Source organism: Ailuropoda melanoleuca, chromosome 6, assembly GCF_002007445.2.
Source record: "Ailuropoda melanoleuca isolate Jingjing chromosome 6, ASM200744v2, whole genome shotgun sequence".
In the NCBI taxonomy this organism is placed as follows: Eukaryota; Metazoa; Chordata; class Mammalia; order Carnivora; family Ursidae; genus Ailuropoda; species Ailuropoda melanoleuca.
In genome coordinates, this window is record NC_048223.1 from 43,479,958 (window position 1) to 43,550,249 (window position 70,292).

At 51.0% G+C, this 70,292-nt stretch overlaps 2 protein-coding genes across 3 annotated transcripts in view; one reads left to right on the forward strand and one right to left on the reverse strand.

Moving 5' to 3' along the window:
• ABHD12 (abhydrolase domain containing 12, lysophospholipase) overlaps positions 1-14,028 on the forward strand; it is a 31,838-nt gene extending 17,810 nt beyond the window's left edge. The window contains exons 5-13 of the mRNA XM_019793110.2: positions 2,274-2,304; positions 3,930-3,975; positions 6,151-6,280; positions 7,389-7,426; positions 7,959-8,038; positions 9,011-9,093; positions 10,953-11,031; positions 12,126-12,253; positions 13,344-14,028. Of these exons, the coding sequence (XP_019648669.1) occupies positions 2,274-2,304; positions 3,930-3,975; positions 6,151-6,280; positions 7,389-7,426; positions 7,959-8,038; positions 9,011-9,093; positions 10,953-11,031; positions 12,126-12,253; positions 13,344-13,383 (655 nt within the window). The 3' untranslated portion in view covers positions 13,384-14,028. The remainder of the gene's footprint in view (positions 1-2,273; positions 2,305-3,929; positions 3,976-6,150; positions 6,281-7,388; positions 7,427-7,958; positions 8,039-9,010; positions 9,094-10,952; positions 11,032-12,125; positions 12,254-13,343) is intronic.
• A 2,049-nt stretch (positions 14,029-16,077) lies between these two features.
• PYGB (glycogen phosphorylase B) lies at positions 16,078-60,056 on the reverse strand. Of its 2 annotated transcripts, XM_034662353.1 has the most exons (19): positions 59,859-60,056; positions 46,313-46,391; positions 43,484-43,587; positions 38,924-39,055; positions 37,001-37,112; positions 36,532-36,614; positions 35,235-35,378; positions 34,524-34,616; positions 33,181-33,327; positions 31,997-32,160; positions 30,870-30,984; positions 29,371-29,472; positions 28,546-28,693; positions 25,560-25,618; positions 23,796-23,937; positions 21,740-21,947; positions 20,213-20,347; positions 18,894-18,960; positions 16,078-17,450 (listed from the first exon to the last, which is right to left on the reverse strand). In XM_034662353.1, exons 1-19 carry the CDS (start codon positions 60,039-60,041, stop codon positions 17,298-17,300), a joined length of 2,370 nt encoding a protein of 789 aa, XP_034518244.1. In that variant the 5' UTR covers positions 60,042-60,056; the 3' UTR covers positions 16,078-17,297. The 2 variants fall into 2 exon arrangements, with proteins under 2 accessions (XP_034518244.1, XP_034518245.1); XM_034662354.1 differs by lacking the exon at positions 59,859-60,056 and having other exon boundaries at positions 46,248-46,367.
• Positions 60,057-70,292: the final 10,236 nt, after the last annotated feature.

Consider the following 70,292-nt stretch of genomic DNA (forward strand, 5'->3'; position numbering starts at 1 on the left):
CCGGGCTGCTGCCAAGGCACTGTCTGTGGTAGGTGAAGCCATCGCTCAGGTTTATCCCAGATGCTTTTCAAGAGTGGCTTCATGGGCACCTGGGGGGCTCAGTCTTTTAAGTGTCTGCCTTCAGCTCAGGTCATGATCTCAGGGTCCTGGGATCAAGCCCTACCTCAGCAGGGAGTCTGCTTCTCCCTTTCCCTCTGCTCCTCCCCCTGCTCGTGCACTTGTGCTCTCTCTCTCAAACAAATAAAGTCTTTTTTTGAAAAAAAAAAAAGAGTGGCTTTAATGGCATGTCCTTCAGATTCACTGGGAATTGGCTTTTTCTACCCACATGGCTGGCCTTGTTCAGAAGAATCTCTGGGAGAGCAGCATGGGTGAAGGAGGAGGTCCATTTTCTGAACAGAGCATTGTCTGAAAACCCCCGGGAGGGTCACTGTTGTTGCAGCTTCCTTAGGGCGCATGAGAGAGCCAGCAGGACTGGCAGGAGGCAGTGTTAAGCGGGCCCGGGTAAGGGTCAGTGTGGCGCCTTGGCTGCTGTGGTGGACCGGGGGTATGTCATTTTATAGGCAGATCCAACAAGGAGACAATTCACAGGCCTTTCGCCAAGGGAGGAGAGAGTAGGGGTGGGGGCAAGCAGACCCTGGTGGTGTCCACTGCACAGTGGACACTGCAGGAAGTCCAGAAAGGGTGGCCCGCAAGGACGGTATATGAGGCCGCAGAGCAGAGCGCTTAGCTGCTGATTCGTGCATGCACTTGGTAGTTTGCTTTCTTCTTTGTCTGGGACAAGCTACAGTGGGTTTCTCTTCTGCTTTTCAAAGAGCAAGTGTTTATAACCACTCTGGTGACATCTTCCTATAAATGAGAACATTTTGTAGTTTATTGGGAGTAAGGTTCAGTTTAGCAATGCCAGTCACATGGTAAAAAGGACGAAGTCTGGCTAAACTTCAGGTTTGAAGGAGAACTGTGACTTAGAAAGTGTTACTGTCCTCTCCCCCGTCCCCAGAGACTGCATGTGTAGACCTGCCAGCACCCCGTGGCCTGGCAGGATTGCAGCGGCCCTGGCTCCCCACGAGCCAGTCTCCGGCTACTGCTGTGCACTGTGTCATGTGCTAAACCCCTTTTCTTGTTGCTCGAGGTAGGAATTTGAACAATCTAGGTAAGAGCCACCATGAACTTTTCCAAAGATAACTGAAAATATTTTTCAGTATTTCCTTCTGGTCCTGAAACTCATTCCCTTGTATTTCTGTGGCTGCATTGCATTGGTTTTCCTCCGTCTCATCCCTGTCTCTCTCAGGGACCCTCCCTGCCCTCCCCACCCCACAGAGAAATGGCCAGGGTGCTCACTATAAGAAAGGAACACTGCTGAGAAGTCTGGAGAAGGTGAGCTCACCCGCTGACATGCTTTCCTTCCTGAGGTGGCCCCGTCTCCACTTTGGTGTTTGTCCACAGTAATAGCTAACCAACAGCTGGACAAAGTGAGAAGTGATAGACAGTCCTCGGACAAAGAAGTGTAGACACATGGAGCGGTTTCAATGCATGCAAGCCTGTTAGCATCTATAACAAGTGCTCGCTACATACTGCTCTGTGGGTGCGGGGCTGGGAGATGGGCCACGGCCCGTCTGAAGACGCCTGGGCAGTAATTGTCAGGCTTATGATCACACACACCTTCCACCCGCGGTTCCATGCGTAGGAACATATCCCACATGTGGAGCACACGTATGCAAAAGGACATCAGCATGAGCTGGCCATGGCAGCAAAACTTAGGTTCACAGCAGGTTGACTGCAAGATAAGGAAGGTGAACCACCGCTAAAAAGAGTTCTGGAAGTTGGCTGTGAATTACTGAGTGAAAAGTGAGAGGCTGTAGAGTGTGTGTCGAGTAAAGAAGCGCCTTCACTTCTGCCTACATGCTGGTCACCGAGGAGCTGCAGAGGGGGCTGGATGCTGGGCAGGTGTGGGGGGCTGGCTGTGTATCTTCTGTGTCTTCTGGATTTTGTATTGTGCCTGTGTATTATCTAGTCAAAAATAGAAGTAAGGCAATAATTAAGAGATACCCCAAAGTGCTAAGACTCTCCCTTGCTTATCACGGTACTGCCAGAAACAAGCCCGGAACCACTATGATGCCCTGCAAGGAGGTCACCTGTCCCCCACTGACCCTCCCTGTATGGATTTGGGGACTAAGTCACCAAGGACCCAGACACTCCAGTACTGACCCTGGGGCCTGCGTTTTTGAGAAGATGTGCTAACACACACTCTTGTTTCCTTTTCCCTGACGCTCTAGAGGAGGCGACCACCGGGTGGAACTTTACAAGGTAGGTGAAGACGGCACACAGTGTAGGAAGTGCGGAGTGGTGTCCATGGCTGTCTGATGGGGTGGAGCGGTGTACACAGTGAGAGTGACGTACGCGGTGTGTGTAACAGGGAGAGCGGTATACGCAGTGTAGGACGTGCGGAGTGGCGTCACAGGGTGTACAATGGGCAGATTTGTGTGTGCAGGGTGTGTAAAGGGCAGAGCCACATACGTAGTGTGCATGACAGGAGAGTGGTATCCACAAGGTATAGGAAGGAAAGCGCATTGCCCAAGTGGTGTTTCCCACCTGCTCTTCCCAGGAGGAACGTACAGAGGGAGTCCCTCCAGTATTGTGAGAGAGTGGATCAGCATTGGCCTTTCCAACACTGCCTCCCCGGAAGCCTCTGCCATGGAACGCGTCCCTATAATGCTGCCTTCAGGGAGAGCTTGCAAAAGCAGAATGAATGGACTTTGTTGATCATATGCCAGATATTGGCAATTATATTAAAAGCATTTGAAATTGTTGTTAAATGCTGTGTTTCTCCTCTAAAACGAATGGAGAGCACCCAGGGCCAAGGAGCCACACTCCTGCCAAGTTGCAGGGTCAGGAGCTCTGCCACACCAAAGTCTCACCTTAGAACCAGATCCAGGCTGACTTGGTAGAGGGGCCAGCAGGTTTCCCAGCCAGGCGCTCAGACCCCCACTTCTGCCTGGTTGTCTTCTTTGGAAGCTTGAGTCTCAGAGCCAGAAGTGTGCGGTTGCCTCCAGGGGCATCTCCCTGGTCCTCCCCTCACAGGGATGGACGCCCGCACTGGCTAACCTGACAGAGAGGGACAGAAGCAAATTCGAGGGAACACCTGCATCTGTGGGCACTGCTCTGTCCCTCATACACCGAGGCCAGGCGCTGCTGTGGGCTGTGGGAGGGTTTGTTCCTTGATTGAATTGGATCCGGTCAGGGAGGGGGTGTGCTTGCAGAGGTTTCTGTTCTTAGAAGGCTTTGCACCTGGAGCAGGTGTGGCCCTGCCGGGGGCAGACTCTGCAGGAGGCTTAGGGCTGGAGGGAAGCGGCTGCCACAGGCTGTCCTAGGGCAGGGGAAGGAGAAGGGAGCACACCTCCCTCAGGTGAATTTGTGGGATGTTGGTGGCTAGCCTCTTCCACGTGGCTCTGGGCACATGCCAGGAGGGCTCAGATGGTGGCTGTAAGTGATCATCTGGTCCAGGAGATCTCGTCATCTAGAGGGGTTTTGTGTTTAATAATAGAAATATTCAACAAAAGCTTGAAGTCTGAGAAATGCTGGGTTGCAGTAAGGATCCCAGATGCAGTGTCTGATGGTAGTGCCCCTCCTCCTGGGTCTCTGGTTTCAGGGTGTCTGCCCTGGCGGGGGGCTACCTGTGAGCCCATGTGAATGTGGAGGTACCCCTGTGGTCTGAGCCCCGGGAGAGCCGTTCTTTCCACATCCCTAAGACAGAGGGTGTCTGCGTCTCCTGTAGCAGCTGTTGACATGTGGGTTTTATCATGGGGAATGGGCAGTGTGGTAACAGTCTTTATTAAGCTCCCACTGTGTGCAGGCAGAAAGACAGAAATCAGGCTGGGTTTAGTAAGAGATGTGTGCATTTGTTGCCCAGGTATTTACTTTTCACTTTACAGGTGCTGAGTTCCCTTGGTTACCACGTGGTCACCTTTGACTACAGAGGTGAGTTCTTTTGCAAGTGCGAGTCTGGACCCTCCCACTGCTACCGGCAAGGTCTGCGGTGCAGGTGCGAGGTGGTGCGAGCAGCTTGCGGTGCCCTGACCCTCAGTGATGGCGAGCGTGGTAGTAAGGTGGTGAGGGGGCAGAGTCCTCCCGTGTGTGTCCTGTGTGCAGACGAGGGGCATCCCTGAGCAACATTTTAAATGTAGAAAATAATGTCTCTTCTTTATTGGACTCAGACTCCCCCAAAGCTGGTCATCAGACACATTTTGTGGGCAGAAGAGCTTGTCTTGTTAAAGTTCTGAAAGCAGGAAAAAGAACTTCTTGCCCCTCAGTATTTTTTCTTTCTTGAGTGAACCAGAGGGCTTTGCTGCTGAAGAGATGGAGAACTGGCAGTTCCTGTAGGCTGAGAACGGTGCACCTTAGTGAGCCAGGAAGATACTTTGTGCTGACCAGGAGCTGTCCTGTGAGGAGCGTCGGCCTCCTGTAGTCTCAGCGGCAGAGGGCAGAGGGCTGCTTGGCCTGCTTAGCCTGACCTACTGGAGGAGGGTAGCGGTGTCCATACCCTCAGACTGAGGTGTGGGCATCTTGTTAGTTTCTTCTTGCTGCTGTAACGATTTGCCACAAACGTGATGTCTTACAGCAGCTCAGCTTTATTATCTTGCAGTTCTTGAGGTCACAAGTCCAAAACCTTTAGCCTCTGGGTTAAAATCCAGTTGTTGGCAAGGCCAGCCTCTTCAGGAGGTGCTGTGCGAGAATCCATTTCCTTGCCTTTTCCAGCTGCTCGAAGCTGTCCTTGTGCCTCAGCTCACGGCCTCTTGAGTCTGGTCTCTGACCCTGACTTGTCTTTCTCTCTCACTTGGCTTGTAGACAGTTGTGATTACTTTGTCCCCACACTGGTAAGCCTGTCACTGCCCAGGTCCCAGTCCACGGATCAGCGGCCCCATTTTTTTCTGCAGCCTCAGTCCCAATTTAACATATTCACGGGCTCCAGGGATGAGCACACGGACCTCTGGGGAGTGGTGGCTCTGCCTACCGCAGGGATGGTTTTTTCACCGAAGAGTGTTTGCAAGTTCTGGGTTGGGAAAAACTACAGATAAGGATCTTGAAAGTAGTTCACCTGCTTATCCTCTCCTCCGTGCTAGAAAGGGTTTCCTGTTCCTGCAGTGTGCCAGAGACCTCAGGGAGATAGAGTGGCTGCCGCCTTCTTCACCTGCTTGTGCTTCTACCAGGAAGTGAAATCCCTCATAGCACTTCCTCTTTCCAGTTCTCATCTAGTTTCTGCATTGCTAAGCCCCATTTCTCCCAGTCTCTGTCTTTCCATGTCCCTTCCTCCTGTCCACACCCTGAACCTCTCAGGGTGACCTTGTCTCTCACGTAGTCCCTTCCCTAGTCTGGCGTCTGGGGTGCCCAGGGGAGGTGGCTTACTGTGCCCACGAGCTTGGGTTTTGCTTATGTGGCAGAACTGGCTCTTTCCGAGCCTTGTGGTGCTTTCAGATCATGTGATGATGACTCACTGCTGAGTTGCTGGAAACAACAGTGGTCCTTGCCCTTTCCAGGAGCCTGGGGGGAGGGCCCTGGGGGAAGATGCAGTCTGGGGGCAGAGATGGTGAGCTTTCCTCTGCTATTCTAAGAGCCCCTTCCCTTTCTGAGTCAGAGTTGCCTCGAGCCTGGAATCCTGCCCCTGCCTCCAGCCTGACTCCCCACATCTGTCTTTAGCTGGGCTACCGCTGGCCATGGAATCCAAACTGGGCTCAAGGGCCCCCTGGGGATGCTCCTGTCCTGCAGGGGCTCCCGGGCAGGCTGGGGTCTCACTGGCCCTTCACCTTGGGCCAGCTACCAGCAAGCCCTAAGGGTTGGGGAGGTTGCTGTCCCATCTGCCCGCAGGAGCCTGTGGGTCTGCCTGCCCTGTCTGCACAGTTGTTCGTCGAGACTTAGATAAGGGTGTGTGGATGGCTGTTTGGGTTCAGGGGTTGTAACTGGCTGAGGAAGTGGGAGAAGGAGGAGCAGGCTTGTCCAGACACCCCTTGCATGGGGTTGTGAATGATGGTGGCAGAGACTTTCGTTGGCCCAGACAAGCCTGGGCTGCCTGTTGAGAAAGAAGGGGATGAGTCTGCCCCTCAAGAGGTTCCATGGGCTGGGTTTGACTTCTTCCTCTTGCTGCTTCTGCCCCGCCAGGTTGGGGTGACTCAGTAGGAACACCATCGGAGCGAGGCATGACATATGACGCGCTCCATGTTTTTGACTGGATCAAAGCAAGAAGTGGAGACAACCCCCTGTATATCTGGGGTCATTCGCTAGGCACTGGGTGAGTTCACAGCATGGTGGAGTCATGGGGGAGCAGGTCTTCATGGGGTGACTTTTCACCAGGTCTCTCCAAGAGTGCCCTGGTGGCTTCGGGTTCCCGTGACACCATGAGTCCCGACAAACCTCGTCCCTCATTCCCATGGGGTGGGGCGGGGATGAAGTGCCACGAAAGACCACGAAGAGCTTGAACCACTTTAACGGCTCAACCCAAGAAGTGACTTGAGACACACACGGGCAGCTGTGGGGCAGCCGTCTCCCTGCGTAGGGAGGATGGGCACACTTGCCTCTCAGTCCAAGGGTGTGCCTCAGGGAGCTGTCTTCAGAGCAGAATGAGACCAGGCACTCGGACTTTGCATCTCCTGGCTTTGGAGTGCGGGTGCTGGCTGGCCAACCTGAGGACCGGGGCTTTGATCACATGCAAACTAGGGACGTTTGTAACCAGCTTGGTCACTTAGCCTGTACGACTTCCCAGAGCACTTAGTGGCGGCAGCAGCGCGTGGTTCCCTTCCTACGTCTGCTACAATGGGGGAAGCAGTTTAATATTCCCTTTGGGACTGCCTGAATCGCTTCTGCTGATGGAAGGTACAAAGTGTTTCTAAAAGGAGCACTGCTGTCAGCGCTCGGAGTCCCGAGGCCTTCAGCAGCCATCCCTTTTCCAGCGGCCTTTCCTTTGGGTGCAGTGGCTGTGGCCCCTTCCTCCCCTTGCTGCTCACCTTGGATGGTGTGCTACAATTGGGGCGGGGCCTGCGGGCTGGGAAGGGCCAGGAGAGTGGCCGTGTGCCCGCAGAGAGGAGCCCAGGCAGAGCGGGGAGCAGGCCGTCCTGCTGCGGCTGTCTGCCTGGGACCTGCCCAGTGTGGTCCTGGGACGGCAAAAGGTCTGAGGGCTGTGGTTGGCCTCCTAGCCGGAGGGGGTGGCTGATGGTAGGGGCAGCAGGGCACAGTCGCAGTCCTGGGGCATCTTTGTCCGTGCCCTCCCCCAGCCCCAAACCCCACCAGTCGCTTCACAGATCACACAGCTTCTCTGGCCACTTTCAAGACTAGAACTAGAAAGTCTTACCACAAACAACTTTCGTCATCATTCACCTGAACTGTTTCTTCCCCCTTCTCAGAGTGGCGACAAATCTGGTGCGGCGCCTCTGTGAGCGAGGTAGGGCTTGTGTGGAGGTGTGAGTCCTGGTCGGGGGGGCATGGGCTCCTCTTGGTCCCAGGGCTCGGGCGGGGCGGGCGGCGTGTCTACGCACACTCGCTGTGCCCCACGCTCCGCTTGGGTTGGGGGGATGCTGATGGACGAGCAGCACAGCCACAGTGCTGGGTGTTGTCTCGGAGCCCGGTGGGCTGGACATGGAGGCCGGGGTCTGGCTGAGCCCTCAGCTGCCCCAGGCCTGCATTCCCCATGGACTCCTGAGCAGCTGGCCGAGCCTTGTCAGGGCTGGGCTCTTGACCCACGGCTTCAGTGGATGGGGTTCTTGGGAGCAGCTCACAGCCACCTGAGAGTCCCCTGTGCAGCCCCTCGGTGGGCACTTGTACGTACCAAGTGCGCGGGAGGGCCTGTGGGGCAAGGCTGGCTGGAGGTGGGGTGCCTGCGGTCCACGGTCCAGTTTTGGGACCAGCCTCTCCCACAGGTGTCCATGGTGGCTTCTTGCCCACCTTACAGCCCCCTGTTTGCTTTATTTATCTAGAGACACCTCCGGATGCGCTTATATTGGAATCTCCGTTCACTAATATACGTGAAGAAGCTAAGAGCCATCCATTCTCAGTGGCAAGTACAGATCTTTTTAAAAATTGACTTATTTTTATTATTAAAATAATTACTGTCAAGGTAACACTTAAGAAAATAAGTGCAAAATAAAAATGAATCCTTGTTTGGTGTGGGGCACTGTCCTGACCACAGAGCTGCCTGGGAATTTTAAAACTCTGCAGCCAGGCAGAAGGACGGGTTCACAGCTGGGTTGTCCAAGGACAGCAGGACCCCCCGGAGGCCTTGCCTCTGAGGCATGGTTTGCCTACCTGGCATTGTTGCCCCGTGGGGCTCAGCCCAGGCCGGCAGCTGCTGTCCTGGCTGCCCCCGCAGACAGGCAGCCGGTGGGCTCCCCTGCTCCCTGTCCGCGTGGATGGTGCGCCGCAGCCAGGCTCTCCCAGTCGTGTCTCCATGTGACACCCCGGGTGAACCCTGGCAGGGATCCCAGGGTGACTCAGGCCCTCCTTACCTGCCAGGATTGAGGCCTTGGACCCTCCTTTTACAAGCCTGGCCCAGAGGGGGCCTGTGTCCTCTTCTGTCCCACTGCTTCTTGGCTGGCCATACGTTCTGGGGGGCTGGGTCGGCCCCTCACCTGACCTCACGGTGCTCTGTTGCAGACCAGAGGAGTCCTCGATAGTCTTCTTTGATGTTGCTTTACTCCCAAGTCACACGGACCCCTGTTTTCCCAGGGGCAGAAGCCCTCATGTGTGTGAGACGTATTGTTTCTAAGCTGGTCCTGCCCTGCTGCTGTTCTGAGGTGTGGGAGCCCATTTTGTTTGTGGGCAGCCACACGTGGCCAGTTCTTAAGCACCGAGTCTGGTCTGGGGGCAGTGGGGCACCCCAGCACGGCTCTGGTGGGGCCTCAGGTCAGTCTGCTCGGAAGCAGGGGAGACCCTTGGGCACTCAGCACCCTCTGTCTGAACCCTCGACCTCGGCCTTCTCCGTGGCTGCTTTAACTGATGCTTCTGCATGTTGTTTCCATGTCGCCTTCAGATTTATCGATACTTCCCTGGGTTTGACTGGTTCTTCCTCGACCCCATTACAAGCAGTGGAATTAAATTTGCAAATGATGAAAAGTGAGTACTATGGTACAATTTAAAAAATCACTGAGAACCCCCAGGACTAGTCACCTTAACCAAACAGGATGGATTCTGCATGCTGGGGTTCTTCTCTAACCATCAGACCTTCATAAAGGGCAGGTCAGGCCGAGAGCTGCAGCCGAGGTAAAGGGTTTGAAAAGGCCGTGGTAGCATTAAAGCAACAGGAGGACAACACGTCCGTGTGGTCGTTTTATTTGGAAACTAGTCTGTCAGAATCAGAACTTATAACAGGTCCTAGAGCAATAAGGGGAACCATTACTCAAAAAATGACACTGCCTCTGCCATTTGATTTCTGTTTGATCGTGGAAAGGGTTTACACAGTTCACTATTAAAAATATTTCTAGGGAGCCTGGGTGGCTCAGTTGGTTAAACATCTGCCTTCAGCTCAGGTCATGATGCCAGGGTCCTGGGATCGAGCCCCACGTCTCCTGCTCAGTGGGTGGTCTGCTTCTCCCTCTGCCTGCTGCTCCCCCTGCTTATGCTGTCTCTCTCTTTCTCTAACAAATAAATAAATAAAATCTTAAAAAATATATATTTCTACTGGGGCACCTGGGTGGCTCAGTCCGTTGAGCAGCTCACTCGTGGTTTCAGTTCAGGGCATGATCTCAGGATCGTGGGATCGAGCCCATGTCGGGTTCCGTGGGGAGTCTGCTTGAAGATTCTCTCCCTCTGCCCCTTCCCCCACTGTCTCTCTCTGTCTAAAATAAATAAATCTTTAAAAAAAATAAATATTCAGTTAACATTTAAAAATCTACACTCTGAAATAAATGTGGAAAATGGGATATTTTCCCCCTTATTTGTTTTGGTTCTAAAAATAGAGCAAACTAATATTTGAACAGGCATAAGCAAAACACCTGCTTGTTTATAAATATTGTTTTGGAATTTCAAGAATGATCTGAAAAAACTGGGTTCCAGCAACAAGCACCACAGTGAGTGTTGGGGCCCCCGAAACTGCCTTTTGGCCCTTTTCCCAGCTGGACGTTGAGGGGCCGGCAGTATTTCACCAATGGGAAGTCACAAGCCCCCACTTGGGCAGCTGTAAGGTAACAGCATGTGAACCAGGCCTTTCTAGAGAGGGTCAAGGTTAGGACATACTACTTACAGTGGAAATCTTGGGAAGATGGGCAGTTCCGCTGTCAAAGTGTAACCCTCACCGCAGAACCTCCTCTCTGGAGGCAGAATGCAGAGAGATGTGCATGTGTGTGCTGCGAGCAGAGCACCGATCGCCAGATGGGCTGGGCGTCCGTAGGGCGACGGGCCTCACGGCCCAGGGCCTGCCCGGTGCCAGGCTTGCTCAGTGAGGGGTGGCCAGGAGACTCCGGGGCCTGTCCACTCCCATAGCCCATCCATGGTTTGCTGGAGGGTTTGGATCGTGTGAACCTATTGAAAATGTTAATTTATTTGTAAACATTAATGGTGACATTAAATGTCATTTTCAATAAAGACAGATTAGAGGGTGTGGGCTTTTTTACCCCCACATTTCTAGTGACCTTCATTTGCAATAAGCTTCTCGGTCCACCTCGGTTATTGGGTTTGTAAATATCGTTTTGTAACTTTTAAAGAATAGGTCTAGTGGCAAAAATAATCATTTTCAGTTTCCAGGAAATACACAGGGGCCAGATTTGGTGAATGAATCAGTCTCTAGAGCTGACTGAATAGACAGCGGTGGGAATATCTGAGAAATCAACTTGTAGTTCCCTAGTGAGAAGCCAGTCGAGTCCTGGCTGTTGAGCGCCATGGTGAAGCCCGCACTAAGGTCAGGTGCCTGCCCCAGGCGGGCCCAGAGAGCCGGTCCTCTCCCTGGGGTCTTGGTCTAGTCCCGTGTCCTCCCGCAGTGTGAAGCACATCTCCTGCTCTCTGCTCATCCTGCATGCTGAGGACGACCCGGTCGTGCCCTTCCAGCTTGGCAGAAAGGTGAGTGGTGGATGCCAGCCCTGGTGCGGGCAGGCGTGGGCAGTCTCCCGCGCAGGCCGGCCCGGGCGTCCGCGGATGTGGACGGGGTGCTGCTGCCGCTGGGTGCCCCTTGTGAAGAAGAGAAGGGTGAGGGAGGTCAGCAGCAGGGTTGGGGTGGGGGCCAACCCTCGATGTTTTACCGCAAAGTTAGAGGGTGGCAAGAGGAAACGGAGAAGTAAGCAGATGGCTCCCGGTCTCTGCACAGGGGTCCTGGCCTGACAGAGGCTTGGCTACTGGGTACGCAGCCAGGAGGGCTCGCCCCTTGTTGGCTGGAGGAAAAGAACCCTCGAGGAGGAGGGTTCCCCTGGCCCCCGTGCGGGGGTCCCGGTCAGTAGACCGGATTCAGAACCTCTTGTCTGCTCTCTTGCTTTGGGACGGGACTGATGTCAGGAACACCATGCTGTGGTGGGGCCTCTGTGTTTGCTTTTGCTGAGTTTGCTTTGCCTTTGCTGCTGGGAGCAGCATCGGATTTGTAGGTGAGTGTTGTGGGGGATGGCTGTGAGGGGCAGGGTCAGCCCAGAGGGGGTGAGGCCCCGGGTGGGCCAGGTCTCCTCCCTCCAGTTGCCCGGGCACACGGGGCTGCCGAGCAACCGCCGCTCAGCCCTGCAGAGCCCGGCTGTCTCTGGGGTGGGAGGAAGGGGCTGAGCGGGACGGATCGTGAGCCAGGCTGTTGACGGGCCTTGACCCGAGCACACGGCAAAGTCTGAGGAGACAGCCCAGCCCCAGCCCATGGGATGGGCCCTCAGGGCTGCTCCGGGCACGCGGGCCACGCACCACTGCACGGCAGGCGGCTCTTCCCATGAGGCTGCCTCATCCGCCTTGCTGCCCCCGAAGAAGGGCCGTCTGGGAGAGGCCACGGACGGAGGGTGTCACGTCGGGCCAGGGAGCACCCGCGCGCGCCCCAGCCCTGGCCGTGCAGGCTGTGGGGCAGCAGTGCTGTGGGCGGGCGTCTGGGCTGCTCCTCGGAGGTGGCAGCCGCTGACCGGTCTCTGTAGCAGGGAGACCACCGAGAGGGCTGTCCCGCGAGGGTGCTGACCCGTCTCCCCCCATCCCAGCTCTACAACATCGCTGCTCCATCTCGAAGCTTTCGAGACTTCAAAGTTCAATTTATCCCCTTTCACTCAGACCTCGGCTACAGGCACAAGTATATCTACAGGAGCCCCGAGCTGCCACGGATCCTGAGGTGAGGCGTCCTCCCCTTGCCCTGGGCTCACCCTGGGTGGTGATGGCTCAGGCCAGGCACACGGCAGGCACAGCCCCGGACGCTGTGGCGCCTGGAGTCACTGAGCGGGGGCTTGAGGGTTTATCATCCCTCCCTCCTGAACTGCTCCCGTGATCAGACAAGGCAGTGACTTCCCTGGGGTGTGGGTTGTGCCGGCTGCATCGACACCCCCCTCAGGAGCGTCCAGTGCGCGGACACGCACCCCAGCCGCTGTGGGTCAGGCCCCAGTCTCTTCCCACACGCCCGTCAGGTCCTGCCCCAGTGCATATGCACGTGCGAGACTCTGGGCTGGCTCTCCGAAGCCTGCTTGTCCTCAGCTGTGCTCCTGGCCCTGCCACGATAGCCATAGTCTGGGGCCAGGACAGCAGCTGGGGCCGTGGCACCCATCCCGTGCCCGGGTACAGAGCCCAAGCGTGAAGGGTGAGATGGCGGCAAAGGGCGGTTTGGACTGGATGAGGCCTGGCCCCACCTCAGGAGCCTGGGCTTTTGTGCGGAGCAAATCCCATCCCTCAGGCCGGTGCCCCCATCCAGGCACAGGCAGCCCACTATTTGCTGGCCATGTGGCCTTCTGCAGGCTGCCGAGGGGGTGCCGTGCGACTTTACCTTCCTGGGGTTGCTGAGCCTGGAGGTATTGGAATTGGCCCTCAGTGAGTTTTATGCCGTCACACCTCAGCTCTCCTGTGGCTGCCTCATTTCTTCAGTGGTTTGCCCTTTCCTGCATCAGGGACCTGGGTTGCTGAGCAGGGGCTGTGAGCTCATCGCTCTAGGATTGTGATTTTTCCAGCATAAAAGGAATAGGTCATAGAAAATTTAGCCCAGAGTACAGCTCTAGAGTTTAGAACAAAGAATAGTAGCCCATGACCTGGTCTTTCTTCCTACCGGGTCGGGATCTGACCAGGCCATTTCCGTTGGTGCCCTGCTTATTTAACTCAGGCTTTCTGAGAGGGGGTGGTCCTCCAGGCTCTTTCTCAGCCTCCTTGGGGGGACAGAGGAGGCAAGACTTCTGGTGTGGGCTCAGGCTTTGGCTGATGGCTGTCTTCGTCTCGTCTAGGGAATTCCTGGGCAAGTCAGAACCTGGGCGCCAGCACTGAGTCCTGCTGCCTGAGGGAGCATGAAGACCTCTGCCCTCCTCCCCTTTGCTCTGGCCAGCCTGGCACCCTGGAGCCCAGGGTGCCAGCGTCTTCAGTGCCCCCGGAGAGAGGACTCAGATGCCAGCTGGGGCTGGCAGAGGAGGCCCGGCAGACCTGAGGCACCTGCCTTGGGTGGCTGGGAGCATGGATCTTCGTGGAAAACACAGGTTGCAGGCATGGGATCCCCTCTCCCTGTTGTTGCCATTCAACCCAAGCTCTTGTTGGGAAGACAGTGACAGCAGGCCAGCCGCCAGCTGGTCGATCCCACACTTGCTGAGCTGGGCACGGAGGGCCCGGCCAGGGACAGGAGGTGTGGGGTCTCGGGACCACACTGAGCTTTCCAGCACCACTGGTGAGATCGCAGCGAGATGGGTTCTGTCCCTTCCTGGCACACGCAGAATGGACTCTAGTGGCTCCACCAGCCCCTCCCACCCGGAGCATCCTGCTTGCCTACCTTGGTGGTCCCTGCCTCCCCAGGCGGGCCCCCCACTGCTCACCGCGGGGGAGGTGCCCATGATCTGCACTTCCTCCACCTTCTGCCCACCTGTCCGCCTAACCTGGCCTTAGACTGAGCATTTATTTAAGAATAAAACCGTAGTGGTGTTCTATCTTCTGTGTTCTCAATGACAACTCCAGCTGCCCTCAGACCATGCTCAGAGTCCAGCCCATGGAGGGAGAGGCAGCTCTGTAAGGCCAGGAATCTTGGGCCTTCCTTTCCTTCTTTCCAGATGTGGAGGCCCATGCAAGAAGGGGTGTTGTGCCAGGGCAAGGTGTGTTCATGAGGGGGTCACTTCTCCAGATGGAACAGAGGGCGTTTTCCTAAAATACAGGCTCCCTTTAACCTCGCGCCATAGCAAGCTTGCTGGATGTTGGTATTGGTCGGCGTGCATGCTCTGGGGTTTCACCCACAGACCCTGGGTGAGCCCCTGGCATGAGTCTATGCAAGGCCTTGGGGCACTGGAGTGCGGGGTCTCTAGTTCTGCCCCATGAGCACTGCCTCATTCACTCACTTGGGAGAGGGGGTTCTTGTGTTCAGCTTTTTGTCAAATCAGTCTCCCCTGTACTTCTGCCCCCACTTGGCACCCTCCAAAGATCCTGCTTCTCATTGGCCCTGGTGCTGGTGAAGGGCCAGATTCTTACAACCCGACTAAGTAACCTGAGACTGAGAAGGTGCTTGGTTTAGTAAGAAAGGGGGTTTCAAGCTGCCCCCACAGAGGACAGTCCTACCCCTGCGGTGCAGGGCACAGAGGCGTGACACAGAACAGAGGGTGTAAACCCACCTGGGACCCACTTCTCCTGATGGCTGGACTTCTCCCAGGTCCCAAGGCCCTGGGACTTTCCGGTCTTGGTCGCTCAGAAATTCCCCGGGGGTACAGAGGGCCTCGTTCGTGGGCCTGCCTGTGCTTCAAGGGCTGTGGCCACTGTGAGAAGCTGTGGACAGGTGTCATGCAGACAACACCTTCTCCTGAGGCACCTTCAAGCTGCCTGCAGTGACCCTCACATCGGGGAAACCATGCCTTTCTTAAGTAGGTGGACACATGAGCACTCTCCAGGGGTCAGTTTATGTCAGTTCATGGCTTCCTTCTGTCGGATGGGTTCCCCTGGCATCAAATCTGGGTGTGCGCACTGCCTGCAAGACACCGCCCCATCCCCGGAGGGAGACACAGCCCCTTCCCGTGCTGTGTAACTGCTGTACCCCCTGGGCCCGAAGGGCCCCCCGAGGCTCGGCTTGCTCTTCTGGCTGTGACGGAGTCCGAGTCAGAGCCGCCTTGCCAGCTCCCTCCAGCCAGCACTGCTCATGTGGCCTGCTTGCACACTTGACACCGGTGCCCTGCCTGGGCTGGAGCCTGCATCCTGGCTCATGTGGTGTGTGTGTGCGAGCCGCCGCGATCCTTACTGGGGGGGTGAGAGAGCGTGTGAAGTAGCCTACAGGCTGCTGACACGCAGACGGAAGAGAAGAAAGCACTGAGGGGCTGGTGAGCCACTGGGCCGTCGGGTCAGCTGATCAGGTCCAAGTGCCCCACCTGCTGGCCCCTCAGGTTATTAACTAAGCTCAAACTGTGGGCTAGGAAGGACATAACCTCTGCTGATTACAAAACCAGTCCTCGGGGGGAAAAAAAGGAACAGATCGAGACATGCACAGCTATTAATTCTGCAGTTAATATGCATTTTCTGGAAGCACGTGTGTCCTGTCGGCTGCTCAGCCCCCCAGACCCAAGACCACCCCAGCAGGGCCCACAGTGCTCTGGTGTCCTGCCGTTCTCAGGTTGTTTGAGTAGCACCCCCAGGCTCATGTCCCTCCTGGCTTTTCATTCAGCCTGCAGCTACACAATGTAGGGGGAAATGCTCTGGTCCCCAGGGCATCCCATGTCCAAGGGCCAGGGGTGGCTGGCAGAGGACGGGTGCAAAAGAACCGATGCAATCTGCGCCAACAACGCCAGCAGCCAGATGACAGCTTACAGCAGATTTGAAGGTTCTTTGCGAGCTGGCGGCTGAAGCACACATACATACTCTCAAGTCCCACTCGCAGCTGGGATGGGAGAGCCTGGTCTACCTTAATCCCAGAGTGATGCGCCCTTACGGGGGAGGGTCTGAGGCCTGCCCCGGGACCCAGCCCCCGCCCTGCCCTCGGCGCAGAATGAAACAGGCCAGGTCCATCAAGCACAGGCAGGAAGGTTTAATCGGTTTCTCACACAAGGCAGTAACAGCAAGTGGCACAGTGACGGTCACACACGGCTTAAGAAATGGGGCAGCGGAAGGTGGCAGGGGTGTGACCACAGCCCCAGAACGTGGGCCTCCCCAGCAGACCTCCACAGCTCCGGTGAAGTGCACATGTGAGCAAATCCTCCATGGCCTGATTCTGTGAGCATCAGGACCTGGGGTGCGGGCAGAGCCCGTGGCATCCAGATCCAGCATGCAAGGAGGCAGAGCCCCTGGAACGGTGTTTCCCACCCCGTGTCTCCATCAAGCCCGTGGCGAAGCACGCTGGCCTGCTCCCCGGCTCTCTCCCCGGGGCAGCTGAGAGGGGCTCACCCACCCTTGCCACCAGCAGCCTGCCGTCCAGGCAGAGTGGAAAGTGGACTCCCTTCTGGGCCTGCTCAGTCCTTTCCAAGGTGGTCGCACTGGTGGAAACGGAGGGAGAGGGGAGGCGGGCCCCAAGTGTAAGACAGGAGCGGCAGGGGCATTCAGCCTCTCCAGCAAAGGCAGCGCCCCACCCTGGGCACATACTCCAGCATTGCCTCCCCAGCACCAAACTTCAGCAGTGTAACTTTAGTTGCTAAAACAAGAAAAGGCCTCAGCCACTTTCATTCCCCTGGGAAGCTGATTATCCTCTTGAAAAAGCAAATCCAACCTAACTGTGCATCAGCCAGCCTTGTCCTAGCCAAGGACCCCTAGATGCCAGACACAGGTGTCCTCCCCCATATCCCCCTCAGTCATCCTAGGGCCCCTTCAGCTGATCAGTCTGGAAACCTTGAGCCAGAGCACCCACGGAGCAGCTGCAGACACTGCCAGGAGGCCGGGAGCCCGCGCCAGCAGGCCAGCACGTGTGGTGCAGAAACACACAGTTCCCCAGGCTTCGCCACAGTTACCTGCCCGGACCCCAGAATCCAGAGGCTCATAACTAAACACAAGCTCGCTGCAAGGTGTGTGCAAGGTCTCAAAGGGGCCCAGCCGGTGGCTACACCTTCCCCACCTCCTTGGGGCAGGTGAGCTAAAGCTGCGGGGCCGGCTGCCCCAGTCAGTGCTGCGAGCTCTGCTTTCCTGTAGGAAACTGGGGAGCATCTCCCTTTTTGCACCTTTCCTTCCTCGCCCACCCCAAGCCATCACCACGATCCCCAGGGCCCTCCAGAAACAGCAGGCCATTGCCAGGGCGCCTAATCCCTGGGCAGGTTGGGGGGCGGGATCTGCAGGTCAGAGGGCTCCACGCCCCAGATGTCCCGGGCGTACTCTGTGATGGTCCGGTCACTGGAGAACTTGCCCGAGCAGGCGATGTTCCTGATGACCTTCTTGGTCCACTCCCTGGGGTTCTGCAGAGGGAAGAAGAGTAATCCCAGGTACCATGCAAGACAGCCTGCACTTGCAGAACTTCAGGACTGTTCCAGACAGGCTCTCAGCCCCTGGGCAGACTGATGAACAAAGACCAAATTGCAATCAACAGCTCACTGAAATGGGGGCCCTCACCGACCAGAAAAGCTACCAAATGCCTAGATACGGGGGCAAGGAGCCTGAAGAGGCCCTGGGCCTCAAAATGTGTCACGTACTCTGGGGCACAGCCCACCTGACAACACCACCAGGTGAGTACTTGCCAAGTGGATCCAGGGAAGACGGCCAACTGGCCTCCTGTCCACGGCTTCCCCCAGAGCCGGGCAACCACCCCTGGACTGAGCCAGCGTCAAGAGGAGGCTCCCCGAAAGGGCAGACTCAGTGAGGCCCACGTCAGGGGAGCAAAGGCACTCCCCAGAGCCCGGCCTAGTCACTTAGTTTCCCAGGCCCCCCCGTTCTTTCACGGGTCCCCAAGGGCAGAGAGCTTCCCTAAAGGTGGGGGAAGGGGGCCAGGACCGCAACACATCAGACACACAAATCCCTCAGGCCTCCTCCAAGAACCTGGGGAAGAAGCCATCTGACCCACCACTCTGCAGAGTCACATCACCACAGCCAGAGTCCTCGCCCACAGCCACCCCCGTGGGGCACACAGGCTGGGCATCCGGAAAACCCCAGCAAGGGCAGGAGTGGGTACCCAGGGACACCCTCCTTGACCCCCGCAAGCTCAGGCCCTGCGTCTTCCTGTGAAGCCCCACATGGACATGCCCACTCCCTCGTGGACACAGGCTGACATATGCCCCACAAAGAAACTGGGATGAGGGGTCCCCCCACGTCCACCTTCGCAAGGACTGTGGAGCTGGCCGCAGTGGTCTGGCCCTAGAGAGGCTACTCCTTACAGGTACGGGTCCCTCCCTCTACTTTACATGGAAGCCTGAACCTTTCCAAGGAAGCACTTGCTCTCATTTTCAAACACAGGCTTTCTGTGCGCACAAGTCATCCTGGCCCCGCATCTGCCCCCCACAGCCTCCCGGTCACACCCGCGTGGGGGCTCAGACCACAGGGTGGGGCACAACCCGTCGCCTCTGCCGTCCGCAGAAGGGAAATTTCTGTCCCGCTCATATGCGTTCTGTGGCAGCCGCTCAGAGGCTGTGCATAAACGTGCCAGCGTGGACAGTAGCCTGGCCCCAAGGGGTCACAAGGCACCAGCCTCTCCAGGGGACAGCAGAGGGACAACTGAGACGGTCTAAGGGGAAGATGATCGAGAAGCCCTAGGCAGCCGTGTCCACGTAGCTCAGCCCGCCGAGCCCCCAGCCACCCTGCCCCGGGCCACGAGGTGAACAGCAGCCTCCCAGGACTGGACCTCACAGACATCCCCCGGTGCTCCCCTGCCAGGGCCACCCCCGCAGCTCGGGTCCCTACCACCATACCCGGTACAGCTGGTCCACCTGGGCCTGGCACGCCACGTACGCTTCATAATCTGCAAACACCTTGAACCTGAAACGGGAGACAGGAGGCTAGGCCACTGGGGCAGGTGGTGAGTCCACGGTCAGGAGACAGGCCACCAGGCCCCAGCCATCCAGTCTTCACACTTTGGGATGATGGAGTCTTCCTGGCCACGGAGTAAGCTCTATGCGCAATACGTTGTCCTGGGCATACTATTCTACAGAAACCTTGTTTTCAGCCACTTCTTTCTAGCAGTGGTTGTCGACAGCGCACCTTCTGCACGCAGGTGGGGCAGAGCGGCCTGGGCTGGGCGGCTTCCTGCCGAGTCCGCTGCCCAGGAGAAGGGGCACAGGCGGACAGCAAGGCTCCTCTGGGCATCCATTCCCGGGCCCCACCGGGCGAGAACTGGTGATCTAGGGAAAGGACGCTGTGGACAACACCGCATGACTGATGAACAGGGAGCTGCGTTTCTGTTCATGGTCGAGTCACAGAGATGGTTCGTGCAACTGTGAACCGTGTTTCCTTGACCCCAGGCTGAGCCAGGGCCAGGTTCGCCGCCCTCTGCCGTGAGGGGCCGTGATGTGGTCTGACTGACGCTAGCTCGCAGCACTCACCGGAGAGCAACACAGGAAACCAACCCAAAGGCAGCTGAGTGGGGGACAGAGGTCAGTCCTCAGCACTGACCGGATTCAGCTCTTACCAATGGGGCGGAGCAAAGAACTGTCATGAGGGGGCAAGTGGCAGTGCTACCCTGTTGTGAATTAGTGAGTCCGTGAACCCTGTGTCAATGTGCTGTAATCAAACATTAACTACAACGTAATTTGTGTCACAAGTCAATTACGCTTTAAAGACTTGGGGTCACCACCGGCCAGCATCTGCCTCAGCTGGGACTGTGGGACTTTGGCTGTGGAGGCACAGCGCCCCCACCCTGCCCGGCCTCCAGAGGTTTCTGGGGCATCCTGCCCACACTCCCATTCTCCCTGGGGAAGAAGGGACTCTGGAATCGCCTCCGACCAGCCCCATGTGATACCACCCTCTGCTTGTCATGCCCTTTGGGGCGGTCAGGGCTGGGTGGGCCTGGGGCTGGACCATGAGCCAGGGACCCCCACCACCAGGGCTCCCCCAGCAGGTGAGCATCTCCGGAGGCTCCCGCAGGGCCTGGCTGACGGCTAGAGGCTCTGCCTGTGGGCTGGGTGGGGAGCAAACCTCGGCGTGGCCCAGGGTCACCCCCAAAGTGCAGTCCTCAGCCCACCAGGAGGAGCCACGTGTCTGAGCAGCCAGTGGGGGGGACGTGAAAACCAACCTGTCGTGGTTCAGCAGCATGTCGACCACGTCCCTGAAGCAGTCTGGGTCCTTGGGAGAGAAGAAGCCGCTGCTGATCTGGTCCACGGCCTGCTTCAGCTCAGGCAGGCGGTCACAGTACTCTCTGGCATCGTACCTGTGGGCGGGCGGGGTGAGCGGCGGGGCGCTTGTGCCGGCACTCCCTGGTGTGTCACGAGCCCCGGCTCCAGGCCTGTGGGCTGGGCTGGCCGCCCGGCCACATATGCTGCTGGGCCCCACAGAGGCAGCGATGTGCTGGACATGCACGATTGATCCCACAGCTCCCTGTTCTCAGAAATGCGATCACTGGAAGACTCAGGATCACACACATGCGTGGCGCCATCCTGTTCCTGTGAAGGCTGCCTGAGAACTTGCCCGTTGTGTGCCATCTCCACCCCACTCCCCTATACCCCACCCCCTCCAGCCCTGCCCCTAACCGTCCCCCCCCGCCCCCGTTCCTGCCATGACCCTGCCACCATGACAAAGGAAATGAGGTGTAAACCAGGCACAACCTGACACAACAGGTCATGGCCGTCAGGGAGTCTACGGGGAGGAAGCATTGAGCAGCTGTGTCATCCCAGGACACCGGGATGGGGCAGAAAGCCCAAACTGAGGGGCAGGTAGAAAAGGACACATGAGGGAGTGTGCTCTCAGGCTGGTTCGCTCTCAAGCTGTGACTCTTGGGTTTTCGCTCAGCTGGTACCTGAGGCCTCACCAATTCCCCTGAGCGCTTTTAGGCAATTAGGCAGCACTGTCTTTTCTTTTTCACTGTCGCTCAGAATCAGGCTGGGGCCAGACTCAAGAGCGTCTGAGGTCATGACATGTGAGGAAAGGCTGAGAAAGTGTCACAGGCCAGAGGAGACAGGACACGTGCTGTCTAAACACGGGGGTGCCCTGGATGGGATCCTGGGACAGAGAAGGACATTCACGGGAAAACAGTGAAACAAAGCATGGACTTTAATAAATAACAACGCGCTGCTATTGGTCAGCTAATTTTGACAATGTACCACTCTACTTAGAGGATGTAAGCAACAGGGAAACTGGCAGAAGGGTCTACAGAACTCTGTGCTATCTTTGCAACTTTTCTGTAAACCTGAGACTCCTCCAAGACAATAAGGTTACTTTACAGAATCAAGCCAGGGAATCTCAGCAGTAGGCCAGCCCCAAATCCCACACTGGCCCAGAGTACTTAGGGCTTTCACTCCAGAGACCGGGGCCTTCCACCCTTTTGAAAACACTCGCTTGGAACCCCACGGACTGGGCCAGTGGAGACCAGCACAGAACAGCCAGCTCCCGCCCAAACCAGCCCCCGGGACAGCCTGTGGGGTGCTCGGCACAGGAGCAGGCTTGGACAACATGCCCACAGGCACCCTCAGCTGTGAGGCAGGAATCTACCCCGGCAAGCGTGGGCCTGGCTCCCAGAGTGCTCTCAGCTCCCCCACCCCCAGGCCTCTGAGCAGTGCCCAGGATGCTGCTGTGCCCCCGACGGCACGGGGACAGACACACACACCCTTTCCGGTCCAGGGCCTCGACGTCCTCCACACGCATGCCAAAGATGAAGAGGTTCTCAGCCCCAGCTTCCTCGGCCATCTCCACGTTGGCGCCATCCATGGTGCCGATGGTGAGCGCCCCGTTGAGCATGAACTTCATGTTGCCCGTGCCTGAGGCCTCGGTGCCTGCAGTGGAGATCTGCTGGGACAGGTCTGCTGCGGGGATCACTGCAAGCAAGTGGGCAAGAAGGTATGTCACCACAGGCTGCTCACAGCATGAGAGCCGTGGGAAGTGTGTAGGGACACCACACGCTCACCTCCAGTCCACGACTGTGCTCCCAGAGCAGGCACCACCCCCTGCTCAGTCTAGGATGGGCCTGAGCCCTGCGGTCCACCCCTGCTGGCCTGTTTGGGCTTCCCTTCCTGATCCAGGGCAGCCTGTGTCCAAGCTGGTGACTCCTCAGAAGATCCCAGGTTGCAAAAGACCTTTATTCTGGAACCTCCCAGGGGCCAGGCCCAACCATAGTCTGGGGGCCCCTGGTTCTGGCTTTTGGTGTTATCATTCCCTTTCATCCCAGCAGGAGTTCTGTCTCATGCCATCAGCTCGTAAGACTCCTTAGAGCACTTCAAGAGGAATCTGGACTCACAGAACCAGAGAACTAGGAAGGTGGGGCAATTTCCTTGCGTTCACATGCATGCGAGTCACTCTATGCTATATGCAGACTGGGCACAGCCAGCCACGACGATGACCCAAATGCCGGGGCCCTGAGGTTTCTCCCTGGGGGGGCTCGCCATGCCTCCGGGATGTGGCTGGTGGGAAAGCTGCATCTTCCTACCCTGCCTTGGCATCCTATCCCTACACCCTCATCTTGTCCATGGAGCTGATGCTGCTTCCCCAGTCAGTGGCTGGCACTTGGGGTCAGCAAGGAGCAGAGTCCAGCCCTTCTTCAAGGTCAAGCCCAAGGAGCCAGGGTAAAGAGATACAGGCATCTCCAGCCCCCACGCAGCTCTACATGGAAAGCAGAGGAACACGAGCTAACGTGACAGTGGACACACTGCTACAGCAGGTTCAAGCACTGGGGGAGCACTTGGGGGGCCCAGACCCCAGCCCTGAGGTCCCAGACCAGGCACCCCAAGTTCAGTTCTAAAGATGTCCAGGAGCCAGCCGGCCCCACATAACAGTGAGGAGGGGCCGTTCCAGGCGGCAAAGGGCTTGACAAAGATGTGCCAGAAGCTCAGTGAAGAACTAACCACAGTACTGACCCTGAACCACGTATGGTCTGTGACAGCCGAGGGACCACACAGACAGTCTGATGAGCTGGCCGAGCTGGCGGGAGAGGGGAGTGAGTCAGCCTGCACGTCGCTTGTCCATGCAGAAGGTGGCAGCTGGCCTGCCTGAGATACACAAGTGCCTACTCAGAGCCAGGATGCCAGGCGCAGGCTTCCCACCTCTTGGTTCCTGCCAGGACCTCCAGAAGTGGCCAGTCTAGAAAGCCCTGTCCAGCTCAGGACAGTCATGCTCCAAGGCATGTTTGGCTGTAGGAACTTCTCCAGATGACAGCATACACCCTTGGAGGAACAGCCCCAGACTGACCTCTCAACAAGGGGGCGTGATATCAGGCCCTAAGCTGCCCTTGGAAAGGACAGAAGAGGCAGGTGCCAGCTCAGATCAGAAGTGGGTAATGCCCTTGAGAGCACACAGATGGTGACGGCAGAAGCATCCTCTGGGGGTGGGACAAGGGAGGGAGGAGGCCGACCTGGAAGGATATCCCACCAGCAAGAGCGGCTCTAAGAGCAGAAATGAAAGCCGGGGAGCAGGGGAAGGGGGAGGACCGAGGTCACAGGCAGAAGTGAAAAAGTACAGAGACAAAGGATGTCTGAAGTTGAGAGTAGTTCTCTGCACTTGGTGATGGGCAGAGAGCTTCCCCGCAACCTTTCACTGCAAGCATGAAGGCCCCCTCCGGCTGGCAGAGCCTGGTGTCCAGGACAATGACGACCCACCAGCAGCAATGACCACCCACACTGCACCCAGGCAGGGGTGGGCTTTCCTGTCTAACACGGCTGCCCTGGGCCTACCTTTCTCAGCCAAAGACACTCGGTAGTTTTCCAGGAAGATCACTTTGAGCTTGTCCCCCACAACTGGATCATGGTTGACGACATTGCCGATGGATGTGACCAGCTTGATGACCATCTTCGCCATGTGGTAACCGGGGGCCGCCTAGAGAGGGAGGGGAAGTTCAGTACGAACACACCTGTGCTCAGGGCAGTGCAAGGTCCTCGGAGGGTCCGGGGGACCGTGCTGGGTCACTGAGGTCACGCCTGCCTGTCCTGCCTGTCTGGCAGACAGCTTCATGACGGAGGACCCTGCTTCCCCAGGGCATGACGCCCGCCCATGACCCTACTCCAGTGAGAGCCTCTCCCAACGGCCGCCTCAGCCTGTGCTGAAACCTGTTAGCCCCAAACTTGTCTCTGACTCAAGTCAGTTCTTCAGCAATGAGGAGATAAAAGGAGAAGGGCTTTAAGAACTACCAACTTACAGGAAACACAGGGAACTAAGGACCATACTGGAACATGCCAGACAGATATCTGGAAGACACACAACCCAATCTCTGTAACAGACCAGTTGCAGTGAGAGAGAAGAGGTAGGCATGGGGGAAGCTACTGATAATGAGATGTAGCAGACAGCAAGCTATCGCCAGGCGAGGCCCTTGCCAGGGTCCGGACTCAAACAATCTGCTCCAGATACTTGTAACTTTACTGTGTACATGCGAAGACGGAACCGTGTGGTGGTGTTAAAAAGAGTCTGTTTCTGTGGCGCTTTGGGAGGAAAACAGCATTGGGAACGTGTGTGAAGTATTTAGAGGTGAGGCGATACTATGCCTGGAATTCGCTGGGAAACGGTCCCGCAGGAGTCTGGGATAGGTGTATGTCCACGTTTTCTACTTTTCTCTAGGCTGAGGAATGTTAATAATGAACATTTAAAGAACTGCACCTCTAAGAAATGCGCCCTGGGTAATGACAAAGGAACCGACAGGTGCTGGGGCAAGGGCCGGGGCCCAGCTGGTGGCCCTGAGCTGCTGGCGGAGTCTCCCTGGCCCCAGGCAGGTGCTCGTACCTCCCGCCTACCCTCACGTGTGCAGAGCAGGAAGTGCCCAGGCTCCACCCCGTAGCCCCCATAAAGAAGCTGCACCCCAGTGTCCTTATGTTCCCTGATGACACTGAGGCCCTTGGGGAAGAGCGGCATAGGGTGGGGAAACAGGCCCTAGAGCACAGAACACGAAGAGGAGGCCCACCAGAGAGTGATGGGAACACAATGGAACTCCATGACACATGCCAAAGCAGGCGCTGTTGTGAATAAAATGAAAAAAAGCTCGGCTGAGCTCCCAGCGGGTGCCCATCTGGCCGAGGAAGCAGCCAGGCATCTACGTCTGCTCACCGAGTGCAGGGGAGTGAGGGGGCAGCATGCCGGGGCCTGACAGCGGGGCACAGGTGTGGAAGGGTGGTGGCTACGCAAGGAAGGGCACTGCCCCATCAGATGGAGGGGAGCAAGCCCGCTGGGGCTGAAGACCCCCACTCCCACGTGCTTGGCAGGCAGGGGTCCCATTCAGCTCTCTCCTATTGCTGTGCTGATGGACACGAAACCAACTCAGTCCACAAGCACATCCGGGGAAGCAGAGGCCTCCGGCATTCCGTGCGTATGGCAGCTCTGAGCCACCGCAGGGTGCAGCCCACTGGGCAGCCGGCACTCCAGTTAGGACCCAGTTTGCACGGACAAAAAGCATGGTGGTTTGTGCATTCAGGCTAAATATCAAGCAAGGAGCAAAGAGGACATCACCTCACCTTGCCCCCGATCATGACAGTCCTGGGCACAAAGGCCTTGGCTGGGTCCTTCTTTATTCCTGCAGGACAAACAAGAGATTCAAATAAGGCACTAAAGCCAGACAAACCCCTGCTTTGGGACATGGTGTGGTGACCAGCATCCTCGGAGATCAACCCCGACACGGGGGGTAGGGTGCAGCTGCTGGGCCCCCGTGCACCTGCTGGGAACTCTCACTTACAAAAGGGGCATGAGCCCCTAGATTCTGCATTTATATCCCACTTTGGTGAGGAAGGAGGCCAGAAACAAACTCTTCCAAAAGGCTCACAGGAAAAGCTGCACCTCTGTTTCCAGAACAGCCCAAAGCAGGAGGCTGGCTTGGGTCTAGTCACTGACCATCAAGGCCCTTGCACATGATGGACACTTGGAAAAGACGGGACCCTGGGATCATGGTAATGGCACCATCAGCCCAGAAGGGTGTCAGGCGAGACCCCAAGTTTCCCCCTACCCTCGCCGTGACCAGAGGTGAGGAGCTCTCCCAAAGCTCTCCTGCACAGGGCAGCCCGAGGGTCAAGGTACAGCAGCAGGCTCACCTGCAGCCCCAGCCAGGCCGCTGGCGCTCAGTGTCAGTGTGTATGGGGAGATGCTGGAGGGAATCTACAAAGAGGGGTGAGGCAGCCCTCCACCACATTCACCAGAGGTCAGGAACCGACCGGAGCAGTGAGAATCGTGGCTGAGCTTTTAACAACTGACTCCAAGTCCTACCAAGAGCATGCTCGTCCCTTAGTTCTGAAATTTCCCACTCCCAGAAATCAGACCGAATAACAGGGAAAAGAGGAAAAAATAAAACACAAACTACATTTTCACCAAAACCCAGAAAGAGGAAAAACACACAAACTCCAGGTCACTGAGCAAGCTGTGCCAGATCATGGGGTGGGTGGGGGATACGGCTGCAAGGGCAAGCGGTCTCAGGACCCAGCCTCTCCAGAGGAGCTGTCAGCAGGGCTGGCGTCCTGGGGGACAGGAAGGAGTGTGGGGGCCAGGAAAGCAGATCTCACCTGTACCTCTCCTTTAGGGAAACCTGCTTAGAGGATCTGACATTGTGGGGCAGAGGCCCCCAGAGCAGAAATCAGGGGGCCAGGACGGTGGCCTAATGAGCCAGCCTGGGCTTGGAGAGACGGGGGCCACAGTCTCACAGACGGGCCACGGCTGCGTGGAGGAAGCCTGCCGCTGCCCTGGGCTCCATGAAGCCCCTGCTGGTTGCCCCGGGCAGTGCAGTGCACGCAGATCTGAACAAACGCCAATACATGGCTTTGCCACAGACAAGAAGCGATTCCCTGTAAGAATCTCCAACCTGCGACGGCCATCAGCTCGGAAGAGTCCACAGAGCCGAAACTGAGCTCCTGGGGGGAGGGCAGGACATGGGAGTGCATGAAATGAGAACTGGCAGGACACAGGAGTGAAAAGAAGCCAAGAGGGAGATGAGAGAGAAAAACACACACAGAGGATGGAAACGAGAAACGTAGACAACACAGCAGAAAAGAAAAGATCTTTGGAAATGTTCAGAGAGAACTCAAGAGACAAGAAGATAGAGAGAAGGAAGCCAACACACACCTCACTCGAGCCTGGGAAGAAGGAAGCCAAAACAGTGGCACCAAACAAATGTTTTAAATGCACTTCAAGAAACCTTTCTAGAAATAATGCAAGAGCTCAGTGAATGCATTCGGAATGCCCTGAGCGTCCGGGAAAACTGACCCACAACATTCAGCACCAAGACCCAGCCCAATGACATCAGCACAGGCCCTCAGGACACCACGACATGCCAACGCCCTCCCCGCCACCCCAGCTCTGGACAGTGCAGGCCGGACCTCAAAGATGCTCAGGGAAAGGAAGTGAAGCCAGGAATGTCACCTGCAAACGGTCCTACGTGCTGTGAACAAGCAAGAACTTGGAGCGCAGTTCACACGAGCGGCTGCCGTGAACCGGAGGGAAAGCCAGGCAGAAGAGCAGAGCAGGACAGCTTTGCAGAAACTGGTGGTGAGCACGGAATGTGTTCACCCACGCGCCAAGATGGAAATGGAGGCGGGGACTGGGAGAGCAGAGCAGAGCGTCACGGCGGTCAGCGGTGACCAGGGAGATAGCACGTGTGCAGCCCGGGGAGCAGACGGGGCGGAAATGCCACCAGCCCTCAGCGGCCCGCCCGGAGGAGAGCTGGGCTGGCAGGATGCCACGGGATGCCAGCAAGCCCAGAAGCCACACGTACTTGGAAGCACATAGGCCCACGCAGGGACTGGGACGGCGCGGGGCGAAGGGCAGGGGTGCCCAGTGACGTCCCAGCTGCTCACAGACAGGGGACTGCCAGGGTGGGTCCAGCAGAGGCCCAGGGACAAAGAAAAGGCAGAAAATCACCACCACAAAAGAGAACAACACTGTGGAGCGCCTCCTTCGGCCACATACACAGGCGGGCCGCTGGGGCCCTTCCTGGAGGACCCGCACCAGGAGTTTCGGAAACACTCAGCCATCAACGTTGTCTATCCTGTCACCTAACTGTCTCACAAGCGAGTGGCTTCCTCCACCTGACCAGGTCTTACGAGGAGCTTTGCATCCTGAATAGAGTATTTGTGGTTCCTTGGTTTTCAAAATTAAGAGTCACTATATTAAATTACAAAATTCTAAAATCTTAAGTTTTTCCTAAGGCTTTATTACATTTATAAATCTAGCAAATATTCATATTTACTTTTAGGGGCTCTTTGATTCATGTTTGCTCCCATAATTGAACTGCTGCAATAGTTTAAGGTACGTGTATAGGTTTAACACGTGCTGTTTTATTTTTGGTAAGTGTACCTTAAATGTCTCTAATAAGTAAGACCTTTCCAAATAACTCGCCGTCAGTGTAGCGAATAACAACAAAGTGTGAACTAAGCACTAGACGGAACCTAGCAGCCAGCCCCCGAGTCCGGCGAGGAGCCGCCGTGCGCGCTGGGGCCGCGGTGGGACCGGCACACTCACGGTTGTACAGGGTGACGATATGCAGGCAGTTCAGCAGCTGCCGCTTGTACTCGTGGATCCTCTTCACATGCACGTCGAACATGGAGGAAGGGTTGATTTTCACCTTATATTTCTTCTCCAGGAAGGCAGAGAACTTCAACTTGTTTTCCTGGGGAGAAAAAAGGATAAGGATGGTCAAACCCCGAGCCCCCAAGGTCCGACTAAGGCTCTGGCTTTCTAGCCATGCAGCAGGGCAGGGGCTCCCGGAGGCCTTCTGAGGATGGGGGGCTGGGGAGCGGGGTGCTGCAGGTGGGCACACACCAGAAGTGGCAGAAATTAACGGGAAAGTAGACCGGAAAGCAAACCTACACAGAAGCAGAAGGGTAAGAAAAAGGAGAACAACAGCTACTGTGAGTGTGATGTCAAGGGACACAGATGGGGGCAGGCAGGGAGAGAAGACTCAAGGTGAAAGACTCTTTCTGGGCCCTAAGACCACGTGGCGGCCCAGCAGAGAAGCAGGCTCAGGAGGGGCCGTGTTCTTGGTCATGGTGGCCACCTGTCAGGTTTGGAGGGCTCCAGGGGCCCCAGCCTGTCTGGCTGTGAGGCTGGCTGCCCTGGCCATGCAACCCAGCAGCATGCCGCGTGCAGAAACGCCAGGACTGGATGGACTTCCAGGGCACCTCCCGTGGATGAGCTCTTCCTGCAGCTTGAGGCAACGCGTACTTGGACTGCTCTGGGGTCTGCACCCGCCTGCCCACCTGCCGCTGACCCGAGGGCTGAGTGGGGTGGGTGGCCGCTGGCTCGGACACTCAGATATGCAGGACTGCTGTCCCACACCGGGCCTACCTGCTTGACCTTGGCCACATCCCTGATGAGTGCCTCGTCATCAACCAACGGCAACAGCTTCTTCAGTTGGCTCAGGTCAGTCAGGAAACCCTCCCCGATTTTCTGTAGAATCGTAAAGGGACACATGGTTTCTGCTCACTGTGGGACCTGTCTTCCTGGAGCCTGTCCTCCCATTTTGTCATCCCTGTCTCTGCTTTCCTCCCTGGATCTGCTCCAGCTTGACCCCAGGCCTGCCTCTCTCTCACAACACCCAGCTATCAGAAAACACCCCCACACCATGGCCACAACCACCACGGGCAGCCCCACCCCAGGCTCCCTCTCAATAGGACCTGGGTTTGCTCCTGACCAGTACGTCGCAATCTGTTGAAGCTCAAACACCCCCAACAATCATGCAAGCCTCCCCTGTCCCCTTCACAGACATGTCCCAAACCTGGGGGCCACCTGTGGCCCAGCAGCTCCTCACCCACTCCCAAGGCTCTGCACCCTCCAGCCACTTCCTGGCCCTGACCTCTCTGCACTACAGCAGGGCGGTCAGTCCAAACGCACCTCTCATCAAGCACCCCCACTAAGTCTGCCTGTTGCTAACTTAGGATCACGAGGAAAAGTCCTGGCCTCCAAACGCCCTGGCCATTTCCAAGGACTGTCCTCCATCTGACTGCCTCACCAGGCACTAGCCCTGCTGGCCTTCCAGCTCCCGGGCGGGCCATGCCCCTCCACCAAAGGAGCAGAGATTCAGTGCTCTTGGCTCCCTCCTGTTAGCCCTTCGGATCTGTGCTCTGCTATCCCTTTTCCAGGGATGCCCTCCCTGACACAAGCAGCCCAGACTGGCAGTGTCACTAGGCACCACCCTCCAGCCAGCTGCTGCATTCTCAAGGCCGGCACAGCACCTGGTGTGTAAAAGCACCCATCTCCTCCTTCCTTCCTACACGAGCGCATGAACGATCAGTTTACCCCTGCGTCTCTGCCTCACAGAACCTCTTCAGGGGGCTCTTCTGCGGCTGCGGCTCAGCTGGGTGGCCCCCTCCAGCCCTTCCCGAAACCCAGAACCTCACTTCTTTTTTTTTTTTTTTAAAGATTTTATTTATTTATTTGACACAGAGAGAGACAGCCAGCGAGAGAGGGAACACAGCAGGGGAGTGGGAGAGGAAGAAGCAGGCTCCCAGCGGAGGAGCCTGACGTGGGGCTCGATCCCAGAATGCCAGAATCATGCCCTGAGCCGAAGGCAGACGCTTAACAACTGCGCCACCCAGGCGCCCCCAGAACCTCACTTCTGAACTCCTGCACAAGCCGTTGGGGCCACTGACTGACTGCGCAGTCTGGCCCAGCACTCCCGTGTCTGACCCCACACGTCCCCAGCCGGGAGCCACTGCTGGTCAACGCACAAAGGGCGATCGCTACCCACTCGGCACCTGCTGGGGATGGGCCTGAGGGCCCTGGCAACAGCTGAGGCTCTAGCTGCGTGTGCAGCTCCCTGGGGACTCAAAGGCAGCAGGTCTCACCTCCACGATGGTGTCGGCCAGCCCTGGGTTACACAGTAGCAGCCACCGTCGCGGTGTGATGCCATTTGTCTTATTCTGGAACTTCTCTGGCTCCAGCTCATAAAAATCCTTAAAGCTAAAACAGAAAACAGGCAAGTATCACAAGTCCTGTGTTTTGAACAAGGTGAGCAAGAGAACATAAGGAAATCCCTGGAAGATCATGAAACTCAGTTTTTCCATTTTCTAAATAGCACAGAGCAGTCAGCGTCACTGCACGCCTACAACAGCGGGCACAGGGCAGTCAGCGTCACTGCACGCCTGGACAACAGCGGGCACAGGGCAGTCAGCGTCACTGCATGCCTGGACAACAGCGGGCACAAAGCAGATGCTTTTCAGAGCACTGCACATCTGGCCGCAGAGTGAGAACCACACAGGGAGTGGAACCTGGCCATCTCCCAGGTGATCGTGACATTGGACAGGGTAAGGGTTGCAGAGCTGGAGAACCGGGGTTCAGCTTCCTCATCTGTAAAATGGGGACACACCCCACTGACGGGCTTGCTGTGGGGATTAAAGACGATTACACACAGCGCCCTTGGGTCAGCACTAGGAACACAGAAGCCTCCAGACACACTTGGTGTAGGGTCCACCTGGTGCTCATGGAGGTGCTTCGCACACATCCGGGTCAAGGATGGAGGGAAGGAGTTCCAAGATCGCGTCCCACCGGGAGAGGGAGGGGAAGCATGAGATCTGACCTAAGAATTCCTCCTTCCTCTCGCTGATGAGGCCTAGATCTTCCGGCCCTAACCTCCATGCTGTCTAGGCATGGGACACTGGTCCTGAAGTGGGGCACTCCCGGCTCCTGGCCAGCAGCAAGGTGGCTCCAGGAGGGAGCCAGAAGAGAGGAGGGCACTGGTGACAAGAAGGCTCAGTACCGCATCACCCGCCGAGCTGGAGCCCTCGGTGTCTTTAGCCACCAACGGATATCCCCTAGGCAGTTCGGTCAGGGCCCATGAGGGCAGCAGAGCAAGTGTGGAACGTGGGCTACAGGCCCCAGCCACCGTGGGTATGGCTGCCAACAGTCCCCAGGGGCAGATCGGGGGTCAGGAAGGAGACACACCCAGCTCAGGGCAAACGCTGGCCCCACTCACACTGACTGCTTCACAATCTCCGAGTGGATCCTCGCTACGCCGTTGACAGCATGGGACCCGATCACACACAGGTGGGCCATGTTAATGCGCTTGCAGTCCCCTTCCTCAATCGCAGACATCCTCCGCAGGCGGTCCACGTCCCCGGGGAACAGGGCGGCCACGTGCTGTTGCCAAGACAGACAGCCATAAGGAGGCCCAGGAGCCCACGTGGGAGGGAGGCTCCACCTCCTCCAGGAAAACCCTGGGGTTGCCGTACCCAGAATGCATGCGAGCTCCCAGGACACACCTCCCAGAGCCCTGAGAGCGGGAGGAAGCCCCTCCGAGCTGCCGCCACCCAGGGAATGGCCTGCGCTGGCTGCAGGACTCGGCAAACCTGTCCTGCCAGGGGCAGACAGTCGGGGGACCGTGGCGCTGAGCTGTGCCACCTGACTCACAAGGACAAGACGAGAGTGCTGCCCTCCTGGCCTAGGCAGGGTCTAGCCACAGTCTGACCAGTGCTGAATGGCTACTTTTTCACCAAAAGCTTAAAAAACTGAAGTACAGGGCACCTGGGTGGTCCGTCAGTTAAGTATCTGACTTGGGCTCAGGTCATGATCCCGGGGTCCTAGGATCGAGCCTGGTGTTGAGCCCCAGTCAGGCTCCGTGCTCACCGGGAAGTCTACTTCTCTCTCTCTCTCCCTCTGCCCCTCTCTCTCAAATAAATTATTAAAAAATCTTTTAAAAAAACTGAACTACAAACACATCTGGATTCTAAGTTGCCCTTTTCGTGTACCGTTCTCCTCTCTGCAGGTAACAGAGAAAAAGACAAATGCTGCTTTGTTTTCAAATCACCCAAATGCCGCTATGATGTCCCAGGACAAAGACATTTGGAGAACAGACACATCTGAGCCCCACTCGGGAATGGAAATGTTTTAAAAAGACCTGAATCCATGACTCCCACATATACTGCCGGGGTCTAGGTGTGGGAACTAGACATCGCCTTTGCTGGGTGACAGCCCCTGGACCCCAAAGTCCTCTGCTGGGCAGAGGATATTCAAGAAATAAGGCACCTGTCCCAGGCCAGATGATTCCATGTGGAGGATGGGAGGGCCCCGCCCCTCGCCCACCATCTCCATCCCTGATCACGACAGGAGGGGTGGTCATGCAGCAACCCCCAAGCTCCCACCCACAGCCCTGCTGCTCACATCTAGGTGCCTCTGGTTGATGGCATAGATGATCTCCAGGTGCCGTGGCAGGAGCTTCTCAAACATGGACACAGGCCAGCGCTCCAAAGCCTCAGGTAACACGGTGTGGTTGGTGTATGCACAGGTCTTCTTTGTGATTTCCCAGGCCTAGAACATTCCAGAACATTCCGATGTGTTTTTGCTGAGGAACAGTTCTTCCACCAGATGCCTAGACAAGGGGCAGGTCCAGGATCAAAGCGAGATGTTCAGATCCCACCAGAAACGGGCCCAGCCAGCTAGCTGTACATCTCTGTGCTCTGGGGCCTGTCTAGAGCCTTCTCAAAACCTACAAGTGAGCCCCATGCCCTTCACTCTCCAGACATGACCATGAACATTCTAGCTCCTGACAAAGCATACACACATAAATGAGTAACGTTTACCTCACCACCTGAAATCACTCACTGAGTCACTTTTCTTCTGTGAACCATTTTTTATTGGTGAACAAAGCAGAACACCAAACGATTTTCTACTTTATTTCCACCCAACTGATCTCACACCCAGTCCAACAACACTGGGCAACTGTGTGACCTCCCTCCACTGGCCAGGAATGGATGGGACCACAGGGGGGCTGCCCAGTCCCACCTGGAAGTGCACCCCAAACCAGAGAGGGGCTCTGGGTTCTACATGATGTAAAAGCTGTTCTAGAGTTTTACACGTTGATTTAAACTAGATCAAGAAAATCCTACTCTACACGGATCTAGGACCAAATGAGTCAGGAAAACAAACATAAAAATGTAAACAGTGTGTTTCTTTACCCTTAATACTTCTGGGGGTTTTGCCATAATTCTAAGATGAGAAAATGTGAGAAGCTCTAAGAAGTGTCTTCCAGAAAATTGTTCCTGTGTGCCTTTGTACCACTGCCCGTCCATGTTGTCCTGGTCCCTTGGGAGAAACCCCAGACCCACTCCTGGAACGTCTTCCTCCCCACAGCTCTGTCTTCTCAGGGACAATGCCCCTTTCTCCCTAGGCCACAGGGGTAAGGCCCTCCTCATCATCCTGGGGCCAGCTCAGTACTCACCACTGTTTCTGGGACAGGCTTGAAGGTGAAGGGGACACTGTCACCCCACATGCAGATCTGTGGGGGACACCATCACCCCACATGCCAGGTCTGCAGGGGACACCATCACCCCAGGTGCCCAGGTGTCTGTGGGGGACACTGTCACCCCATATGCCCAGGTCTGTGGGGAATACCGTCACTCCATATGTCCAGCTCTGACAGGGAGACTGTCACCCCACATGCCCATCATCGTGGGGACACCATCGCCCCATGTGCCCAGCCCTGTGCCCTTGTCTTCAGTACTCACCTTGTCCCAGTCCACTTTCTCCATGTCCACCAGTATCCGCATGAGCTCAGGGATGGCAAGGGCTGGGTGGGTGTCGTTCAGCTGGATGGCAACCTGCAGTTTATACAGGGCAACCCCCCTCACTCCCCTTGCCTGCATGGGTGCCACCGTGGTCAGTGTGGACAGAATGGGGATCCTCAGCCGCCCACCCCTGAGGGCCTGGTGCATAGGGTTGACAACGGGAGCTGAAAGCATGGCACACGTGCCGAGCCCTGCATGACAACCAGCCACAGGGCAGGGAGCGCAACAGGGCCACAAGGGCCATGGGCAGGGGGGGCAGGAAGACCCCATGGACGGGCTCCACAACAGGACCTTCGGCCTGCCTCCAAGGCCCTCCTCATGCTCTCACAGCAACCCCTGACACAGAATGTTCCTCTCACCTAGGATATGTTGGCTTTGTTTAAAATCATGGAACCCAGCCTGCCAAATGCATCACGCTTTGCCCACGGGAACCTTTTGCAGCGTCCCTTGCTGCTCCTAAGAATGCCTTGTGTGGCCCTGGTCAGGGAGGAGGGTCCTGGCCGCTGATGACAAGGAGACCAGGATGGGGGGGGGGGGAACTGCTGTCCTGCCCATCCCCCTACCTACCTAAGCCCCAGCCTTGAGGAAGAAACCGGGCCTGGGAACATCCTGCCCTTCTGCACCAGGCTCAACACCCATCGACAAACCAACCTTGTCTGGGAATGTCTCAAAACAGGTTCTCACTGGGTCCCGGCAGCCGAACTTGGAGGACTTAAAGCGGCGGATGATGTCCTGGAGGGTGGCAGCCACCACAAAGTACTCCTGCTTCAGGCGGAGCTCCTTCCCCTCAAAGAACTGCAGACATGGGACAGCACTGGCACCGACAAAGCCAGGGGGCCGCCAAAGGCCCTCGAGGGAGTCCCCGGGACCCAAGAAGGGCACTAGGCTGAGGGGTCCTGCTCCAGGGACTGCAGCGATGCATGGGTGCGTGAGAATGGGAGCCCTTGGGGGCCAGCATGGTGCCGTGGCCTCCATCCCCACCATCCTGGGCCCAAGGTCAGGTAACCTGCAGCTCAGGGGCACAGGCATTAGGTGACGATGGCCTAACCTGTGTGTGATCTTCAGACAGGAAGGCAGCCTGCAAAGGGTCACACTGCCTGTGTGAGGAAAGCAGGCACGCAGGTCTCATTCCTTAACAGCCAGAGCCTCTTGGAAGCACAAGCTCCGAAGCGTCACCGCTCTTAAGATGCCTTGCACCTGAAGCTTTAGAATCTACTTAAAATCGTGTGGGCTGAGTGACGATGGGGTGTGTTTGGTTGTGCGCCTTTCAGTACCAATGCCTTTACTACTAATGTGCACCTGTTACTCTGATTAAACAGAAAACACAAACCCACTAAGACACGCAAATTCCAAGGGCTCTTGTCTGGCAACAGTAACAAAGCCAGTGGACACTAAATTTGGTGGCAGTGGAGACTGTGGCTGTGACTCCATCTAGTGGGTGACATACTGCAAGCTTTTCAAACCATGACTGGCATATGTCTCAAGGCATCACTGACAAACAGGGACTCCTGTCCCCACTCGAGAAATGGGTCATCCAGCTCTTGGGGAAGCAGCATCATGTGGCAGAAGAGCAGAAGCCAGCTGCACATGAGGTCTGACAAGCTCTCACATCCCCCACATGTCGTCCTGCATGTAGCCTCGTATGGAGTCTGCTCAGAGCCAGCCCTCAGGGGCGACCATGCCCAGTGCAGTGTAGACATGTGAGAAGAGGCCATGAACCTTCCAAAGCGTCCCCTTAGGAAGAAGGCAAGGAGGGGATGCTAACAGGCAACTTGGACTTCCGGGGCTTCATCAAGCATGCGGTGCTGTCCCCACTCCAAGGAGCCACATGAGGGCTGCTGGTGGCCACTTCTGTGGTCTAGCCTGATAAACGTGGTCCTTCTAGAGAGCCCCAGCCCCCCCAGTGCACTCTCCTAGCAGATGAGAACCAACCACGTGAGCTACTCACATTATCATTTGGATACAGGACTCTGGAGATGTTCTCGGCCAGGTTCCTGTCCAGGACTGCCTCGATGTAGCCACCCACATTAACTGTGAGCAGAGACGGTGAGGTCAGGACCATGGCCTTCCCTTGACTCCCCATGTGCCCTCTGCCTAGCTTCTCCCTCACTTCCCTGAACTGCGTGAAGGGCATTCCTGAACACGATGTGCCCCCAGAGCCACGGTTTCACTGCGCCCTCACCCACCCTAAAGGGCCCCAGGTCCCTCGCTCCTTTCTGAAGGCACAGGCTCCCAAGAGCGGTGGCCTTGCCTGTGGGCTGTCCCTGGGAGGCCCCAGTGCTCTGAGGAGCCACCCTCTGCCATCCACAGTGGGAGCCTTCTGCTCTCCACAGCAGTGACAGTGCAGACAGGACAAGAGCTGCATGGGGCAAGTCTGGGAGAAGCCACCCAAAAGAGACAAGTGGGGCAGAACGCACAGTCATGGAGCTTGAAGTCATTGGGCGCCTTGGCGGACCACAGCCTCATGGTGTTGACGGTGTTGTTCCTGTAGCCCGGCACCGGGGTGTCGTACGGCATGGCCAGCACCACCTGGCCAAGGAGAGATGGTCCGATCCAGTCAGCCAGAGACAAGTCCCAGTCCCAGGCCTCCTCATCCAACCAGCAACATTCTGCTCCCTGCTGGTGGCCAACCTGCTTGCCCTCAGGCTGTTCTCCTTCTGCCCCAGACTCCTGCCACTCGCCCTCTGCCAGGCTGCGGCCAGCCCATGGGCAGCCCAGGCCAGGAGCACCTGTGGTGGCCCCGCAGGGAAAGTCCTGACCACACTCTTGAGGTGACATCTATCTTCTCTAGGTTCACTTCCTTCAACACTGGCATTAAGAATTCTTCCCACTCAGCTGCTCAAGGGGCCACCGTGTCAACCTCACTCACGCTCCGTGAGCTGCCACACCTTCTGAGTCCTCCTCCTCTGCCCTCCACACTGTCCCTCTTCTCGCTTGACCCTGCTTGTGCAATTTCAGGACTCAGCTAACTTCTCCACAGATAGCTTCTATTTCTGAGTCCGTTTCCCAGTGTCTGCAGAAGGCCTTGACATCTAACCCTCAGAGAACCAAACCAGCCCATACTCTACTCACAACACAAAATGCACCACAAAGCCTGCCATGCCCCCTGCTGCTTCCCCTCTATCCACAAGTATCTGCTTTACTCTTACCAAGCACAGGAAGACACACATAAGCCTCAGGGTCACTTCCAACCCTCAGACACTCGGGGCTTCTCACACTCCGGCATGCCCATGGGGGCTCATACAGGTTCGACTATGTGGCTTTATGAGATGAAATCCACTCTGACAGCCAAAAATACTGCATGATAGCTATCCCTAGAGCCTTAGTATCACCTTTCCCCTCCCCTCTCCCCTGCCCCCTGCTCCCCACAACCTTGTCTAAGCCAGTGGCAAGCCCTGTAAAGCACCCCTAACCACCCCTCCTTCCCTCTCCAGGGACAGCCCTCCAGGTTAAGGCCTTTGGAGGGCCCCCAGGGCCTCTACGCTTCCCTACATACCCTGATATGCTCATCTTCCGCAAGCACATGCACAGGGATAACTGACCCCTTTTCTGTTCTTTCAAATTAAATACAACTTATTATGGCATTTTAGGCCTCTGTAACATGGCTCCAGCCAGCTTTAGCCTACGCACCCCGTTTAAAACTTACGCTGCAGGACATCTGGACAACTCACTTTTGCATGCTCGGGACTTCCCCAGTCTCCCGGGCTCACCTCCCCACACCCAGACGAATGAATCTTGTTCCTTACAGCCACGCCCCCCTGAAGGCTCTCCTGCTACCTCCCATTGCCCCCTGGAACCACCCAGCTGTGCACTGTCTGCCATCCCAGAGCCTGGCCTGGACTCTCTGCTCCTGTCCTGGTCCCCTTGTCAATGCCAGCGCCCCTTCTGGGACATCCACCCAGCTCACCACATTGCCCAGGGCTCTGACGGCTCAGCAGTGGTGGGTGACACCTGGGAGACACTACTAAGGGCTGTGGTGTATGATGAGTGCATGCATTAAGTGCCTGCTCTCTAGAGATGCTGGGGGCTATCCATGTTCCCCAGGGAATCAGTGCCCTGCCCCGTCATCACACTGTCCTGCTAGCTGTTCAATGACTGCTGGTCTCAAGTCCGACACAAGCCCCTGTTAAAGTGCAAAGCCTGGGCCTCCCACTGAGCCTCTCTCGCTGTCTGGGTGGCTCCCGACAACGTGTAAGAAGCGGGTGTTTGAGGACAGAACCTCCCAGGCTTTTACCTCGAGTCAGGTCGTCTGGAGAAACAGCACACCTCCCACTCCCAAAGGGAAGCCGTGGCAGGCCCTCACTCAGCCCCACGCTTCCCCGGGGCGCTGGGATGGCTACCTGTGTGTCCAGCCACTTGACGCCCTCAGAGGTATGCTCCACTCTCCCGTAGAAGTGCACAGGCAGCATGTACTCGGGCCGGGCCTTCTCCCAGGGGTTGCCATAGCGCAGCCAGTCGTCTGCCTCCTCCACCTGGAAAGGGGCCGGCAGTGAGGGCAGCTCTCACGGGGGGTGCTGCACGGCCCCCACCCTCAGCCCACACTTGACCACGCTGTCTAGATGATGCCGCCTGGCACTGAAATAAACCACAGCCTACTTGTAAGGCAAAGGTTTCCAGCTCTGGTTAAGACCTCGTGTTCAAAAATTAACATGTTGGGGGCCCCTGGGTGGCACAGCGGTTAAGCGTCTGCCTTCGGCTCAGGGCGTGATCCCGGCATTGTGGGATCGAGCCCCACATCAGGCTCCTCCGCTATGAGCCTGCTTCTTCCTCTCCCACTCCCCCTGCTTGTGTTCCCTCTCTCGCTGGCTGTCTCTATCTCTGTCGAATAAATAAAATAAAATCTTAAAAAAAAAAATTAACATGTTGGACTATTAAAGAAACTCAGAAAAATGCATTAAAGTAAAAAGACATTAAGAATCACCCACATTTAACAACAAAAAGGAATGAAGTCCTGCTGCGTGCTGCAACATGGGTGAACCGTGCATACATGCAGAGTCAAAGAAGTACCCCGAGTATGTGGCTCTGTTCACAGGAAATGTCTAGAACACCCAAATGCATAGAGACAGCAGGTAGATTAGTGGCTGTCAGGCGCTAGGGTGTGACTGCAAATCCATGCTGGATTTCTTTTTGGGGTGATGAAAGTGTTCTGGAAATAGACAGTGGTGATAGCTGCCCAACTTTGTAAATATATTAAAAACCACTTGATATCTCGGGGCGCCTGGGTGGCACAGCAGTTAAGCGTCTGCCTTCGGCTCAGGGCGTGATTCCGGCGTTACGGGATCGAGCCCCACATCAGGCTCCTCCGCTACGAGCCTGCTTCTTCCTCTCCCACTCCCCCTGCTTGTGTTCCCTCTCTCGCTGGTTGTCTCTATCTCTGTCAAATAAATAAATAAAATCTTTAAAAAAAAAACCACTTGATATCTCAATGAAGCTGTTATTAAAAAAAAGAAAAAGAATCAGTGGAGCCCACTGCTTGGAAAATGACACCACAAATTAGTGGGTCCCAAGGGCTGGGCTGCCTTTGCAGCAGGAGTGCCTGGACAAACCACTGGAAGACACTGCTTTTCTGCTAGGCCTTCCTTAAAGCAGCTTATTTTTCAAAAACTGCACCTAGTACCATCCAAAATCAGTAAATACACAAAAAAGAATCCCACAAAAAAAACCTAAAAGTAGCCCCACAGATCTAACAATCTTTGAGTAGAAGCATTTGGTGGGGTTGCAATGGAATAAATTAATTTGGTAAGCAGCAAATAATTATAAGCATAAATTAAAATTTAAATGAGAGTTTTTCTTCTTCAAGTTTTTTAAAAAGATCTATCTACTTTAGAGATGGAAAGAGAAGTGCACACACATGCAGGGGGAGGTGCGGAGGGAGAGAGAATACTAAGCAGACTCCGCAAAGTGCGGAACCCAAAGTGGGGCTTGATCTCACAATCCTGAGATCATGACTGGAGCCAAAACCAAGAGTCGGACACTTAACTGACTGAGCCACCCAGGTGCCCCTTTCTTCTTCAAATGTAACAAGCAACCCTAAGTACAGGCACACCTCCGAGATATTGCAGGTTTGGCTCCAAACCACCGCAATAAAGCGAATACAGCAATACAGAGAGAGTTAAATGAATGTTCTGCTTTCCCAGTGCATATCAAAGTTACACTTACACTACACTGTAGTCTATTAAGTGTGCAACAGAATTATGTCTTAAAAAACAATGTAATACCTTAATTAAGAAATATTGCTAAAAAATGCTAACCATCATCTGAGCTTTCAGCAAGTTGTAATCACTGATCATAGATCGTCAGAACAATGCAGTAATAAAGTTTGCAATATTGTGAGAATTACCAACATGTGACCGAGACACAGAGTGAGCAAATGCTGCTGGAAATAGGGGACCCACGGACTTGCTTGACGCAGAATTGCCACAATCCTTCAATTTGTAAAGATGTGCTATGTGAGAAACACGATACATTGAAGTGGAGTAGCATGAGGTGTGCCCGTACATTACCTTGAGGGTTTTTAAACAAATTTGTATTCTTTAATTTTTGTTTATTTACTTAAAGTAAGCTCTATGCCCAGTGTGGGGACTGAACTCACGATCCCAAGATCAAGAGTTGCATGGTCTACCCACTGGGCCAGCCAGGTGCCCCAGTTGTTTTTTTTTGTTTTTTTTTTTTTAATGGTTCTTACACAGAAGTAAAAAGTCAAGCAGAATATCTGGCTGCAGTTTTAGGGAGGTGATGTGGCTGCGGTTATTGCTTCAGTATGCGTCTCTGCATACTGTGGAAAAGCCCCAGCGGGGCTTTTCTGCCTGGTGTAGGCAGCTGTTCATCATGGGACCCGCCCTGCCTTTTGATCTGGCCATGTCCTTGTACATTAGTCAGTCTCCAACACCAAAGCCGGGTCGTCTCCTGCAGAGTACAGCCACGAATTTTTTGCAGAAGGAGTGTCTCCTTGACTCTAAGAGGTTGGGGGGGGGGAGGTCTCCCAGGGGACCCCCATCTCTGCCCCCATGGCCAATAACACTGCTGTCTGACCACTACCTGCATTTAATTCTGCTACAGCTAAACTCAACTAAAAACTGGCACCCATGAAAACAGGGTGGGAGGGGGGTGAGTTTATAACTCACCTATCATCCCACAACTGTCTTTAAGCTGTTATGCAAGATGGCAAGAAGTAGAAGAATGAGAACACCAAAAGAAAAGCCTGTGACCAAGCAAACGAAAGACAACACAAAAAAACCTTCCTGCCTATAACCATAACAGCAAGTAGGCAAGGAGGGGCCTCAGAGTTTCTGTTTTATGAATGCACACTGCATCAACTGTAAGGAGCCTGAATGGGTCAAAGCACACAGGTGTGAAAGGGCTGGGGTGCCTCTGACAGACACACACACATAAGGAACTCTGCATGAAACTACCCAGAACGTACCAGGAGGAAAAGTGCAGTTCTCTCTAAGGCTGGAGAGAGCATGTCTACAAATTAAGCAACAGATACAAATCTATTTTAAATTTTCTTTTACTGTTAGCCATATTTTGTCAACTTTTTATCATGAGTGTTTTCAAACATACAGAAGTGTTAAGGGGCGCCTGGGTGGCACAGCGGTTACGCGTCTGCCTTCGGCTCAGGGCGTGATCCCAGCGTTGTGGGATCGAGCCCCACATCAGGCCCCTCTGCTGGGAGCCTGCTTCTTCCTCTCCCTCTCCCCCTGCTCGTGTTCCCTCTCTCTCTGGCTGTCTCTATCTCTGTCAAATAAATAAAAAAAATCTTTAAAAAAAAAAAAAAAAAAGAAGTGTTAAAAGAATTGGCGGTAAACACTCACGCACCTTCAATTTAGGACCTGTAACTGTTAACGTGTTGCTATACTGGATTTATCACATACCCATCCATCAACCCATTCATTTCTTGACGTATTTCAAAGTCAGCTGCAGACGTCTGGACACTTCTCCACGAACAGCTGAGCTTGCACGTAATTAAGTGCAGTTCATCCTGTGTTTATGTTTGAGGTTAATATGTACACGGCACGATGTATAGACCCGAAGGGTCCTCTTGAGCTCTGGAAACTGCACATGTCTATGACCCAAGCCCCAGCAAGACACAGGACCTTTTCATCACCCAGTCTGTTCATGCTCTGTACTACTCTCCTGTTATAAACCCTTTCATTCCAACCACAGCCCTGCTTTGTATGTCACTTGGCCCCAAATTATATTACATAAACAATTCTCCAATCAAGTGGAGTAACTATGCCTTCCATTCTGAAGTCCTGAATGAGGGAAATGGTCCCCTTGCCCAGTGGAGGGCAACGAGGCTGCACTTCGAGGTTATACTCTTTCCACTGATGGGGTCTTGGCCACCCCACTTCGCTGGGGTTTGATGCTTCAGAATCCAAGCCCACTCTACCTCAGAGCCACTTTGCTTTGCAGTCTGTCCTCTAACCCCCAGGATACTGTCCCGTCACTGGTGTCAGGGAGTGAAGGCAGAAGGTGGGAACAAAAGCTACAATAAGTACTGTTTCTTTAACTCTTCCAGGTCAATTGTCCCACTGAAGGTGAACCAGAGATGGCCACCTCTGCTCCACACTGAGGAACAACAGGGAAGCAGCACGCAGCCTGCGGTGTCCTCAACCCCTGGTGCTCCTTTAAGACCAGCTGGGCCCTGGGTCCCATCCCAACAGGCCTCCCAGGCTCACCAGAAGTTGTGTGTTAAGAGCTCCCACAGAAGATCAGCTTCCGGCAGCCCTCATAGGAAAAGCACGGAGCTCGCAGGACAGCCCTGACCTGTCCCACTTCTGCTTTGCCCAGGACTGGCAGACAATCCCTCCAGAAAGCAGTTCAACACATAAAAGGCCGAACTGTTTTCTTGTCCCCATGAGAGTTGGAAACAAGTGAAGAAATGGAGTCTCACTCACCTGCCAGCCATTGACAATCTTCTGGTTAAAAATCCCAAACTCATAGCGGATTCCATAGCCATATGCTGCCAGGCCCAACGTAGCCATCGAGTCAAGGAAGCAGGCTGAAAATTCCAAACACAAAGCACTTCTTGGGATCAAAGACAATCAGCAGCTTTGAGGCTCCCTGGAAGCAAAGCCTAGACACCCACATTAGGTAGGCCCTGGGACGCTAGCCTCTGGGTGCCAGACGGCAATGAAAGGCTGACCTGTCAGCTTCAGATTTCATGAAAGGAAAACATCCCTTCAGCTTGAGAGCCAGGTGGCTGGGCCAAGAGGCTGTTCAGCATGGGGGTGTGGGGAGGCGGCAAGGGTAGAAGTAAGGCACCCCACAGAGAGCCCCATCTAACTTGGCATGCCTCTGAGCGCACCGTCCCCTCACTGCTAGCTTTGTCTTAGAAAGCCTCGTGCAGGCTGAAGGCTGCAACAGCCCTACACATTCTACTTAAAATCCAGTAACACCACAAAACAGCTCTACACACTAGTGGAGAAGGCACAGGGACGGGGCTGGGAATGGATGGACACCTTGCCGTATATAAGGACTCAAACACCTAAGAGCCAAAGTTCCCCAAGGCCTCCAGGAAGGTGGCTGGAGCAGCACGTCACCATAAGGAGACTTTATTCCAATCAAAATGTTTTGAAAAAAAAAACAATGTTTTAAAGATTTATTCATTTGATTAGGTGAGAGAGAGCCGGGGGTGGGGAGGAAGAGGGAGAGGGAGAGATGGTATTAAGCAGACTCCACGCTGAGCAGGGGGCCCGACACAGGGCTTGATCCCATGACCCTGAGATCATGACCTGAGCTGAAATCAAGAGTCAGGCACTTAACTAACTGAGCCACCCAGGCACCCCCCAAAAAACAATGTTTTAAATAAAGATCCAGAAGGCAGCCTTATTAAACTTCTAGATTAAAAAGAAAAAAAGTCCATAAGAAATACCAGCAAATAAAATACTGGCTCGATTGAACAAACATGCCAAGACTGCTATTATCAGAGCTTGAGCTAAGGGGAAGGAATAAGAGTATCCACAAATGTAAGATCTGGGCTCTTATTTTGAAGGAGGAAATCATCCTCGCAGGAGAGACACAGGACATACCAAGTGCAACGGGCTGGGGGCTACCCACATCTACATGGGTGAGAGGAGTCCCAGAGGAGGTCATGCCAGTCTATGGGCAAGGCCAGTGGCACTGCAGAAAGAGCAGGAAAGGTGACTAGGAAGTCGATAGGAACCAGACTGTGGAAGGCCTGCAGACGCCCTAAACCCCTGAAGGGAGCAGATGGTAGAAGGCCAGGGATGGGACTGCCCTGGCTGACAGTCACCAGTCTTGGGGTAGGAGCGGGGGTTAGGCAGCTTCCTTGAGCCGTGAAGGAGACCGAGGGGTCTGGAGCCTTCCTCGAGCGTGGTGAAAACAGGTGCTGTTTTACTGGCTGGGAAGATGGCCATGACCAGGAGAATGCTACTGAGGGTGAAGGAGGCTGCAGGGGACTGACACCCTAGGGGCTTGCAGCACACGGGGGCTCCCTCGGGGCTGCGCACTGCCTGCCGGTGGGGTGCCCTGATTCCATCTGTGGGGAAAGTAATGTTCAGCTTCCTGTCTAGGAGGATCTCACGTCATAACCTAGAAGCAAGCCCTGCATTGAGAGCAGATGTAGGGGACACACAGGCTTTTCACATGAGGAGGTGGAGGTGGGGCAGGCCTTGCCCACTGTTTCCTTATATAGATCCAGGTGTCCTATCGTTTGAGAGAAATATAAACTCCTTTTATAATTTTTTAAGAATTTAACTTAAGATTTGAAAACATAAACACACATGCTCAGATAAATTTTAGGGGGTTTGATCTCTTCACAAAAAGACAATTCTCAAAAGGGGTAGTAATGCAATGTGGTAGGGGCCGGAGCCCACTCTCACATGCCCCCCACACAAGGGCAACATAAAACTTGACTTATTTCTGTTCCAGAAACACTGCACCCAAGAGCCTTGAAGCACACAGCAAAATCAAATTTTACTGTGACAGTGATTTCCACTTCTAAGTTCTTGGGTGTTTTTTAAAGTTTATTTATTTATTTATTTATTTAGTAACCTCTGTATCCAATGTGGGGCTCAAACTCATGACCCTGAGATCAAGAGCCACATGTTCTTCCAACTGAGCCACCCCGGCGCCCCTCCACTCCTAAGTCCCTCACTCAGTTCCCTTTGCCCTCGAAGGCTAGCAAAAATAACTCAAACAGGAAAAACAAAACAGAAGTGGATATGCTCTCAAACAGAATGGCCCAAGGGAGCAATACCCCAAAAGGAATGACTCTGCTATTTTGCGGCCATCTGTTTACTATAATAAAGAAGGATAGCTTGCCAGCTGGGCTGCATTCATAAATCATGTGTGTGTATGCATGTGTGTACGTGTATGTACCTGTGTTTATGTGTGTGAAGATGTGTGCATGCATATATGTATGTGTTTGTGTATGTGCATGCGTGTGTGTCTCCATCCATCTTTCTCCCAACTACTGGCTGTGGAAAGTGGTCAGTATACTGGAAACCACACCCCGGTGCCAGCTACCCAACACCGGCAAGCCTGGTCTTCATGATAATTAGGAAGAATCCTTGTGTGAAGGAAAACATAATGTTTTGCATTTTATTCTACTTTGATGACACACTCTCCCATCTACTCAGAGGGGCCAATTCACCCCCGACAAACCACTGTTGGGAGCACAATGGACCTCAGCCTCACCATGGGATCAGCAACCAGGGCACCATATCAGGAGAGGCCATGCCCTAGCCAGATGGCGGGGTTACCTGCCAGCCTCCCCAAGCCTCCATTCCCAAGGCCGGCATCCTCTTCTATTTCCTCCAGTTCTTCCAAGTCCAACCCCAGCTGTGAATAAAAACAGAGGCAACATTTCAATATTACTTAATATCTTCCTCACGCAACAGGTGGAAAGATACTAAATCTTGTCAGTTTATATCAATCAAAGGTTAGAGTCCGCTTTCTTTTAGACTTGAAAATCTAGTATTAAAATCTGGCGTTTAATCAATGCGCGAAAATGAAAGTTTCCAGGTATTTCAAAAGCTGCCAAACTACGTAAGAATTAATACTAAAAATGAGGCATGGTTTAACAGCTAAAGATATTTATTGCCAGGTTATTAACCTACATATAATGAACAGAGTGTAACATGTATCCTAAAAATGAAACCAGTGGTTTCAGTACTTCTCTAATTTTGTATGGTCTCATGATATTTATGTGACTTATTTATTTATTTACTAATTATTTAACTGGCTATATTTATTATTTGCCTCTCTGAAGTGGCCTCTTCTCCACGTTTAGCTGTGGAGAATGTGTTCTGCCAAGCTTCAGGTCAGTTTCTGGGTTATTTACACTGATACGGAAGTCAGGTAGGTGTGTCTGTGGAACGAGGTGAGCTTAGGATCCTTCTGCTCTGCCATCTTCCCTGGAACTCCTATGGGACATCTTTTTAAACTAACACCTAAAAGCACCTTTCCTGTGGCATCCTAACTGCATTCAAGCAATCTTGTGAAACATGTATGGAATGTTAAAAATCCGAAAGAAAGCAACCAAATCCCAACTTCTTCACCTGACTTGAAACCATCCCACAATGGTTTGAATGGATAACTGTTCCATTAATCTGGCTTTAGTGGTTAAACTTCACAAATGGCTTACGTTAATTATCTTGATGAGTGTGTTTTAAACATTTTGGCTTCAGGAGGACTTCAAGACCTATTCTTTAATGGAATTATACCTATGAATATTTATCAAGTTAGAAACTTAAAATAGATTGTTTTTTAAGTATATACAAATTTATTTTAAATAAACCCATTAATATTAACACAACACAATTTAATGACAGTTTTTAAAACAAATTTACTGAGAAGAGTAGCAGTGTTATACATTTTTACAAATCCCTTTAATATACTTTCTGCTTTAGCATTCAATCTGTTGAGATATTACATATCATATAGCCTCTGAAAAACTTCACCACATAGTCATGATAGAATAAAAATAAATAGTTCTGACCTAGTGGACCACCTGAAAGGGTCTCAGAGGCCCCAGGAGTCTCCTGACTGCACTTCAAGAATCTGATAAATTACAAAGGCTGAAAGCAAACTTGTGGAAAAATAAAAACATCAAAGTCATAAAGAGATGGTTTAGCATCTATTAAGTGAATTGAACGGTATTAACACAAACAGTAATCTGATTCAGAGTAAGATTTCAAAATATTGACTTAACGCCCAAAGCAATTTCAAGGAGTGTGTTCCACCAAAAATATTCTGGGTATGTGGGGGAAGCAGGATTTATCCAGTAATATACACCGGCTCCAAGCTAAGAAACATGTTTAACTACATGTTCCAAATTTATCTGACTGTGCAACCTCTTACTCATGAAACATTTACTAAAGTCAAAGACCAGCACTCTACATAAAGGCAGGCTAAGAGCAGATGTGGGAGGCGAGATGCTTTGTCCTTTTATGTTTTTAACCTTGAATGTTGCAGGCACACCTCAGCCTAGTAAGGTAAATTCTGCCATGGGTTTGAGAGCATGCAAAAGAGGCACAAAAAATAGCTAACTGACAGAAAGTCTAAAATCTTGCTAAAGTGGGTTTCTGAACTGAAGGCAGAAAAAGAGCACGACAGAGCACCCTTAACCTATTTTTCCTTTATCAAGCTATAATTCAATGGTTTTTCGCATATTCACAAAGTTGTGCAATCACCACTAATTCCAGTCCTTCACTGCCCCAAAAACAAACCCCATACTCACTGGTAATCATTCCCACTTTCCGTGCTCCCTCAGACCTTGGCAATCACTTTTCTATTTTCCGTCACCACCGATTTGCCTATTCTTGTCATTTCATATAAATGGAAACATACAACATGTGGCCTTTTGATTCTGGCTTCTTTCAACTGGAATAATGTTTTCAGGGCTGACCCATGTTGGAGCACGTATCAGTACTGTTTGTCACTGAGTACCTTTAGGTTTATGACTGTTCCACACTTTGTTTATCCCTTTATCAGCTGATGGATATTTAGGCTTGTTCCGCTCTTGAGCTATTATGAATAATGCTGCTATGAACATTCATGTACAATTTTATGTGTACATGGGTTTTCATTTTTCCTGGAAATAAACCCTAGATTGAAATTGGTGGTTTACATGGTAATTCTATGCTTAACTTTTTGAGTAACTGCCAAACTATTTTCCAATGTCGGTCCACCATTTTACTTTCTCCCAGCGGTATATGAAGGTTCCAATCTCCCCACATCCTAGCCAATACTTGTTCTCTGTCTTTACAATTATAGCCACTCAAGTGGGTGTCAAGCGGTAGCTCATGGTTTTGATCTGCATTCCCTGATGACTAATGATGCTGAGTACTTTTTCACATGCTTTTTGACCACTTGTATACCTTCTTGGGGAAAATGTCGATTCAAGTGCTTTGCCCATGTTTAAATTAGGCTGTCTGTCTTTTTGTTGTTGAGTTGTAAGAGTTCTTTTTTTTTTTCTAAAAGATTTTATTTATTTTTTCGAAAGAGACAGAGACAGCCAGCGAGAGAGGGAGCACAAGCAGGGGGAGTGGGAGAGGAAGAAGCAGGCTCACAGCGGAGGAGCCCGACGCAGGGCTCGATCCCAGATTGCCGGGATCACGCCCTGAGCCGAAGGCAGACGCCTAACCGCTGTGCCACCCAGGCGCCCCTGAGTTGTAAGAGTTCTTAATACATATTCTGGATACCAAACCCTGACAGATTGATGATTTACAAATATTTTCTCCTACTTTGTCTTTTCACGTTCTTTATAACATCCTTTGATGCACAAGTTTTTACACTTGTCCAACTTATCTATTTTTCCTTTTATTGCTCATGCTTTTGATGTCATTTCTAAGAATCTACTGCCAAATCATGAAGAGTTATCCATATATGCTCTTCGAAGAGTTTTATGTTTTAGCTCTTATACTTAGGTCTTTGATCCATTTTGACTTAATTTTTATATGTTGTGTGAAATAGGGATCCAACTTCATTTATCTGCATGTGGACATCCAGCACTATTTATCAAAAAAACGATTTTTTCTCTATTGAGTGTTTTGGCACCCTTTGCTTTAAAGAGAAAAAGAGCAACTGACTATACAGGCTACCAAAACACAGGCAAAAGAAAAAACTCTACTTCATGAAAATTAAAAACTTTCCACATCAAAGGACACTATCAACAAAGTGATAAGGTAACCCAGGAAAAAATATTAGCAAATCATGTATCTGGTAAGGGATTAATATCCAGAAGAGAGAACTCCTAAAACTCAACAACAGCAACAAAACAAACAGCTCAATTCAGAAGTGGGCAAATGACTTGAACAGACATTTCTCCAGAGAAGATATTTAGATGGCCAATAAGCACATGAAAAGATGCTTAATATCACTCGTCAGTAGTTAAATAATGTTAATTAAAACCACAATGATATACTATCTCCCTTACATTAGAATGGCTACTATCAAAAAAAGAAAAGAAAAGAAAAGAAAAAGAACAAGTGGTGGTGAGGATGTGGAGAAACTGGAATTCTTGTGCACTACTGGTGGGAAATTAAAATGGTGTCACCACTGTGGAAAACAGTATGACGTTTCCTCAGAAAGTTAAAATAGATTTACCATATAATCCATCAACTCCACTTGCAGGTATATACCAAAGAGAGCTGAAAGCAGGGTCTTGAAGAGATATTTGCACACTCACATTCATAAAAGTATTATTCACAGTGGCTAAAGGCAGAAGCAATCGAAGTGTCTATACACAGATGAATGGACAAGCACAGTGTGGTATATACATACAGTGGACTATTACTCATAGAGCCTTAAAAAGGATGGAGATTCTGACATATGCTACAACATGGATGAACCTTGAAGATATTAAGCCAGTCAGTCACAAAAAGACAAACATTGCGTGATTTCACTTACATGAGGTACCTAGAATATCAGATTCACAGAGACAGAAAGTAGAATGGTAGCTGTCAGGGGCTTGAGGGAGGGGAGAATGGGGAGTTAGAGTCTAATGGATGTACAGGTTCAGTTTTGTAAGATGGAAAGGGTTCTACAGATGGGTGGTGGTGAGTATGGTACAATATGAATGAAATTTGTTATGTTTATTTTACCACAATTTTGAAAAACTAGGGGGAAAATCAATTGACTATAAATGTGAGGGTTTATTTCTGGACTCTCAATTCTATTCCATTGTTCTATATGTTTACCCTCATGTCAGTACACACCGTCTGGATGACTATAGCTTCATAGTGAGTTCTGAAATTGGGAAGTGTGAGTCCTTCGACTTTGCTCTTCTTTTTCAAGTATGTTTTAATGATTTCTGGTCTGTTGCACTTCATCTGGATTTTAGGATCAGTCTGTCAATCTCTGCAAAGAAGACAACTGGAATTTTAGTGGGAATTGCAATAAGTCTGTAGATTGATTTGGGGAGTACAGCCATCTTAAGTCTTCTAAGACATGGATGGACATGTAATGTCATTTCATTCTTAGGTCTCCTTTAATTTCTTTCAATAATGTTTTAATAGTTTTCAGAATGTAAGTCTACATCTCTTTTGGAAATTAATTCCTAAGAATTTTGTTCTTTTTGATGCTATTTTAAGTGGAATTGTTTTCTTAATTTCATTTTTGGACTGTTCATTGCAGGTATATAAAAATTCAGTTGATTTCTGTATATTGATCTTATATCCTGCAACGTTGCTGTACTCATTCATTTGTATTAATGTATTTTTATTGGCTTCCATAGGATTTTCTAGATCATGTCAGCTGCACATAGAGATAGGTTTCCTTCTTCCTTTCTAATCTGGATGCTTGTTATTTCATTTTCTTTCCTAAATACCCCAGCTAAAACCATCACTATGATGTTGAGCAGAACCGGTGAGAGCAAAATCCTTGGGACAGGTAGCAAGTTAGATACAAGCTAGGGAGCATCTGGGTGGCTCAGTCAGTTAAGCGGCTGCCTTTGTCTCAGGTCATGATCCCTGGGTCCTGGGATCAAGTCCCGAGTCAGGCTCCCTGCTCAGTGGGGAGTCTGCTTCTCCCTCTACCCCTCCCCTCTGCTTGTGATCTCTCTCCCTCTCTCTCTCTCACTCTTTCTCTCTCAAGTAAATAAATAAAATCTTAAAAAAAAAAAAACCCAGCTAGGGACACCATCAATCAAATAGAGACTGCAGGACACTCTACAGGACAAACCCAGTTTCAACAAAAAAAACTGCAAGACAGGAAAGTAAAAAAAGAGGAGAAGTCTATAGATTAAGAGAAATATAAGAGACAGATCAACCAAATGCAACTCAGTTTCTGAATACACAGTTAAAAAATTATAAGGCAATCAACAAGTTTGTCAACTGCCTGAAAATTACGGTCAATATCTTAAGGGTCATAATGGTATGACCCTATCTTTAGAGATACCAGTTGAAACAGCAACAAGTGAAATATGTGGTTTGACATTAGCTTAAATAATCTGGGAGTAGCAGGGGTGTGAGGGAAACAAGAATGGTCATGAGTGAGGCTTGAAGACAGGTGGAGCCCAGTGACGGGTATATGGAAGGGGTTCATCATAGCGGTCACTCCATTTTTGTACATAATTTAAACTTTCTATGATAAAAAAATATTTAAATGCACCCTTGATGGCTCAGTCAGGAGGGAGCTGCTTCTATTGAAGTTCCAGTTTTTAGTGTAACCTGCTCCCCAGAACTACTTTCCAGCCCTGTACAATAGAGTAGCGGCATGCTTCACTTTCTACACTACATTATAAATGGGGGGGGGGTCTTGGGGGCGGAGGCCCATCTATGCTCTGCATCATCATTCAGTTCCCACTCAAAACATCTGGCACCCCATCTTACGACTAGAAGGGCCCAGCAACTGTGCACCTGGAGACACTAAAGTTCTGATCATCAGGAAAACCTTTCAAATACAAGATTAATAAAAAGCTTAACAGTGAGTGAAGTATCACTTTTAAGAAAAAAATATACATATAAAAGGATATATGCTACCCTTAAGTTTCTATAATTAACATGTTTTTTGTGTAATAAAAATTATAAACAGATATGGCCTATTTATGGTATAAACATTCCCTTAAATCTTTACTATCTGTAAGAATTATAAAAAGAGAAAATGTTTCAAAAAATAAAACACTTCCTATGACAACAAATTCCACTGAAGACCTAGACATTACATGTTCTGTGGCCATTACAGATGCATTCTGACACTTATACTCAGTGAACAGAATTCAAATGACAAATCACCTGCGAGGATAATGTCTATCTTTTTAGATAATTTTTTAATTCTAATTTCAGTGTAGTTAACACAGTGTTACATTAGTTTCAGGTGTACAATATAGTGATTCAAAACAACTGAATACATCACTCTGTGCACATTATGACAAGTGCACTCTTTAATCCCCATCACCTATCTCACCCATCCCCCACTCCTCCCCTCTGTTAACCATCAGTTTGTTCTCTATAGTTAAGTGTCTGTTTCTTGGTTTCTCTCTCTTTCTTCCCTTTGCTCGTTTGTTTTATTTCTTAAATTCCACATATGAGTGAAATCGTATGGTACTTTTCCTCTGACAGACTTATTTTACTTAGCATTATACTCTCTAGCTTCACCCATGTTGTTGCAAAAGGCAAGATTAGATTCTTATTTATGGCTGAGTAATATTCCATTGTATATATGTACCACCTCTTCTTTATCCATTCATATAGCAATGGACACTGGGGCTGCTTCCATAATATGGTTACTATAAATAATGCTGCTATAAACATAGGGGTATTTTGTATCCCTTTGAATTAGTGGTTTTGTATTTTTAGGGTAAATACTCAGTAGGGTGATTACTGGGTTGTAGGGCAGCTCTATTTTTAATGTTTTGAGGAACCTCCACACTGTTTTCCAGAGTGGCTGTACCAACTTGCATTCCCACCAGCAGTGTACGAGGGATCCCCTTTCACCACATCCTCTCCAGCACTTGTTGTTTCGTGTGTGTTTGATTTTAGTGATTCTGACATGAATGAGGTGACACCTCATTATAGTTTTGATTTGCATCTCCCTGATGATGAGTGATGTTGAACATCTTTTCATGTGTCTGTTGGCCATCTGGATGTCTTCTTTGGAGAAATATCTGTTCATTTCTTCTGTGTATTTTTAAAATTGGACTGTTTTTTGGCTGTTGAGCTGTAAGTTCTTTATATATTTTCAATACTAACTCTTTTTTTTATAAGATTTTATTTATTTATTCGACAGAGATAGAGACAGCCAGCGAGAGAGGGAACACAAGAAGGGGGAGTGGGAGAGGAAGAAGCAGGCTCATAGTGGAGGAGCCTGATGTGGGGCTCGATCCCATAACTCCGGGATCACGCCCTGAGCCGAAGGCAGACGCTTAACCACTGTGCCACCCAGGCGCCCCTCAATACTAACTCTTTATTGGATAGGTCATTTGCAAATATCTTCTCCCATTCCATAGGTTGCCTTTTTGTTTCGTTGATTGTTTCCTTTCCTGTGCAAAAGCTTTTTATTTTAACGTAATCCTAATCATTTATTTTTGCTTTTATTTCCCTAACCTCAGGAAACATATTTGGAAAAATGCTCCTCTGGCTGATGTCAGAAACTTAAGTATTTTGTTGAGGTTTTTTCCATCTGTGTTCATCAGGGATATTGCCTGTACTTCTCTTTTTATGCGTATCTTTATCTGGTTTTGGAATTAGGGTAATGTCGGCCTCATAGAATGAATTTGTAAGTTTTCCTTCCTTTTCTATTTTTTGGAATAGTTTGAGAAGAATGGGTATTAACTCTTCTTTAAATGTTGGGTAAAATTCACTCGTGAATCTGGTCCTGGATTTTTATTTGTTGGAAGTTTTTTCATTACTGATTTGATTTCTTTGCTGGTAAAGAAATTTTCTATTTCTTCCTGCTTCAGTTTTGGTGGGTTATATGTTTCCAGGAATTTATCCATTTCTTCTGGGCTGTCCAATTTGTTGCCATATAGTTTTTCATAATATTCTCTAACGATTGATTGTATTTCTGTGGTGTCAGCTGTTATTTCTCTTCTTTCATTTGTAATTTTATTTATTTGAGTCCTTTCTCCTTGTTTTTTGATGAGTCTGGCTGGAGGTTTATCAATTTTGTTGATGTTTTCAAAGAATGAGCTCCTGGTTTTATTTATCTGCTCTACTGGGTTTTTTTGTTTTGCTTTGTTTTGTTTTTTGTTTTTTTGGTTTCTATATCATTTATTTTTGCTCTTATCTTTATTATTTCCTTCCTTCTGCTGGTTTGGGGTTTTATTTATTCTTTTTCTAGCTCCTTTAGGTGCAAGTTTAGGTCGTTTATTTGAGATTTTTCTTGCTTCTTGAGGTAGTGTTGTGGTCAGAAAAGATGCATGGTGTGACTTTGATCCTTTTGAATTTGTTGAGACTTGTTTTGTGGCCTAATTAATATGGATCTATTCTGGGGAATGTTCCATGTGCACCTGAAAAGAATGTGTATTCTGCTGTTTTAGGATGGAATTTCTAAATATATCTGTTAAATCCACCTGGTCCAATGTGTCATGCAAAGCCACGGTTTTGGGCGCCTGGGTGGCTCAGTCAGTGAAGTGTCTGCCTTCTGCTCAGGTCGTGATCTCAGGGTCCTGGGATTGGGCCCCACATCTGGCTCCCTGCTCAGTGGGGAGCCTGCTTCTCCCTCTCCCTCTGCCCATCCTCCTCCCTCGTGCTCTCTCTTGCTCTGCTCTCTCTCAAATAAATAAGTAAAATCTTTTTTTTTTTTTAAAGCCATGGTTTCCTCATTGAATTTCTGTTTGGATGATCTGTCCATCAATAAGAGGGGTGTTATGTTCCCTACTATTATTGTATTATTATCAAATAGCTCCTTTGTGTTTGTTATAACTATTTTATGTATTTGGGTGCTCCTGTGTTGAGTGCATAAATATTTACAATTTTTATATCTTCCTGTTGGATTATCCCCTTTATGATTTATATAGTGTCCTTCTTTGTCTCTTATTACAGTCTTTGTTTTAAAATCTATTTTGTCCAAAATAAGTATTGCCATTCCAGCTTTCTTTTCACATCCATTTGCATAATACATGTTTCTCCAACCCTTCGCTTTCGATCTGCCAGTGTCTTTAGGTTTAAAGTGAGTCTCTTGGGGCACCTGGGTGACGCAGTCGTTAAGCGTCTGCCTTCGGCTCAGGGTGTGATCCTGGCGTTCCGGGATCAAGCCCCATGTCAGGCTCCTCCGCTGGGAGCCTGCTTCTTTCTCTCCCACTCCCCTTGCTTGTGTTCCCTGGCTGTCTCTCTCTCTGTCACATAAATAAAATCTTAAAAATAAATAAATAAGTAAATAAATAAATAAAGTGAGTCTCTTGTAGATAGCATATAGATGGGCCCTGTTCTTTTATTCATTCTGATACCCTATGTCTNCCCCTTTTTTTTTTTTTTTTTTTTTTTTTAGTAAGTAACCTCTACTCCCCACATAGGGCTCAAATTCACAACCCCGAGATGAAGAGTTGCAGGCTCTTCTGACTGAGCCAACCAGGTGCCCCTGCCCTGTCTTCTGATTGGAACATTTAGCCCATTTACATTCAAAGAGATTATTGCTAGATATGTATTTATTGCCATCTTATTACTTATTCTGTAGTGGTTTCTGAAGTTTTTCTTTGACCCTTTCTTCTCTTTCTTTCATGGTTTGCTGGTTTTCTTTAGTGATATATTTGGATTTCTCTCTCTCTATTCTTTGCACATTTGTTAGTGGTTTTTGATTTGTGGTTACTATTAGCTGCTCTTTTTTTTTTAAGATTTTATTTATTTATTTGACAGCGAGCAAGCGAGCACAAGCAGGGGGAGCTGGAGAGAGAGAAACAGGCTCGCCGCTGAGCAGGGAGCCCAACACAGGGCTTGATTCCAAGACTGGAGGATCATACTCTAGCCAAAAGCAGATGCTTAACCGACTGAGCCACCCAGGCGCCCCCTATTAGGTTTTTATATAACATCTTCTGCATATATGTTTATATTAAGTTGATGGTTGTTTAAGTTCGGACCAATTCCTTATTCCTCTCCTCCCTATGTTTTAGGTATATGGTGTCATATCTAACATCCTTTTATTTTTTTTAAGATTTTTTATTTTTTTATTCGACATAGATAGAGACAGCCAGCGAGAGAGGGAACACAAGCAGGGGGAGTGGGAGAGGAAGAAGCAGGCTCACAGCGGAGGAGCCTGATGTGGGGCTCAATCCCATAACGCCGGGATCACGCCCTGAGCCGAAGGCAGACGCTTAACCGCTGTGCCACCCAGGCGCCCCTCACATCCTTTTATTTTGTGAGCTCCTTGACTGATTTTTCATGGAAATGTTCATTTTACTGCTTTGTGTTTCCTACTTTCATAGTGTCGTTTTTGGTCTTTCCCTTCCCAAAGTGTCCCTTTAATATTTCTTGCAGGGCTGGTTTAGCGGTTATGAACTCCTTTATTTTTTGTTTCTCTGGGAAACTCTTTATTTCTCCTTCTATTCTGAATGACAGCCTTTCTGGATAGAGTAGTCTTGTCTGAAGATTTTTCCCATTTAGCACTTTGAATATATCATGCCATTCCCTTCTAGCTTGAAAAGTTTCTAAACTGAAAACTCCACTGAAGGCCTTATAGGGTTTTCCTTGTATGCAACTGTCTTCTTTTGTCTTGCTCCTTTACATTTTTTTAATCACTACATTTTGCCATTTTAATTACAAAGTCTTGGTGGGGATCTGCTTTTGTTGATTCTGCTGGGGGGTTCTCTGTGCCTCTTGGATCTGGTTATGTTTCCTTCCCCAGGTTAGGGAAGTTTTCAGCTATTATTTCCTCAACTAAATTTTTTGCCCCCTTTTCCCTCTCTTGTGGGATCCTTATAATATGTTTAGTAGAGTCATTGATTTCTCTAAGTCTATTCTTGTTTTGCATAATTCTTTTCTCTCGCTTTTCTTAAACTTGATTACTTTCCAATACTCTGTGTTCTAAGTCATTCTTTCCTCTGCTTCTTCTAGCCTGCTGTTCATTCCATCAAGCATGTTTCTCATTTTGCGTATTGAACACTTTATGTCTGTTATGTTACTTATCTCTGTGTTAATCGTCTCACTGATGCTTTCCACTCTTTTCTCAAGTCTAGCAAGTATCTCTATGATCTTTAAATTCTCCATCAGGCATGTTACTTTTATCTGTCTTGCTTAGACATCTGGCTGTGGCCTTATCTTGTTCTGTCATTTGGAATAAATTTGTCTTCTCATTTTCTCCAAGTCTCTATGCCTGCTTCTCTGTGTTAGGAAAGCCAGCTACATCTCCTATTCTTGAGAGTAATGGCTTCATGAAGAGGTTCTGTAGTGCTGTGCAGTGTAGTGTCCCACGTTCCCCAGGACCTGGCATTTCAGGGTGTGTCTCCAGTGTGTGCTGTGTGCACCCTGCTGTTGTGTCCTGGCCACTCTGTCCTTCAGGCCAGTCATCTGCAGAGGCTCTCTTTGTTGTGGGCAGTGTTTAGTCCTTGGCCCAAATGTGGCAAGTTTTAACTAGGTGTGCTCTGGTCTGCCTGTGAAATGGTACCTGTCTCTGCCACTGCTGAAACCGAGGCCCCCCCAAAACTCCCACAACAGGAGACATGGTGTGAGCAGGGGTTTGGGCCAGTCTTCTGGCGGAGGGGATCCATCACCCTGGGACTGAGACAAGCATGACTGGGAGGGGCAATTCCACGGGAGTTGGGGATGGGGTGGGACTTGGTATAAGCAAGTTACCTAGTGAGTGTCGACACTGTGCCAATTCCGCAGGTGGCCCTGTGCTTATGCTGAGGGGCAGGGGAGAGAAATGGTACCTGCCAGTTCCTTTGTTCTCAGAGGGATCTCTATGAATGCTGTGTCTCAGCAACATGCTCCGAGATGAGAAAATAACCTCCCCACTGTGTGCCCCCGGTGCTCTTCAGATAGATGTTTCCATGTTGTATGTCTGCAGGCTGCTTTCCTGCCTTTTCTCCAATAGCAGTGCAATGCCCCTGGGTTCTATCCCAGCCAAGCCTGTTGCCCTCTAAAACTCCAGGCTATAAGTAAGCCCCACTGGTTGCAAGAAGTCATGAAATTCGGCCCCTCTCACTTTCCAAGTCAGTTGCTGTGGGGAATTCCTCTTCTCCGTATGCTCCTGTGCTAGGCTGTCTCTGGCTGTTCTCTGCAATCATGGCTCCCTCCCCACCACCACCATGCCGTGATCCATTTCTCTCCCAAACCATCCATGTCTCCACACTTCCTACCTTCTTTGATGTAGCCTCTTTTCTCCCTTTAGTTGTAGAGTTTGTTCTGTCAGTCTTCAGGTTGATTTCTGGGGTATTTAGGTGTTCATGGGACAAGGCAAGCTTAGGGTCCTCCTACTCCATCACCACCCTCCCTTCCAGTCTCTTTTTAGATCATTTTGAGGATACTATTCCCATTTTGGGAAGTCAAATTTTTTTTTTTTCCAAATTTTTATTTTGCCAACTGAAACTACCTGTCCCAGCAACTCCTCTCCACTAAGTTGTGGAGGGGAGGACAGGAGCCCCAGAAATGTGAGGCCGCCTGAGACCCATGTGAGGTCCCTACCATGCCACTACCAACAAGGCTCCAGAGCGCCTCCCACACCAAAACTGAACAAAAGCAAAGGCAGCAGAAGGCGCTAGGGGCAGGAAGACTTTGGTGAGGACCCTGCTATGTACAGGCAGGAGGGTGGGAGTGCTGCACGTTCATACCCTAGGAATTGTATACTGAGTGTCCAGTGTGGGAGGAAGATGTGTCCAGGGAGGGGGTATGGAGACAGAAAACAGACCAATGAACTGTGCACAGAATCAGCATCCAAGTGAATAACCGAATGAAGAATGCTTGAGCAAAGGCAGTTTTTTATTCTGACTGGGGAGAAAGGGCAATTTTATACCTAGAGGGCAAGATGAACATAAGAGGTTGCCTGGGGTGGGAGAGGGGACTCGAGGTGGGTTACTAGTTCAGTAAGGTGACAAGAAATGGGACAGTACCAACCACTTCTGCCCTGTGGTAAATCTGCCCCGGGGGTGGGAATGAAGAGTGCAATGGCTTTTAGAAGCCTCAAAACCTTACCATCACAATGCAATCCCGTGCTTACACACTCATGCATTAGCTTCCCATCCAATCCTTGTGTTTTCCCCTTGAGAAGGAGTGTCACCCACCAACCCATTCTGCCCCGTGTAGGACAAACATAAGTCACTCCTGGCCCCTGGCGGCAGCAAATGTCAGTGTCAGTGCTCGCTTCTGGGGGCCTGGATTACAACTTACTGCGCCATGAGAGGCTACCCAGCAGCTGGGTCCCAAGGTCCTGTACCTGATAAATGGCTTCATCACAAGCATTCTGAAGGCCCAGGTTCACCATTGTGTTCTGCAGTGTGCGGCCCATGTAGAATTCCAGGGAAAGATAATAGATGCGCTGAGGAGGCAAAAGAAAGCGTCTCAGATTTTGTATTCCATCCCCGCACACGAGGAAGATTGGGGTGATGAGCAATTTCATAAGAGCACCTACTTAGGTGTTTCACCTGGGCTACCCATACACCCTCCAAATGGGCTCGCTCCCTGTGCCAAGGCTTGGCCAACCTCAGCTTTCCAAGGGCAGCACTCAGGACCCTTCTACCACACAGCCTCTGCTCACTGCCCTGCTGGATGTCAGCTGGCCTCCCCCAGGGCAGGCAGGGCAGTGCTGGGGAACAAGGCTCCCAGAATGGATACAGCCAGGTCTGAACTTAGCTTGGCCTCTTCCCCACCACGCACCCTTGAGTCAATGACCTCTTCACATCTCTAACACAGGATAAACAACTCTGTGATGGGGGAATACTCTCAAGTATGAACAGCTTCTGACACCCATGTTAAGTACTCAGTAAACATCACCCAGTCAACACAACTGGATGGATGGATGGATACATCCATTTCCACTGGGCACAAGTCTGGATAGTGCCTGCTGCCTGACCCGAGGGGACTGGGATACGCGACAGTCCGTGTGAACAAGGAGCTGAGCGGGGTTCTAAGCCCTTCCCATGCATGGTACCAATTACTCCTCACAACCACCCAGTGGGCCATGGGACAGCAGTGGCTGAGCCATACTCTGGCCCTCAGAGTTTTGCTCTCATACGGGACTCCATGCTGCTTCCTGCCATCAAGAGCAAAGCCTGGGAAAATAAATGGGAAAGAAGGGAGAAATATTCCTTACAGAAGAATTCCAATAAATGTACGTAGATGGAACGAGTGGGACAGAAAATCACCACGAGTACAGCACAGTGTAACTGCCACAGACAACAGCCACCGCTCAGGGCTGAAACCAGCGGGCACAGCTTCACAGACTAAGGGGGTATCTGTGCAGCCCCCGACTTCTCCCCCAAAATATTTATTAATTACCCTGCTGTTTTTAACAAATGTCCAAAAATTCTGATATCCTTCCCCCCAGCAGGTGGTGCCCAATCCCCTCCCCGGGGTGGGCTGGACGGGGGTGACTCCCATGTACTGAACAGTCTGGGAAGGGAAACCGTAACTTCACAGGGGAGGGACCTGGCTGTGCCACCTTCCTCAGGTGACAAGGATAATACCATCAATGCCAGGCTGTGCTGATACGCTGTGTTGAGAAGGTACTCTGCGGAATTCTTTCCAAGCCCCCAACCCAGACTCACCAGGAGAGAGCCCTGGACAGGCCCCCAAATGAGGCTCGTTCTATGAACTGCCTAGCCAGCATTCATCAATGTGCCAAGGTCATGAAAGACAAGGAGAGACCGACAACCGTCACAGAGGGGAGGAGATTAAGGATACATAGTAACTAGGGGACCTGGATGTGATCCAGGGACAGAGATAATATTCAGGAAAGAGTGGTAAAAATCTGAAGAAAGTCCCGACCAGTGCTACTTATTTTGATAGCTGTGCTATGGTCATGCAAGGGGACGGTGCTACACGGTACTCCATACTACCTTTGTGACCCTCTGCAAATTTAATGTCGCTCCTAAATAAAAAGTTACAACGCAAAACCAGACTTGAAGAGGGGTGTGTCTATGAGTGTGTGCAAGTGCACAATGAGCATGTGTGTCTCGGATTCATATGTGAATCCATGGGGAAGTGCGGACCCTACTACGGTTTTATCCTTCCTGCAGGTTTAAATTTTAAAGATACAATTTAAAAAAATCAGCTTCCCTACTAGCTGTCCTGCCTTTACAGGGTGACCTGCCTGAGCCACTCTGGGATCCACATTTCATGCAGTGACATTCTTGAACTGTATTTTTTTATACCCCATTTAGAATTCTTTTTTTTTTTAATATTTTTTATTATATTATGTTAGTCACCATACAGCACATCCCTGGTTTTTGATGTAAAGTTCCATGATTCATTAGTTGCGTATAACACCCAGTGCTCCATGCAATACGTGCCCTCCTTACTACCCATCACCTGTCTATCCCATTCCCCTACCCCCCTCCCCTCTGAAGCCCTCAGTTTGTTTCTCAGAGTCCAGAGTCTCTTATGCTTCTAAGAATTCTGACCAGCAGCTGACCAGAGACCTTTTGAGAAAACTCCACGGTTTCAGTTTCAGCAGTGTTGTCCTCTAGGTTTTTACAGCTGCATTCACACCATTACTTCACACTTCCATGCAGCAGTTTTTAGACAATTCTCCTCAGAACCAAGAAGTAGCCTCAGAGGGTGAGCCAAGGTAGAAAGAGGCTCCCAATTTGCAAAATACACAGGCAAGGGAACTAGGAAAATGGAGACATCCCATATCAATGGATTGGAAGGCTTAACATTGATAAGATGGCAATACTTCCAAAATGGATCTACAGATTCCACAAAATCCCTTTCAAAATTCCAGTGGCTTCCTTGCAGATTGATCAACTGATTCATTAGGTGGATTAGGTGGATCGATCAGATGGAAATGTATGGGATCTGGAATAGTCAAAACAATCTTGAAAAAGAAGGACAAAATTGGAGGACTTACACTTCCTAATCTCAAACCTATTTCAAAACTACAGTCAGCAAAACTGTATGGTACTGGCATAAGCATGGACACACAGGGCAATGGAATAGAGTCCAGAAATCAACACTCACATTTATGGTCAACTGATTTTCAACAAGCATGCTCTGATAATTCAGTCAGAAGAATAATCTTTTTAACAAATGGTGCTGGGACAACTGGATATCCACATGCAAAAGAATGAAGTTGGACCCCTACCTCATACCATATACGAACATTAATTCAAAGTAAATCAAAGACTAAACATAAGAGCCAAAACCATACAACTTTGGGAAGAAAACACAGAAGTAAATCTTCATGACCTTGGAATAGGCAATGGTTTCTTTTCTTTTTTTTTTTTTTATTTGACAGAGATAAAGACAGCCAGCGAGAGAGGGAACACAAGCAGGGGGAGTGGGAGAGGAAGAAGCAGGCTTATAGCAGAGGACTGATGTGGGGCTCAATCCCATAACGCCGGGATCACGCCCTGAGCCGAAGGCAGACGCTTAACCGCTGTGCCACGCCACCCAGGCGCCCCTAGGCAATGGTTTCTTTTGTATGACATCAAAAGCACAAGTAAGAAAAAGATAAATTAGGCTTCATCAATATTAAAAACTTTGGATAACATGAAACAAGTAAAAAGGATGGGAAGGAACAGAATGGGAGAAAATATTTGCAAATCATATAACTGACAAAGAGACTTGTATCTAGTATATATATATATACAACTTAGTAATAAAAAGACAACCAAATGGTTGGTTGGGCAAAGGATATGAAGAGACGTTTCTGTAAAGAAAATATGCAGTGCCAACAAGCACATGAGAAGATGCCCACCATCACCGATCATCAGGGAAATGCAAATCAAAACTACAACGAGACATCAATTCACATCCACTATAGGACACCTATAATCAAAAAGTTATCAGATGATAAAAAATGTTAGCTAGAGTTTGAAAAAATCAGAGTCCCAATATGTGGGGTATGGAGGGTGAGTTGTAAAACGATGCACTGCTTTGGAGACCAGTCTGGCAGGTCCTCAAAAAGTTAAAAGGAGTTACCATGTGGTCCAACAGCTCTACTCTGAAGCATTTATCTAGAGGAAATGAAAATCTATGTTCACTCAAAAACTTGTATGTAATAGTCAGAGGATGGTAACCACTCAAATGTCCATCAGTTGGTGAATGGATACATAAAATGTGGTACATCTGTATCATGGAGTATTATTCAGCCATAAAAAGGAATGTCAAGTACAGGGGCGCCTGGGTGGCTCAGTTGGTTAAGCGTCTACCTTCGGCTCAGGTGTTGATCCCAGCATCCTGGGATTGAGTCCCACGTTGGGCTCCCTGCTTGGCGGGGAGCCTGCCACTCCCCCTGTTTGTGCTCACTCTGTCAACTAAATAAATAAAATCTTAAAAAAAAAAAAAAGAAAGGAATCAAGTACTAATATATGCTACAACAAGAAGGAACCTAGAAAATATTACACTAGATGACAGAAGCCAGTCATAAAGGACCACATATTGTATGATTCCCTTTATAAAATACAGATAAACCCACAGAAAGAGAAAGTAGATTAGTAGTTACCTAACTAGGAGCAGGTAGTGAGTTTGGTGGTGGTGGGGGGTGATAGCTAAAAACTGTTGCGTTTCTTTCTGGGGTAATGAAAATGTTCTAAAATTGACCATGGTGATGATGGCCCAACTCCGTGAATATACTGAAACCACTGAATTGTATACCTTAAATGGGTGAACTGCATGGTATCTGAATTTTATCTCAAAGCTGTTACCAAAAAATATAAAATACGAGGGGCGCCCGGGTAGCTCAGTCAGTTAAGCATCCAACTCTTGATTTTGGCTCAGGTCATGATCTCAGGGTCCTGGGATGGAGCCCCATGTTGGGCTCCGCACTCAGCGGGGAGTCTGCTTGAGGATTCTCTCTCTCTCCCTCTGCCCCTCCCCCGTGCATGCTTGCTCGCTCTCTCTCTCTCATAATCTTTAAAAATATATATATACATAAAGTAGTAGAAATAATGTACTAAATTTTGACAGATTACAGTAAAATAAATGTTGTACATTAAGTGAAATACTTCCAATTGTAAAGACGATAGAATAAAATTGCTTCTGCCCATTTTTCCCTAAAACACACTGATGGGAAGTCAGAACAGGGAGAACTAAATTAGAAAACTGGCCCTCATACCTCTTTACCACCAAGCTGCAAAGGGAGGACAAGGGTGATTGTCCACTGCTGGCCTCTGCTTTTCGGAAGCTGAGGAATGGATAAAGCATGCACTCACATGCATGTGCACTCACACACACCCACAGACGCATGCACTCATGTACACAGCCATACACGGGCACATGCACTCAAAGACGTGCACACTCATGCCCGTACAGAATTCACTCACTCGCACACATGGACACACACAAACACACGTACACACTCATAAATCTGGGGACCAAGGAAGAGCTATTCGCTCCAGGCTGCGCACACCCTCCAGGCCCTTGCCCCATTATCTAGCTGCAAGTAGCTAGCTCAGGAAGAAGTCCCTCCACTCAGGGAGATGGAACTCAGAATCTTCATCCTGAAATTTAAAACAGGAAAACTTGCCTCTTTGGGGCTGCATGGAAAAAAATAATAAAACTAAGAAAAATAAAACAGGAAAACAGAACAGGAAATAAAATGGGCAAACAACACCCAGCATTTATCATGGGACAAATACAATTTGTTAATACAGAATAACCCAAGATGTCAAAAAACACTGATAAGGAAACAAAAGGACAGCACCACGCTCGGGAAAGAAAAATAAGAGACAAAACTACCACAGAAATGGAGGTACCACTAAATGCAAAACAGGGACAAAGTTGGAAACAAAAACCTGACTGGAAAAGTGAACAAAATGGGGGACAAGTATGAAAAAGATTGGAGAGGAAAATATCTATACGGAATACAAAGAATACCTAACATCTGTGTGATTAGTGTCCCTGAAGAAAGGACCTAAATAAAACATTAAGAACATTTTTTTGGTATATAAGTGAAGAAAACTTACCATACACAGCTAAATCTACAAATTTAAAGAGAGTGCATACACACAAAAAAACCATGCTGAGTTCAGTCTTTGACAGACTTTTCTCACTTTTCGGAGACTTTTCTCATCACCAGCTCAGCAGCGCAGTGAGTGAATCCACAGCAACGCTGGGGACCACTGCCGTCACCACTGCTCATGGCCCACTGCTTCTTCCCAGACACTATTTACTCTGCACTTGAGCTGAGTGACTGTCCTATGGGGTTTCCATAGCGCTGCGCCGCCACTCCCTCCAGACAGGGCTCAGCCACCGGGGAGAACACCGAGCCTCACAGACCCAGCTGTCTGAGAAGAGTGTGAGTGCACATTCGTGCCCTTTTCCGACGTACACATGAAGGCTTGCTTCTCCCCCACAGAACTACTTTCGAGGTTCTCCCCTAGAGGCTTTATAACAAGTTGGCAGGTCAGGAATATGATCAAGACGTTTTATGTTGCCTTTAACCAGAATGTGTATTTTTATTTTATTTATTTATAGAGAGAGCACACGCACACGTGCACGAAATGGGGGGGGGCAGGGGTGAGGGACAGAGAATCTTAAGCAGGCTCCAAACCCAGCGCAGAGTCCCATACCGGGCTGGATCTCATAACCCTGAAATCATGATCTCAGCTGAACCTAACTAAGCCACCCAGGTGCCCCATAGAAATATACATTTTTAAAGCTGTAGTTCTATCTCTGCTGAAGTTTCTGACTTGTAACCAGCACTATGAAAACAGCCTGATTGTCTTTTTGTGAGGGAGGGGTACCGAGGCACAAAATGTGGGGCGTAGTCGTACAATCTTTTCAGTCTTTCTTTTTCCTCCCAAGTTGAGCACAGACGTCAAGGGCTCAGTAGTTTATTTAATTCTGCAAAGAGTTCCAGGGAGCCTCCGATGCACCTTTGCCTAAGAGGGGAGCAGAAGCAGTGACATCAGGGCTCCCCTGGACACCAGCCACTCAGAGAAGACGGGCTACGGTGCGTTCTGTCAGGGACTGCTGATTTGCCCAGGGGGAGCTCTGCACCCTGGCCTGTGGCGTGTTTTCTGTTGTTGCTGTGTAAAATTTGTTCTAAGAACTTTTACAATTTCCTCAAATGTGTTGAAATTGTTTTCGCCAGTTTCCTTAAGACGGTTCAGAGTAAAGCCAGACTGAAGGCTTGCCAGTGGCACGGCCCAAGGAAACGCACACACTTCTGAGTCACGCATACTCGGGTCCAATCCCGGCTCCGGGCCTGGCCAGCCAGGTGGCCTGGATCCCTTGACCTCTCTGAGAAACACCTTGTCTACCTTGGAGTACAAAAAAGCTCCGAACTCAGGCAATACTGGTCCCCTTGCCAGGCCAGATTTTCAGGGAGAGTAATGGAACCTAATTAGCAGGGTGGTAATTTTGGACAAAACCACCTGAGGGCATGGGCTTGGTGTAAGAAAAAGCATAGTGGGGGGCGCCTGGGTGGCACAGCGGTTAAGTATCTGCCTTCGGCTCAGGGCGTGATCCCAGCGTTGTGGGATCAAGCCCCACATCAGGCTCCTCTGCTATGAGCCTGCTTCTTCCTCTCCCACTCCCCCTGCTTGTGTTCCCTCTCTCGCTGGCTGTCGCTGTCTCTGTCTCTGTCAAATAAATAAATAAAAATCTTAAAAAAAAAAAAAAAAAGAAAAAGAAAAAGAAAAAGCATAGTGCTCACCTGCAAAGGGCCGGATCCTCAGTGTCCCCAAACTCTGCTGCTGCTACAGGCCCAGGGCCATCCCAGGCCTGGCCCAGCCTCTTTCCACCTCTCCTGCTCCCCCCCACCGCCCCGGCTTCCCCAGTTACCATCTATGCAACTGTGGACAGGGCCAACCAGCTCAAGGAGTGCTGGCTGAAAAACCAGATGCTCCCCTGCTTCAGCCTGAGAGACAAGGACCCCTTTAACCCCTATACAGCAGCCGGGGGGCCTGCCGCCTAGGGCACTGAGCTGCGCTGCTGACCTTTCTTGTACGGTCCCTTCTTGCAATACCACTGTAACACATATTAAGTGGCTTAGAGGCAGACTTCTCTTTTTTTTTTTTTTTTTAAAGATTTTATTTATTTATTTGACAGAGAGAGAGACAGCCAAGCGAGAGAGGGAACGCAAACAGGGGGAGTGGGAGAGGAAGAAGCAGGCTCATAGCAGAGGAGCCTGATGTGGAGCTCGATCCCACAACGCCGGGATCACGCCCTGAGCTAAAGACAGACGCTTAACCGCTGTGCCACCCAGGCGCCCCGCCTTCTCTTTTTTTTAACTGGGTCTGTTTATTACATGCAAAGCCTATACCAACAGGTAGTATCACAGAAAAACATAAACAAAGCTCCTTGACAAAGAGATAAAAAGGGGCACCTGGGTGGCTCAGTCGTTAAACATCTGGCTTCTACCCAGGGCATGATCCCAGGGTCCTGGGATTGAGCCCCACATCAGGCTCCCTGCTCCGCTGGGAGCCTGCTTCTTCCTCTCCCACTCCCCCTGCTTGTGTTCCCTCTCTCGCTGGCTGTCTCTCTCTCTGTCAAATAAATAAATAAAATCTTAAAAAAAAAAAAAAAGATGAAAAGATGAGCAACAGAAATGCTACACACATAGTAATCTCCTAAAGACATTTCAGGAGTTAGGGAACTCAAATTGTGGAGCTGGAGCTGAAGAACAATAGGCAGAGCCCCATTTTCTCTTTATACAACAGAGATTCATTCACAGAACTGGACTTTCACAGACCTCCAATTTCTTTCCCTCTCCAAAAGGGCTGTTTAGTCTTTGTTAACAGAAGACTCGGAACGCTCTGCAGGAAAAGGAAAAAAGAACTTCTCCAACATTCAGGGTCAAAACACAGACTGGGGTAACTGTTTTCACCGAGAAGAACCAGATTTGGGCCAGAGACGTGTCATCCTGTGCCTGGAAAGAGGCAGCAGCACCCCCCTTCTCTATCAGATTCTGTCTGTGCCACGTCTTCACACGCCAGCTGCCATCTCACCGTGGCTAAGCAGGCAGAGTGGCCCGCACAGCAGACTGCCAGCTCCCTGCCAGACAGAGCTGGCCCTGAGAGAGACCACTGACCCGACAAGAGGCCAGCTCTGGTGGGCTCCCCAGCCTCTCCAAAGGCACCAGGGCCACCCTGCCCTTGCCAGCCCAAAGGGGAGACTGCTAGGGGACAACAGTCCTCCCCCTGCCAGACAGCTGAGGCTCATCCTCGTCTTCACTGGCCATGTCACAGCACCCATTCTGCTGTGTAGGAGGGGCTTTTTGGAGGGTCACACTGACAACAGCTTTATGAAACCACTACTCTGTTTGCCATAAGAATGTTCAGCATTATGTCATCTCTCTCTCTCTTTTTTTAAAGATTTTATTTAAGAGAGAGAGCGCACATGTGCACGCACAGAGGGGAAGAGGGAGAGGGAGAAGCAGACTCCCACTGAGCACGGAGCCCAACCTGGGGCTTGATCCCAAGACCCCGGGATCATGACCTGAGCTGAAGGCAGACACCCAACCGACCGAGCCTCCCAGGTGCCCCCATTATCTCATCCCTAAACTCCCAACCTATGAAGTCACACTAAGCATTTTCTTTTGGGATTAAGTGCCAGGGAAGCTTGGCTTCCTTTGAGTAACTGGTAGATTTTTGTCTCAATGGGGATCACGGACTTCCTTTTTCACTTTAGGTACTGGTAGCTAGGACCAGAATACAGGTCTCCTTGCTCAAAATCAATTTGGAAAATGTAAAATGTAATAATAGAATTCGAGAACTTACAGGGAGATCACTCAGCTCTGCAGGGATTTTTACAGTCCTCTGCCTTCTGCCTTCCATGCTGTTAAGCTCTACAAAATCTACTCACGCCCATCCAGGTGCCCATCAGGCAAGTCTCCTTATCACAGCCAGAGAAGCCAGAGCCTAATCAATGTATGTGAAGTGATCTGGACTACGTCGAAGCAGATTTATAACGTGTGTGGTCCTAGGCAGCACTTTAACTACTTCCACCTTTCATTTCAAATGATGTTTCAAGGCTGAGAAGACACTCAGCTAGAACTGAAATCACACTGTTGACCAAACTTTTCTGTAGTCTGATTACCTTGCTAAATTTGTATTCACTTCTCTTTCCTTTACTGTGTCCTAAGAACCCCATCCTGTACAAGGTAGGGGAAAAAGCCAGTTATTGTCTGTTGCTGATTTGCTTCATGTCTCAGAATGTGTGGATTTCTAAATGGCTTAAAAGCTTTGATTTGTTTAATGAAAAATTAGGTACAATCTGAAAAGATAAATTTCTCCCAATTGTCTTATTTATATTTATTAGTGGGGCAACTGCAAGGCTATAGGAGATCTGCAGGTGGCAGCAGCATGTCAGTGTGAATGTCCTGGGTTTGCTCACTCACAGTGTTTGTCTAACACAATCTCCCTGATTTTCAGAAGCACACACTTAACATTTTTAAGGGTAAAGGAGCATCAAGTCTGCAACTTACTTTCAAGTGGTTCAGAGAAAAAATGTAGTAATATGTATAGAAAGGGACATAAGAAATGTGTTAAAATGTTTAATGTTTGGGAATTTGTATGAAGAACGGGATTTATTGTATTATTTCTGCAACTTTTAAGTCTGATGTCATATAAAATAGGATTTTTTAAAAAGTCATTTAAAAAGGGCTGGGATTCAGAAGCAAGGTCAGTTACGGTATTTCATAAAAATACAAAGGGTCCTTGCAGCCATCCATAGTATCTAGGTATTAGAGCTCTCCAGAGAA

What these genes read in the sequence shown, in the direction of transcription:
- PYGB (XM_034662353.1), bottom strand. Translation starts at nt 60,041, where the DNA reads ATGAAATTGCTCATCACCCCAATCTTCCTCGTGTGCGGGGATGGAATA. An exon ending in ATGTGGCCAAGGTCAAGCAG is followed by an intron (nt 28,694 to 29,370) that starts GTAGGCCCGGTG and finishes TTTTCTCCCCAG; the next exon opens with GAAAACAAGTTGAAGTTCTC. An exon ending in ATGCTGCTGAACCACGACAG is followed by an intron (nt 18,961 to 20,212) that starts GTTGGTTTTCAC and finishes CTCCCGTTTCAG; the next exon opens with GTTCAAGGTGTTTGCAGATT.